This window comes from Uranotaenia lowii, chromosome 2, assembly GCF_029784155.1.
Source record: "Uranotaenia lowii strain MFRU-FL chromosome 2, ASM2978415v1, whole genome shotgun sequence".
NCBI classification, from domain to species: Eukaryota; Metazoa; Arthropoda; class Insecta; order Diptera; family Culicidae; genus Uranotaenia; species Uranotaenia lowii.
Window position 1 is genome coordinate 413,107,016 of NC_073692.1, and position 72,089 is coordinate 413,179,104.

General features: G+C 37.6%; 2 protein-coding genes and 1 long non-coding RNA gene across 3 annotated transcripts; 2 read left to right on the top strand and 1 right to left on the bottom strand.

The window, feature by feature from the left end:
• The first annotated feature begins 11,173 nt into the window (after positions 1-11,173).
• Positions 11,174-17,104, top strand: LOC129743396 (uncharacterized). Its single transcript, XM_055735392.1, has one exon. It carries the CDS (start codon positions 11,174-11,176, stop codon positions 17,102-17,104), a length of 5,931 nt encoding a protein of 1,976 aa, XP_055591367.1.
• Positions 17,105-25,374: 8,270 nt separating this feature from the next.
• LOC129750049 (uncharacterized) lies at positions 25,375-27,102 on the top strand. The gene is made up of 4 exons (XR_008738268.1): positions 25,375-25,888; positions 25,949-26,166; positions 26,227-26,365; positions 26,960-27,102. It is a non-coding gene; the product is annotated as an uncharacterized LOC129750049 (long non-coding RNA).
• Positions 27,103-62,150: 35,048 nt separating this feature from the next.
• On the bottom strand, positions 62,151-63,602 carry LOC129747301 (ornithine decarboxylase-like). Its single transcript, XM_055741445.1, has 2 exons — positions 62,303-63,602; positions 62,151-62,242 (listed from the first exon to the last, which is right to left on the bottom strand). The coding sequence occupies exons 1-2, from the start codon at positions 63,523-63,525 to the stop codon at positions 62,167-62,169; spliced, it is 1,299 nt and encodes a 432-aa protein (XP_055597420.1). The 5' UTR covers positions 63,526-63,602; the 3' UTR covers positions 62,151-62,166.
• Positions 63,603-72,089: the final 8,487 nt, after the last annotated feature.

Here is a 72,089-nt window from a genome sequence, read left to right on the forward strand (position 1 = left end):
TGTCAGCTGGGCAGCGATTGCTCCTTCGTTTATAAAAATATCTCTGCAAATTAGTGGAAAGCTATTTCCAGAACCGCAAGCTACTATACATGACGAGCGAATGATTTCAGGAAATGGATGTTACAGCTGGAGTACCGCAAGGGTCGATACTGAGCCCGGTTCTGTAGAATATTACGTATGATGAGGTGCTGACCAGAGCTGCGATTGCTCCCAGACAATTAAATAAATTTGACGAAATGGACACAGCAACCTCTATCTTCTTTCAGCATGCTTGTTGATACCATATATTCAGAACGTTGGCTATGACGATTTAAAAAAAACCAAACGACCACGTTTATAAAGACACGCTGATATTTTGTTTGGTAACGAAAATGTGCTTTCACGAATATGTTGAAGCAGTAACCATCGCTTTACATTTATCGTACTCCTATGACTGGGAGTATGAATTTCAGTCAGGCCTCAATGTTATGAATGATGGTTTTAAAAATGTCAGTCGATTTCATGTGTCCTGACATTTTCCCCCATAAAGCTCATCAACAATTTGTCTTTTTCATCAATACCTCAACAACGCTTCACGGCAAGGTTTTTTTAGCATGGTGAAATCCATGAAGAATGGTTGAGAGACGAATTTCCAATCGGTCTCAGTGTTTAAACGCGTGTTAAATAATTTGAAAATAAAATCTAAATCATCGAAAAGGTTTGAAATTCAAAATTAATCAGTTAGCGGATTAAATTTGTATTTTTTTTTTCCATTTCTCCGGTTCGTTTCCAACTCGATAGATATGAGAACTTTCGCCGTTCTGTGTTTATTCAAAAACAAAATTTCATACATATATCGTTGAATCTGATGATAACAGAAATTAATGATTGCCTTGTAGTTTGTTACGTGTGGGTGTGAATAAGCAGTTAATTGTTGCTCAGTATTGGTATTTTTTTATCATTTAGTGTTCCGAGCATCGAAGGTATAAGGACTAACTTGCCCGAACGCAACAACGACCATCGATCTCTTTTCATTTTTGTCTTCACTCGCCTTCAACGGGCGAGCAAAAAAGTTGCTTCCGTCAACGATCACTTCTCAAATGAAAATAACGAAAATTGGATTTTCCTTCAGCAGTAGTCACCTTAGTAACTGTTGGTTCGAGTTTCATTCATTATTTTTTTGGGATACGACTTTTACCAAGTTGTTATTTTCAACAGAAAAAATAACCATGACATTTTCGTTTATCGAATACTCGTTGATCGTAGGGACTGTGATATTTTCATTTCAACAACTATCGTTGACCGAAAGAACACGTGGATAGGAAGTAGAGCATAGCTACTAAGATATTCTAAAATCGACTTTGAATTTTCTCCCGAATAATCGCAGCTCTGAGTGCTGACATTGAGCCTGCCAGAGGGAGTAAAGTTGGTTGGTTTCGCGGACGATTCATTTGGATGAAAATTAGTCTGAGGGTAAGTTCAGCAAAAAGGGATAGGTGCCGGGATTTTGATCCAGCCTCTGCATTTGGGATCAAGATCTCAAATCTTAGTTTTCAGGATGAATATCTTGCATCGAGATCCGAAAGAAAATTACTATTGAGGATCAAGATCAGGGTCAGTATCCGGGAAAAGGATCATAATCCGCATTTCGAATTAAGAGCACCGGATTTGAATCTGAGTTCAAAAATCAAGATCATCATCAGGATTTGAGATCATGGTTTGGGATGCTGGAAAAGAACAGAAACCGAGATCAGGTTCGAGAATCAGGATTCATATTCAAGTTATAGGATCAAGATCGGAATCATAATTTGAGATCCCGGATCAGAATGGGGATCGAAATTTGGGACCAAAATCCACAATAAGAATAATAATCAAGACCCAGAATCGAGAATTATGCTCTAGACCAGTGGTTTTCAAAGTGATCCCTACCGTTCCCTTGGGGGCGGTGAACGCAGCTTTTAAATTTGGTTGGTGTTGGAAGGGCTCAGGGAGGCGGTGGATTTATATAAAAATTTCACATTTTCTCGAATTACAAAACAACTTAGAATTTAAATAGCAACGTGTACGTCTGACTTCCATCAAGAATTCTGAAAACCAGGTTAATTAGTAAAATATCTATAAGTTAACAGAGTTATGTGATTTTGCCTCCGCAGGTCTCCACACAGACACATTTTTTTTATTGTGAGATTTCGTATACGATTTGTATATTGATCTGGTTATGTGTTCGAGGAAGAAAGACCTTAATGGGTTATATTCCTATAAAAAGAAAAAAAAATCTGGTTATGTAAGTTATTTTGAGTTATCCTCAAAAACATAAATTTTGGTCAATGCTTGAAAGTTATGATTTTTTGAACATTAATTCAATTGATAAAAAAAATGAAATTCTGCATTTTTTCATGATTAAATATAAAAAGTTATTCATTATTTACTAAAATTGTCGGAATCCATTTGTTGGAACCTATGTTAAATGTGTAGACTCTTAAATACTGCTAAACTTAAAACAGTTATCAAATTCATTCAACAATTTTCTTAAATAAAAGTTTAAACACAGACAAACAGACGGGACACTCTGTTTCCGGTTTTCGCAACCGGTTCCGGTTTTCCTCAAAGCTAGGCAATGTCGACACCAGAGTGCACTAGTGTGAATATCAACACTTTTTTCATCATAGTAGCTGTTTATTTTATACATATCCATGGAACCTATAACAAAACCAATTTTTGAGGTAAACAAAGTATGGTGTGAAATAAGATCAAATTTTTCGGTTTGAATTGCGGAAAACTCCGAAGAAAATCAATAAGACGTTAGTTACTTCCTGTGTCCGTGACCCAATCGTACGCCTAATTTTTTTCCGAACCAGTTGGTACCAGATAGTTCTACGCGGTTCTACTGCAGCAGTGTGCATCTTTGATTCCACAAGTAATCGTGTTTCATTCTGTTGCTAAATCCGGAGGAATCGTCAATAAATATACATAGAATGGATTCCGTGAATGCTTCAACCGAATATTGCAAGAGTTGGAGAAAAATCTGGATAGCTGGAAAGCTGAATAATCCAATGCAAAAATTAAAATATTGTACGTCAATGATTTTATGTTGAATAATTAAATCCAATTTTGAGCTGCTGTTACTGTTGATTTAGTTTCTATCTGTGTAAACCCAAAGTTGAACCAATGAATATGCAAGTTTTCTCGATATTTTTACATCAAACTTAAGATAAGTTCGTTCGGAAACGGTTTAGAACTCGTAAGTAATAACACGTTACATTTTCAAAAGCTAGTTAGGAACTCTCACTAATCTGATCAAAATCGGGGATTGTCCTGCCAGTCGGTTTTTTGAAATCTGCGCAGATAAAAAAATCCACTTTACTTGTAGGGAAAGGTCTGAATAGAGGATTTTTTGTTAACGATTGGCTAGCAAAGTCTGGAAACTGAAAAATCCTGAGTCAAACCAAATATAAAAGATCGAGTATAAAACGAATGTGTTACTGACTAAATAATGATTAAGAGCTTCTAGCACTCATTATGGCATGTTTTAGAGTATGAGAAGATTACATGTAAAGAAGATTCTATGTAAATGTTTATTTGTTTACAACAGGTTTGGAGATATCTGATTTCATGGGTATCTTGATGATATTGAATTTTCTTAACCGGTTGGTGGCTGTAGTTTCTCATAATAGGCAATTTCGACATCAGATGGCAATACAAGCAGCTTTGCGAAAAATTTGAAGATTTTTCTTCAGAGTGTCATGTCTGTTTGTCTGTGGTTTAAAATTTCCTTTTTCTTTTATCTTATTTCAGACTCACCATTCATTAGAATCTTTGCTAATAAAAAATTACTTTATAAAAAAAATAAAACGAAGCATTATACTTTTAATGTTATTGCATTGAATGAACAGTGATTGTTTTGCGAACAATAATGGCAAATTTAATTGGAAAAGAATTTGGTTTACCAAAATTCAAATAAGCTTTTCATTATTTCTTTTTTTTTTTCAAATTAACGAATTGGTCCTAGGAATTTTTTTTCTCAATTTTTTTTGTCGAGGATTAAAACAATTTATTTTGATGGAATTTTTAGTTTTGTTATGCTCTACAATCAATACAGTGAATCCCCGATTTTGTCACGCATCGATTATGTCTGCTCCCTATTTTGTCTACCCCCGATTATGTCACCTTTTTTGACCCGATTTTATCACTATATTTAGTTCAAGCCATGATATGCAGTAAAAGTTTTTGACGATTTTTTAGTTTACAGTTCTGTATAACGTTTTGATCTGTAGGTTGAAACATTGATGTCAAATTTGGAAGCATGAAATAAACAGGCATGATCAAGTCGTAATCGCTTTTGAGCTAATCATTCATATGATGTGCAGAGCAGTTATCAAGTAACGATATAGCTTTCGAAGGAATACACCTTTCAGCTGCAAATTTGCGTATTGCTGGTACTATTTCTGATGGAACCAACTTTGGAAAATCATTCGAGTCATCCAAACGTTTTTAGAGGCGAAATATGTCGTGTGTTTTCCTGTTACATTGCTACAAGGTATGAAAGTTTTTAATGAAGCAGTTTTTATGTTTTCTGATTTATTTCAACAGGGTTATTTAAAAAGAATGCTTTGGAAAAATTACTCGATTTTGTCACTGTCCGCAATTTGTCACCCTAAAATGCATCATGAGGGTGACAAAATCGGGGTTTCACTGTATACATTTTTCTAAAGATTTCCTTAAAATTTGCACAGGGGGGCGTTGATTTCGAAAACTTAACAAAAGGGGGCAGTAAGCGGAAAAAGTTTGGAAACCACTGCTCTAGATTATGTTCCTGAAACCTAAAATCAGAATCAAGGCGTGGGATCTGTATCGGAACTCAGTAAAATCCAGAATCAAACTCCAAGTTGGATTCATAATCAGCGTTGAAACAAGAATCGGGATCAGGGGTCTAGTAACATGCAACATGTGTGAGTATGCCACTTTTTTAATTTTTTTCATAGGTTAAGAAGAAGTCTTAGAAAAGGTCTGTGAAAGAGTTTCATCAACACTATGTTATTGCCGTTAAAATTGTTCCTCTTATTGGTCATGACTCAATTTGTGAATTATCGAATATTGAACATTTTTCGATTTTTTAAAAAAAATTCAAACATTCAATACCATGGACATGATTACTAGTTTAAGGGAATAATTTACAAGAAGTTTGGTCCTGGAGTAGTCAGATGTATTTTTAGTTTGATTAGGGTTAATGCTGGCTTATAATTTTTAGTTCATGTATTTATCTAACTCTTTCCAAGTCGTCTTTTAATTTTTTTTTATTTTGTAAAGTAATTTAACATTTATAAAAAGTTGTCCTCAGGTTTTTAGAGGCGCATCCTTCTTCTTTTTCCTTTTTCAAACCGTAATTGTACCGCCCAACAAACAACATCCAAACATGACTCATATCCCCTTAAAAAGGCCATGGCATCATCATCGGCATCACTCGAAGAAGCAAGCAAAAGGTAGCTATGAACCCTGCCGTGTGTTCCGACACTTTTTACGTCAGCTGCCGCCGCGTGCGATGCCGAACACGTTGGATGTAAATATAGTTATACAGTCAGCCAGCAGTCAATCTCCTCTCCGAAAATCCAAAGTGCGAGTGGAAAATATTATAAACCTCAAACCCAAACCCAAAGCCGTGCGATTCTATTTTTAGGGATTTTCCTCCGGCAACTTTTCGGACAAGATCATCTCTCCTCACGATGAGGGATTTTTTTTCCTTTTTTCTTTCGTCTCGGACCTCTTGATCCTCGCAACTCTACAACTAGCCAAGCTTCTTTCGATACAAACCCTCCCTAGATCTGTATTGCTGATGATGCTCGGCTTCTTTTTATGATGTACGATTAAGGTTGAGTGGGCGCGAAAAAACTCTTGAACAAAATATCACCTCGTTCTTCCCACACCCCACCCACAATTCAGATTTCACCCCCAGATTTCACACCGAATCTCCTCTTACGAAATTCCACCCACGACACGGCAGCTCGATGAGAAGGCACGGTGAATTTTGTTGTTCTTTCCGTTCTTTTTTCCTGCTGGCTACCTTTCCGAGATCGAGCACCACGTTATTAGAGAACGCCCACGCCGATTTTCCACCGACCTCTTATAGAGAAGCTAGCTAGGCACATTCACGTCTAAGTGAATGCTAACATTCCTTAGCTCAATCTCGAAAAAATTGTGGAGGAAAAATCCCACTTTGGCCGTTGATCAAGCCGTTCAAAGTTGGAAAATGTCTAGAACCGATCAAGGTTGATGTGAAAAATTTTGGAATGAGGAGGGTGAAGTACCTTTTATTAGGAACCATTCATCGACGCGTTTGATCGATCAACTAAGCACCAATTTTCACATCTTCTGGATCTCTCACCCTAAATGTCTACCGATCGAAGGTGGTTTTTCCTCACTCTTTCCACATTTCACAAGGATGGCAATGTATCATTTCGTCTAATAGAGATTAATACTTACGACGAGTGAAATTCCACGTTAAAAATGGATGATCGGAAACGTTAAAAATATATCGAAAAATTTAAACAAATCTACTTTTAAATTAGAATACAAAATTTTGTGCAATAAATTCCTAGTAATGTATTAACAGTTTCTTCACTATACTTTTTTTATGTTTGATTTATTTTTTTCTATGTTTTCTTTATTCTACTGCTAAATGAAAAAAGTAAAATCAGTTAGAAGTTTAGAAGAACTTATTCTGTAATTAAAACTTGTTTGCAATCGGAATTCTCAATCCTTAAATTCAAAATTCTGTATTCTTCTTCTAAATTCTGAGTTCGGTATTCGGAACTCGGAATTTCGAGTTCTGATTTCTTATTTCAGAATTCTGATTTTAGAATTTTGACTTCCAAATTATGATCTCTGAAAGCATGATTATGATTACGAAAACTTATTTTTGGTTTGTAAACGATTTTAGTAGGTTGTCATATCTTTGATTCCATTTTGAGTGTTTATTTTCGACTGTTGATGTTTAACTGAAAAAAAATTCAAAATTAAACCTCACCAAAATACTTGAAACAATTTTCTTTGAAACAATTTTCTCCATCTTGATTTCCTAGAATGAACCCGAAAACGTTTTTCACCCGACTCATAGCTTCGCACACTTTTTCGAAAGGAACCCTGTACGGAAAATTTCCCAATTGATAAACTACCCTCTCTCGCTAATATTCGCGATGAACTGAAGTTGAACACCGAGCAGTAGAAAATTTGGCACATTTTTTCCACCAAATTCCATCTGGGAATGTTGTACGCATGTTTTTTCTTGTTGTTCCCTTAACCTTCATTCGTTGTGAAATTCAACTTTCAAATAGATTGATGGAAACACAAGGAAATTCGAGCATCACGCTGAGTGCTCGATTTGCGACCGCATGCAATCGATTTTCTGACTGGGTATTGGAAAACCCGCGCTTTGAAGCTTCCACGCCGCAGAGCTGTCACCTAGCGGACAGTAGTCGAACATTACCTTCATCGGTACTTCAGGGCTGCCAAAAGTTTGGGTTGATCATTTTTTGAAAAGCTTTCGGTTATTTCGTTCCAGCGTCGGTAGAAAATAGGTGTTTTTCGATAATTTGATCAATTTTAGGCATTCAGTTCTTATTCTAGAGCTGAATTTCTTACACACAATTGAAATAACTTTTGATGTGATTAAATGATTGTAAAAGAAAACTGTCTTTGAAATTGCTAAATCAATTTGGCAAAGCTAAGCTTTCCTAAGAATTGACATGGCTGCAAAAAAAGGTTTTTTTGAATAAAAGCAATACCAAAAATGCACTACAAATCAGGAAATTTATTTCTAGAGCCTTTTTTATACCCATGACCATTATACAATCTCGACGAAATGATAAATTTTACTGAATTGATCAAAATCAAGTTTCAATCAATGCTTTTTCTGATAAGTCATTAATATATTATTCAAAATGACGTTACTTATTATGAACTAGAAATTTCCTTGAAAAATAAATTTTAAGCAGTCTTGTTTAAGGGGGGGGGGGGTCTAACACTTTCAAAAAATCGATTTTTTTATTTTTTTATTTTCTTATTGTAAAACATTTCAAGAATGTTATGTCGAATTTTCAAGTCAATTGAAGCAAAACTGTGGAAATTATAGGCCTTTATCTCCTCCTATCTAATACTGCAAGAAAGCAAGAGCAGAAACATCAAACGCGTTTTTCTCGAAAGCACATTTTTAAAGTCCGTGGACATCGTCATTTGAAAACTACTTATCCGATTCTTTTCAAATTTGGAACATATTTTCTACATATAAAATACCAGACCCCAACGTTTTTTCTTTTTTGTTTTTTTTACTTTGGGAAGATTTTACAGGTGAAAAATGACGGATTTTTTCGTGAAAAATCGTAGTTTTTACTTCAAACAGCCACCAAAATTTCATAAAATTTTTTTTAAGTTAAATAAAAACGTTGGGGTCCAGAAAAACATCTATTAAAAATATTTTGCTCTGATTTTTTACTTCAGATGATTCTGTGCTGAGATACAGTGTCCACCGCAACAAATGTTTTCTAAGAGGCATTCTCGAAAGTTCTCCGTCATTGGCTCATTTGTCAATATTTTTCTACGAAAAAAAATACTAAATGTTCTTTTAAGAATGCTTTGTATAATGCAAAAAAATTGAATACATTTGTTTGAACGATAGCTCTAGAAAAAAATCGAGAAAATGGTGTTTTTTTATACCCGTTAGACCCCCCCCCCCCCCCCCTTAATAATTTGACATCATCAATTCCGAGACACCAAAAAACGAATACAAATTAAAATTTCGAATAAAACTAGGATTGAAAGCTTCGAACATAAAAATAAGTGTATAGAAAAATAATACTTAAAACAAAGTGCCAGGTTGAAAAAGAAACTTATTCTGAATTCAAAAATAAATTTTAAGATCAGGTCAGAAATGAAGAATGATTAAAAATTGCTCAGCAAAATGATAATAATTGTTAATTATTAATCATCTTAATTTACATTTTTTTAAATTTTAAATTGATAGATAAATTTCGTGAAATATCTTAATTTAAATAATATTTAATCACGATTTGAACTGCGATTTTTTACTAGAAACAAATTGACGAGATTGACATCTGAATTTAAAAGAATTTATTTAAAATATATAGTTAACGATGGAATTCAATCTGATAAAAAAAAAGAAAATAATTTATTTTATTTCAAGAGTGCCAGTAATCGAAGTCTGAGATAAAATCATTTTTTTCCAATTCCAATTTTTCCAGTTCCAGCCAAAAAAGTTCTTTTTTGAAGTTTACAATAATAACTTCAAGTTCAATCCATAATTAAAAGCTAATACAGACAAATTACTGGTTGGGAAATTTGATTTCTTGAATGATCAATTAGAAACTGATAAAAGGATAAACAAGCAATTCTAAGTTTTGTTGTAAATATAGAAAGCACAACTCAAACACAAATTTAGTTGATATTGCGGATAAAAATTTAGGTATCTAGAAAGTAGATGCTTAGAATCTATTTTCGAGCTTTTAAAATAATTTGGAAATCATCATCATTTCTAAAAAAAAAAGAATCATAACTATATGAATAAGTGAAAGGTTTAGTGTTTAGAATTTATAAATTCTGAATATTTGGCAGCCATCAATTGAAAAACAAAAGTATAAACCATGTTTTTTTTTTTAATATAAACCATGTTTATAATTTAAATTTAGGTGATTTTTTAATGAAATTCTAAACAAAATATGGAGTAGCAAAAGTTGATTTTTTTTTCATTTCAATAGAAAATATTTCCAATAAAAACATCTTACCATTTTAAAAACTTATTTAAATTTAATTGAATTAATACTCGGGAAACGCGTTTTTGGTGCCTATGTTTTAATGCTTGATTTGGAAAATCTTGATTTCGGATCAATTATCAGATTTTGTTTATCACCTGTTTTACGGTGGTGTGGAGTTTATATGTTTAGCAATGAATTGAAGATATTGTCTTCTCAGAGAAACAATTATGTAAAAAAAAGTTTAATTCTACAATTTTCAAAAATTTGGAAAACATTTTCACTAGTATTCCTGACATGTAGAAATTGAGTTAAAAAAGGTTTCATTTCATTTAACAAATTTGTTGAAGCCTACATAACGGTTTCATTTTTGCTTAAGAAATATCTACAATTTCATTTGGATAGCATGTTTTTTTGAATTCGTCAAAAACTAACATACTTTACAGAATCAGAAAAGTAAACAAAATGAAACCATTCATAACTTTCATTGAAAGAAGTTAAAATTTCTTGCGGTCGTGAGGAAAATTGATTATTGATTTTTTATATTTTTGGCATTGTTTTACAGTTTTAGCAAAAAAATGTGCAGAAATTTCTTAACTGCTTTTCAACTATTTTAAAAACTTACATATTTGAATCCAGGGCAGCCAAAATTAGAATCTACACTCTTTGCATTTTGACAAGAAAAGGAAATTGTGTGACCTTATTCAATTTAGGAAACCCTTTTGAATGTAGAGATGAGTATTTAGAAGACGCCTGTCCCCTGTCACATGGCTTCCAACTTGTTGGTGTGTTAGATTGGTTTTTGAGTGTCAAGATTTGAGTTGTAATATAAAAAGTTTATTGGATTGCAAATCGAAATTAAAATTAAAATAAGTTTCGATTCGGGAAAGTCATATAGTGTGGTAAGATGAAATGTCCTAGGTGTTGGGACCCCTCGTTCGTGCTCGAATCTAGACCCCACCTAAAACAGTTTCGAACTTGGGAGCGCCCGTGACATATTTGACAGTTGTAGATTTATCTTTGTCTTCCTCGAATATTGCAAGTCACTGGTACGTTTCAAGTATAGTAATCGGAAGTTTATAAAAAATTAGTTGTTCTCGCCTCATTGAAAGTTCAGGGATTCTACGAGCCTGCTAGTTAAACTAGAATCGTAAGTAACTACTATCCTTTCAAAGATAAACGCGTTGAATTATATAATTTTGTATTATTGTAGAACAGGTAGAACCTGAACACTAGCGTGTCCGCGCACCATTCTCAAAAGAGCAATCAGAAACTAAATTGTAAGTTTTTCCCCATCAAATTAAAAATAATTAAACTAACAATAAACGAACTTTACAGTTTGAGCTGTTAACCACTACGATCCGCTTCAAAAAGCGTTTTTTATTGTTCCCATCTCGAACACTTCTCAAAAATTTACAACATAACCTCAATTTGAGATGTCGAGTTGCGGGAAGTGCGACCGTCCGGACACCAAAGACATGGTTGCGTGCGACTCCTGCCAGGCATGGTATCATTTCCAGTGCGTTGGAGTTTCCCCCGGTATTGCAAACAGGACCTTCAAGTGTGACGTTTGCACGGGAAAAAAGGTGAAAAAGACTGGCACCGTGAAAAAGGTTGGAATAACCACCAATCCTTCAAAGCCAACGAAACCTGTCGAGGCAGCAACAGAACCAACTTCTTCCGAAAGCCAAAGTGTCTCTTCCGATGCTGCCACGCAATCCGTAACCAGTGAAGCCGCTACTGTCATTTCCCGGAATCTTCCGGAACCGAGCTACGAGCAACAACTCCAAGCGATGATGGATGAAATGGAGTTGCAAGAAAAGCAGCTGAAGGAAGAAAAAATTATCCGTGAGAAACGTATGGAGATGCAACGGATACTGGAAGAAAAAAGGATTTTGCAGGATCGAGAGCTGCAGGAGAAGCAACTGGAACAAGAAAAAAAGTTGCTCGAGCGAAGGTTGCAAGATGATTTGGACTTCAGCAAACAACAACGAGCCCTGCGGGATAAATATGATCGAGCCCGGAGTGATTTGTTGCTGAAAGACCAAGAAGAGTTTGCCGCTGGTGATTGTGAAGATGATAGTGCCGGAAAAGTGCGTGGTTGGCTGCTGGATCCACTTAATCGAGATCCAACGAAAAATGTTCCCTTCGATGACCAGCTACAACAAACGCCTAAATGTAGGCCAGACTCCAAGCGTTTGTCGCATAATGTGCTCGAAAATAATCGCCTGTCGGTAGGCAATCGTTTGCCTGTCGATGAAAACAATTTTTCGTCGAAATTTTTGCCAGAAGCAAGCGATTCCGCTTCTGTTCAACAACAAGTTTATCATCAACCTACCAAAGCACAATTGTTGGCCCGCTCAGTTCTTGGACGCCCTTTACCCATCTTTAGTGGCCGAGCAGAGGAGTGGCCGCTATTCATAAGCTCGTTCACCAACTCAACAGAAGCTTGTGGGTTCAACGAGCAGGAAAATTTGGTCAGGCTGCAAGAGTGCTTAAAGGGAGCTGCCCTGGAAACCGTTCGTAGCCGGTTGATGCTGCCTTCAGGAGTGAGTAAGGTAATTGAAACTCTTCGAAAGTTTTTCGGACGTCCGGAACAGCTGATCCATAATCTCCTTGCAAAGGTCCGAAAATGTACTCCTCCTCGAGCGGATCGCCTGGAATCATTCATTCCTTTCGGGCTGGCGGTGCAAGAGCTCTGCGATCATCTCGAGGCTGCCCAGCTCCAGGATCATCTAGTGAATCCGGAATTACTCCAGGAATTGGTCGACAAATTACCAGCCGCTACCAAACGTGAATGGGTGCAGTTCAAGCGAGCAGAACAGAAGGTGACACTGAAAACGTTTGCTGAGTTTACGTCGAACATAGCCAGTGAAGCTAGTGAAGTTATTTTAGTGGTCGATCAGAAACCGTCTGATCCCAAATTCATCGATCGAGCCCGTATCAAGGAAAAGGGATTCATACATGCGCACAATGCGCACGAAACATCGAGCCTACAATCGCCGCCGGTGCCGTCGACTTGCCGCGTATGTAGGAAGGAGAACCATCGAGTCCGGAACTGCGAGGAATTCCGGAAGAAAACTTTAACCGAGCGTCTGAGATTGATGGAGCAGCTGAAGCTCTGTGACCGCTGTCTCAACGAGCATACTGGGTGGTGTCGATTTAAGATTACATGCAACATCGGCGCATGTCGTTTGCATCATCACCCACTCGTCCACCGTAGGCAAGAATTTTCGACCCCATCGCCGGTTCCAGTTTTTTCTACACCTGCTCTCCCTGCGGAGCGATTGAATGTCCATGTGGAGCGTAAGCCGTCTGTTATTTTGCGCATTATTCCCGTCACGTTGTTTAATGGTTCGCAGTCGGTGAAAACGTTGGCCTACCTGGATGAAGGTGCTTCTATGACTCTGATAGAAGAGAGTTTGGTTCGAGAGTTGAATGCGCGAGGAGTTTTTCATCCAATGACACTGCAATGGACTTCCAACATCGTACGCCAGGAAGCTTCGTCACAATGTTTATCTTTGGCGATTTCGGGTGACAGTGGAAAGCGTTTCAAGCTACGTGACGCTCACACGGTGAAGAAAATGCATCTTCCGAAGCAAGCTGTAAAGTTTTCTGAAATCTCCAATCAACATCGACACCTGCAAGGAATATCTGTACCTGATCGAGCCGCCGACGAGCCAAGAATATTGATTGGGCTGAACAACATTTTCTTATTTGCGCCCTTGGAATCACGGACCGGAGCCCCACTGGATCCTATTGCAGTTCGATCACATCTGGGATGGTCGATCTATGGACCCCTAAATCGATCGGGATCTGACATGTTCGTGGGATGTCACAATGAATACTCGAACCAAGACTTACACGACCAGATGCGAGAATATTTTTTTGCCGAGGAACCGAGCCTGCTTGTGAAGCACATTCCGGAATCCAAAGAGTTGGAACGAGCACGAGCAATTTTAGACCGAACCACTGTCTGGGTTGACGGTCGTTATGAATCAGGTTTGCTGTGGAGATCGGACGACATTCAACTCCCGGATAGCTACGCAATGGCGCGCAAAAGGTGCGATGCTTTGGAACGACGTTTGAAGAACAACCCTCAACTAGATTTGGCAGTCCGCCAAAAAATCGATTCATATTTGGTGAAACAGTATGCGCACAAGGCAACTCCGCAAGAGTTGGCCTCAGCCACACCCGGGAGAATCTGGTTCCTTCCGTTAAACGTCGTCATTCATCCGAAAAAACCGGAGAAAATCAGATTAGTTTGGGACGCCGCTGCAAAGGTCCAAGGCGTGTCCCTGAATTCGATGCTACTTCCTGGCCCCGACCTTTTGACGTCTCTTCCGGCGGTGTTACAACGATTTCGCGAGCGTACGGTGGCATTTGGAGCCGACATACGCGAAATGTACCACCAAATTCGCGTGCAAGCTGCAGATCGACATGCGCAACGGTTTCTATTTCGTTCAGATCCGATCGCCGAGCCCGAGGTCTACATAATGGACGTTTGCACCTTCGGATCTGCCTGCTCTCCAGCCGTGGCGCAGCATGTGAAACGGGTGAACGCGCACAGGTATACGCAACAATTCCCGGAAGCAGTGGATTCTATCGACCGTCGACATTACGTCGATGACTATTTGGATTGTGCTAACACAGAAGACGAGGCGATTGCAAGAGCGAAGCAGGTGCAGTACATTCATCATCAAGGTGGTTTTGAGCTGCACGGTTGGATATCGAACTCCAGTGAAGTATTACGAGCTTTGGGGGCGTTGCCCTCTGAGGAAGTTTCGCTGAGTGAGCCAAGCTCCAACGGGACAGAACGCGTTCTTGGGATTATTTGGAAGCCGCGAGAAGATACATTTACATTTTCGACTACCTTGAGAGAAAACCTGATTCCCTACTTTTACGACGGCAAGCGTCCTACAAAGCGCATCGCTCTTAGCGGGGTCATGAGTCTGTTCGACCCGCTGGGCTTCCTGTCACCCTTTACGGTGCATGGGAAACTACTTCTGCAGGAGCTGTGGCGCACCGGCTGCGATTGGGACGAGTGTATCGACGACGACAACTTTGCTAAGTGGCAAAGATTTACATCTTTGTTACCGGAAGTAGAAGCTGCCCGTATCCAGCGCTGCTATCTCCAGGGTGGCCCACCATCTTCTTACGAAACCTTGGAGCTACATACATTTGTCGATGCGTCGGAACAAGCGTTTGGCGCCGCATCATACTTTCGCATCGCAGTAGGAGAAGGCTACAAATGTTCGCTAATCATGTCCAAAACGAAAGTGTGTCCGCTGAAACAACTATCGATTCCAAGATGCGAGTTGTCTGCTGCTGTACTGGGTTCGCAGATGGCCCACAGTATTGAAGCTGAACATGATTTGAAGGTGACTAGAAGGGTGTTCTGGACAGATTCCAGGACCGTTTTATCGTGGATCCGGTCTGATCAGCGCAGGTATAAGCCATTTGTGGGGTTTCGAATCGGAACTATTCTTCAGAATACGAGAGTCGACGAGTGGCGCTGGGTTCCCACCAAATTCAACATTGCGGATATCCTGACCAAGTGGAGCAACGAATCGTTTTTAGCACCCGATAGCTCTTGGTTCCTGGGGCCGAAGTTTTTGCAACGAGACGAAAGTGAATGGCCAGAACAGCCAGTTTTAACTCCGAACACGACGCAGGAATTACGTACGTTTCTTTTGCACCATAGCTTCCCAACTGGTGAGCTACCAATCATCGATGTGAGGCGAATATCCAAGTGGACGATTTTGCTGCGAACATTATGCTGCGTATTTCGATTCTCATCCAACTGTCAACGAAAGAAACTGGGCGAGCTTATCGAAACGATCGAAACACCTGAGCACATCAAGAAGTTAGTCATCGTTGAGATCGAAAGTGTGAAGGTCCCATTGAAGCAGGAGGAGTTTGAAAAAGCCGAGAATTTGCTGTGGAAGATAGCGCAACGAGAGAATTATTCTACCGAGATTGCAACGCTGTTGAATAATCAACGTCTACCGAAGGAGCAATGGTCTAGCATCGAAAAAAGCAGTTCTTTGTACCGCCTGGCACCCTTTCTCGACGAGTATGGGGTTCTCCGAGTCGACGGCAGAACCAGTGAAGCTTCGTTCGTTCCCTACGACACACGTTTTCCAATAATACTTCCCAGAGATCATGTTATTACGAATCATCTACTGAATTACTATCATCAACGGTTTGCTCATGCTAACAAAGAAACCGTTTTCAACGAATTACGTCAACGTTTCCACGTGTCGAAGCTACGACCCAGCATCAAAGCAGTACAAAAACAGTGCCAATGGTGCAAGGTCCAAAGAACGCGTCCAGGACCTGCAAGGATGGCACCGTTGCCAATCGAACGTCTCACACCATTCATCAAACCGTTCAGTTACGTGGGCATTGACTATTTCGGCCCCATTGATGTAGCAGTTGGGAGGAGATCAGAGAAGCGCTGGATCGTCCTTTTCACGTGCCTTTCCGTTCGAGCGATCCATTTGGAAGTAGCTTATCGCCTGAACGTCGACTCCTGTATCATGGCTATTCGAAGGTTCGTATTACGCCGAGGTCCTCCAATATCGTTTTTCTCCGACAACGGCACGAACTTCCAAGCTGCTAGTAAGGAACTTCTGCAACAAATTCGCCGCATCGATCAATCCTGTGCAAATACTTTTACGAATGCTCGCACCCGCTGGAGCTTTAATCCGCCGTCCGCCCCTCACATGGGGGGAATATGGGAGCGCATGGTGCGTTCTACGAAAGCGGCCATGGCTACCCTATCTTCTGGAAACCGTATGACGGATGAAATTCTTTTGACTGTAATCGCTGAAGCTGAGGAAATCGTGAACACTCGACCTCTTGTGTACTTGCCACAGGACTCTCAAGAGGCTGAAGCGCTGACTCCGAATAGTTTTATTCGGGGATCTTCATCTGGACAACTTGATCTCCCAATGGCACCTACGGATAAGGCCGATTCGCTGCGAAGTTTGTATCATCGTTCTCAATACATCGCCGACGAATTGTGGAAAAGATGGTTGAAGGAGTATCTGCCGTCGCTCAATATTCGAACCAAATGGCTGGAAGAGAACAAACCGCTGCAGAAAGGTGATCTGGTCTTCATAACGGATGATCTACACCGGAATAACTGGGTACGAGGAGTGGTAGACGAGGTAATCCAAGGCAAGGATGGTCACGTGCGCCAGGCGCTGGTGCGCACTTCTTCTAAACTGATTCGACGACCAGTAACCAAACTCGCGGTCATAGAGGTAGGATCATCAGGTAAATCTGACCGAGAAGCTAGTTCCGGACAAGTTTTACGGGCCGGGGAAGTGTTGGGACCCCTCGTTCGTGCTCGAATCTAGACCCCACCTAAAACAGTTTCGAACTTGGGAGCGCCCGTGACATATTTGACAGTTGTAGATTTATCTTTGTCTTCCTCGAATATTGCAAGTCACTGGTACGTTTCAAGTATAGTAATCGGAAGTTTATAAAAAATTAGTTGTTCTCGCCTCATTGAAAGTTCAGGGATTCTACGAGCCTGCTAGTTAAACTAGAATCGTAAGTAACTACTATCCTTTCAAAGATAAACGCGTTGAATTATATAATTTTGTATTATTGTAGAACAGGTAGAACCTGAACACTAGCGTGTCCGCGCACCATTCTCAAAAGAGCAATCAGAAACTAAATTGTAAGTTTTTCCCCATCAAATTAAAAATAATTAAACTAACAATAAACGAACTTTACAGTTTGAGCTGTTAACCACTACGATCCGCTTCAAAAAGCGTTTTTTATTGTTCCCATCTCGAACACTAGGTCTTGAGTGATATAAGACTAAATTTTCAATAACTCCGGTAAATTAATTTTTTTTAACTGAAAATTTTACTTGTAAAAAAATCTTCATGGGGGGGGGGGGGGGTATAAACCCCATCCAATTATAAGTTTTTTTTTATTGAACCTTATAAGAAAATTGACAGCTGAGAATTTTTTTTAAATATCCGACATGTTTTCGCTGTGGGTATTTAGATCTACCTTAAAATTTAAAATTTGGATCATTTTTTACTTTTTTAAAGCACATGTATTTTTCAGATTTTCAAAATATGTATTTTTTGTGAGTAAGATGTGGGTCAGATTTTTCTATAAATAAAATAAAAACATATTTCAAAGCTACCAAACTCAGTTATTTTTCAGCACAAATAATGAAATAGCACATCAAAACGCAATGAAATTTTATCAGCTTTTTAATTAAAATATTTATAAATTTAAAAAATGCATTGCAACTTCCACCAAGAACCTTTCTTAAAAGTTTAAAAAAAAAACAAATCATAAAATTCATAAACGAATAATCTTTTCAAAATGTTCCGAATCATTTTCAAATCTTCAAATTATTTAATTTAATGATCGGTCAAGGAATATTTAGAGAAGGACTGCAACGTCACAATCAAGAGAAATTTGTTAAATTACCAGGAAACTTGACTTTTTCGATGATTATTCGAAGAATCTGCGAAAAAAAATTTCACTTTGAAGGCATATTATTCGAGGAGGATTCTTGTTCTTCAAGAGCGGTACTAAACAAGTTAAATTTTCAAGAAATTTTTGTGTAAAATAGACTAACAAAGTTCGAAAAAATAATGCATTTTTCTAACTTAAACTTCCAAAACTTTAGCATAAGTTCAAAACCTACCGTGAAAATGTTCAAGCCAGGTCAGTTTAAGCTTCTAGTTACAATAAAGTAATAAAAAAACATTTTCTTTTACAAAACCACAATCTTTTACTGGCATTTTAGTATACTCAGTTAACAATCATTTATTGATATTGATTGTTCTACATAGTCAACTGGTTGAATAAAAATCATGACAATCAGTTGAACCTCAATTACTAATAGCTAGATCATTCATTTTAAAGCTGATTTTATTTCATTTGTTCACGTTTTAGTTTCAAGATGACTCTGAATTCAGTAATTCAGCCTTCAAAAAACATCCTGGCATAATAAAATAGAGCCCTTACGACACAATTAAAATTCATTTCGAGTTCATTCGCGTTCTAAAACGGGTTTCCTTTGAAATTTCTACCATTCTCGTGTAAATTTTCGATGCAATCGTTTTTGTGACGTCACAATAAAAACCTACCTTGTTTAAATATTCCTTGCATTTCGATAAAGCTTTAATTTCTGATTGGATGGAAGAATATTAAATGAAAGTAATGAAAATTTTAGAAGGATAGATATGATTAAGAAGCATGATAGGTGTTGAAAATGAGCCAAGGGTATGTTATGAGAAAACTTCTTGCTGTACAAGACCATTTTTCCCGCACCGTATTATTTGTCTAGAACAGAGTGTCGAAACCGACCGAATATTTTTTCATTCGTTCCACACGATGAGAGCCACAAACCGAACCTCTCTTCGTGAAATTCGTATTTAAACTGACTCGTTTTTCTTTCTGTGCGGCCCGCTCCGGACAGGAAGGGACATCAGAGATCTTACCTTAATGTAATTCCGATGTTCCGGCTGGCGCTGGTCCTGAGGCTCGACGTGTTCGTTGCGGGTCGTTCTGCTTGCTGCTGGGGCGAGGGGTGAGTTGCGTGGATGGCGATAGAAGGAGATGGCGATAAGGGATGGATGTTGACATTCGAGGGGATAGCCGGTGGTGATGTGTAATTATTGTGTAATTGCTCACACTATCTTCCCATCTCGAAAGGCATGGATATTCGGCGCTCCACATCCCCCTTCCACTCTCATAAAAAACGGAAAAAAAAATCAACACCTTCAATTTTTCTTTATTTGCTGTTATATTTACTTGTTTTAAGATGAGTTGCATAATTTGTATACGTCCTACTCAAAAGTGACTCTTGGTTTGTTATCTACATATTCAGCCCGGTTTACACTAAATAATGTTCATATATGGTTAAGAAATTTCCGTTTATGCATAAACAACTATGAGCGTGTACAATGTCAATATACGAAATGTAAACAACGGAGATTGACTTCGCGATTCGTTGAAAACTAAACAAAATCCAGCAAATTATCGGAAAGTAGTGCTTGTTTGCTAAATCTGCACCTAGCACCACAAAATCTGGTTTGACGTTGACGAATTCCAGAATTGTGAGCATGCAGCAGACAAGAAGAGGAGCGCAGGAAAGTTGCTCGTGCGTCGTAAATTTCAAAACAAATTACCTTATGGTTCCGAAAAACAATCCTTTTATCAGTGATTTTCGAGGACGACGACTTCAACATCACAACCTGATAATGCTGAAAGATACAGTCAAGCGGCCTGGTATAGGAAGGTTGCGTGCGGTCGAGGATTGAAAATTTAACGGAAGTCATGAAATTGATGACCACGAAGCTGCTCCAGCTACATCCAACGAACCACCACTTCCCGAACCTTGGTATGAACCAACATAAGACTTGCACTAGAACGAACTGTGCGTATTTGTATTCGACTAACTTAGCTTGGTAGGTAACTAGGTTTACACTCCTCTCCTACCTCTCATGTTTCTATCTTTCAGCGCGGTCTTCTCCGCTGACATACTCGCTAGAACTTTATACGCATAGATCCTTTTCTGCATTACAAGCCAAACTTTGACTCTTCGCTAAGTACTTTCGTCAGTTCCAGCCGAAAGACAATAACAAACCACTGATCAATACATTGTCCGAATCAACACCCTCCAATGAGCAATAATAGGATTAACAGTCCCAATTCAGACATTGCCTTTAGTGCTGGCATTTGCACTTTCATCTTGTTATTGATGCTTATTTGCGTACATATTTTTTTGTGCTGACTAAACGAGCTGGTCTGGAATACCGTTCAGAATACTATTTGGCAATAAGTCTTAGACGAACATATGAGGTTTTTAGGTTTAATTGTATTTGAAGATTATCTCCACCAATAGGCTTTTCATCATCGAACGTGATTACTACAACACCTGCAATTGCATAATAAAACTCCTGGTATTGCTGTCAGTAATTCTTGGAAATATTCCAGCCGATTTGCTATTTGCTTACTTTCGATAACCATTCATTCTACATGCTTCTTTCCGTCTGGCTTTGTTCCCATATCAGCAGTAGTATCGAGTTTATTAGCTTGTGGTGCTCAGCAGACAGTATATTGAAGGTCACGTTATATCTCAACTTATCACTGAGTTTATTAAACAGTCCCTATGTCATTTCCGTTGTTAATTTTAATTAAAAGGTGGATTTCTTAAGCAGGAAAGTAGGAGTGAATGTTTCATCTTGTAGTATGTATCATTGAATTTTGTTAAAGAATGTTCAGAAATCTTGTAACAAATGTAGAACAGTGGTCCTCGTGTATCACTTCAGGCCTCATCCAACATTTTAACCGCAATATTCGGCGGCAATCAAAATAGCAAGAAAAAATGATTAATTCTGGGTGGTACTGGTATCCAGTATTTAATCCGGCGCAAAAAGACAATGCTTAATAGGTAAAAGCACATCAAGACTCGCAAAACATAACTTACTTAATAAAACCATGGATTTTTGAATCAAATACTAACTTCCTCAATAGTGGCTTAACACGAATTTTAGTAGGCATGTTTCAAAGGCGGAAATACAGCTTTCCTTCAAATTCATTGCAAACCAAGACATGTTTCAACAATTCTTAGACTCGGCTCTAGTTCTCTGTGGCTCTACACAGTACCAAATTTCCCATAGCAATTAATTTATTCAACGAGCGATAGGTGTTTTCTTTACATACTCTTTATTTTCAAAATCAACTCGTCTGGCGAAATCACGAAAACTGTTAGTATTAGTTCCTATGGAAAGGATCAAACAGTCGCAAACAATGTTAGTAGGTATCCATTACGTACATGCTTTGTCTTACTATCCGTAGTCATTAGATCAAGAATTATATTTCCTATCAACCGAACGAAAGGCCTACTTCTATCGGATCAGCTTTTAATAACTTCAGCAGGCTTTAACTGACGTCAGGCACTTTCAAAATATTACAATGTATAAGGTGGGGTACGCTTAATTTTTTTCCCGCAGGTATTTTTCAAACTCTCAACTTCATCAACCAGAAGCAAATCGTTTCACTGACGGAAAATCTGCGTCAGACATTTTGATATGAACATCCGACGGAATTCTATTAACTAGGCGGAAGTCCACAACTCGCCAAATGCTTCGATATCTTTCAGTTGACGGAAGTCCGCATCACGTCAGATTTCGTAAATTTCAACTAACCAGGCGGAAGTCCACATCTCGCCAAATCTCTTCAACTTAATCCAACTGACGGAAGTCCTCATCGCGTCAGATATCAAGCTTATCAACTCACTGGGCGGAAGTCCACATCTCGCCAAATCAATTCGATCTTCTTTAGCTGACGGAAGTCCACATCTCGTCAGATTTCATAATTCTCAACTAACAAGGCGGAAGTCCACATCTCGCCAGTTCGCTACAAAACCGCCCAGCTGACGGAAGTCCTCATCGCGTCAGATCTCAAGCTTATCAATTTCGGGCGGAAGTCCACATCTCGCCAAATCAATTCAAACTTCTTTAGCTGACGGAAGTTCTCATCTCGTCAGATTTCTTAATTCTAAACTAACCAGGCGGAAGTCCACATCTCGCCAGTTCGCTACAAAACCGTCCAGCTGACGGAAAACTCTCAGGACGGAAGTCCACATCTCGTCCATTCCTTGCTGACGGAAGTCCTCATCGCGTCAGATACTTTCCACCATCTCTTACATTCGCTTGGCGGAATTTTCATAACTTCAGAGTTTCAAAGATTTTTTCAATTAACCTATTTCAAATGCCAAAAATATTTTCACGCCAATCTCTCTCCAATTTGTATTTGTAAATTTGGTCTTATGGATCTGATGCATTATTTTACACAAAAATTTAATCATTTTTTGAAATAGTACAAAAGGGCAAAAATAACGAAAGCCATAATGATATTGAATGGTTGCACTGGACTATCCTTCTTTCTATCTTTGAGGAACGTATTGTACGCCTATGACGTCAGAAATTAAAAAAAAATGGCTACTGAGGAATTTAGAAAATTTTCAATTTATCGCCCTAGGTTCACTGAACTACTATGAAAATCAAATTAAATAGTATCCGGCAGGATCGCCAAATGTGCGGCCCGCTCCGGACAGGAAGGGACATCAGAGATCTTACCTTAATGTAATTCCGATGTTCCGGCTGGCGCTGGTCCTGAGGCTCGACGTGTTCGTTGCGGGTCGTTCTGCTTGCTGCTGGGGCGAGGGGTGAGTTGCGTGGATGGCGATAGAAGGAGATGGCGATAAGGGATGGATGTTGACATTCGAGGGGATAGCCGGTGGTGATGTGTAATTATTGTGTAATTGCTCACACTATCTTCCCATCTCGAAAGGCATGGATATTCGGCGCTCCACACTTTCCAACACGCGTTCATCAGATTTTCTAAACATCACCACTCTATCAGGATTTCTCTCCGTTTAAAGGCGGGTCCTGTCAATAGGAAGGTTGATCAATTTGCTTAATCATTATCAAATAGGGGTGCCTATGAATATTATTAATTTTGTGTCTGTTTTATTCCGATATTTATTCATCCTCGTCTTATTTCCTACACAGAGGTCGGCAATCTTTTGAGTCAGAAGAGCCAAAAACTTCAAATTTTTAATATTTGTAATTTTTTCTTTCACTAAAATTCACATTTGCACTGGATTTTAAGCACATTAACGCAAGATGTCCGCAATTAATTTATATTCATTAAAAGTCAATTTCATATTGAAAAACATTTCGAGGTTTCCAAAACTATAAATTTTGAACAAATCCGTTGAAAAACAAGAGTGATATATAATCCGGAGTGTCAAATTGACACTCCAGGAACTGTAACGGATTGAAATTTCAGGGACGGATGAGGGTTAACCTGTGATTATGGATGGCAAAACTCCTCAGATCAGCTTGTCCTGTGAATGAGAGTGAAATTTTTTTTGTCTGTTCGCCCCAAGCTGTGTGGAGAGAGATAAATTGCACTGCAATCAAGTGTGAAATTGTCAACACATAAGAGTGAACGAGAGCATTCACATCTGCTGATGAAGAAAATTCCCTTCTCCGGAAAAATCTATTGCGCATTGTGTTAAGGAGAAAACTGAGAGCTAACACAGTTTTTTCTTGGTACCTACGTGACGAGACAAGACGCTGCTCTCCGAACCAAAGGTGTCCTGATTTTTTAGGACTTGTCCTGATTTTCGAGGAGCCGCCCTAGTTTTTCAAAAGCTTTCGAATTGTCGTGATACTTGAAAAAAAATTAAATTATAATTGAATTTGTAGTTAAATGATGACAGCGTCAAACGAATTTATGTAATAAAACTCTCAAACCGATGGTAATTTTCGGTTCAGATGATATTTCGATATAAAGTTCAGTGTTTTTCTTTTCCTTTTTTCACAGGGATTTTAAACCAAGTAGGTTTATTCATTCCGACCGTTCAGTGTTTTTCGATAAACTGCAAGTCATCTAAGAAGTTAATCACTTCTGTTGCGGAATGACGGGGTCTACAGCACCTTTATTTCGCCTTCATTTATGCAATCTAAGAAGAGCTGCATTTTATTTCCACCAATCTGCTGATGTCTTGAAAAATCCTGTTCTTTTCTTCGCGATTATTTTTACAAAACCACCTGGCAACAGAACAGGGGGGAAGATATTGTTTTTTTTTTTAATTTTGTACGTTGTGCGGTAGAAGTCTAAATATTTTTTTTCTTCTTTTACACTGAGGTGTATGACTGAAACACTAGGGCGCTCTTGGCTAGAATTCTCTTTCTCCCACTCAGATGCGGAAGCTCTCACACTTGCCGTCCGAGTCACTTACAGCTCGTGTAAACTCGGATAACGAGTGGAGCACGATCAGCAATAGTGAATTACAATCGGAAGCCGAACTGAAAACACTGTTGATTTCACGCGGCTCTTTGTTGTTTGGGAGGAGCCTACCAACCATGGGGAAAGTTCTGTGAAAATTCGTTTTTCATTTTTAGTCAAAAGCAAATAAAAATGATAATATGATATAAAAAAAAAAAAAATTTACGTTCCATCAATTATAAATTATAAATATAATTGAATTCGTGTGAAAAAATTATTTGAAATTGAGAAACAAAATCGTGATTGAAAATTTTATTCAAAAATGGTACGTGTGATTTTTGTGAAAATGAAAAGATAGAAATTGATGATGGCAGAATAAAAGATAGTGTCTTGTAGAAAAACTTCAAAAAAAAAAAATGCAAAGTGATCGGTACTGTACCGGTCAGGAAATACTATCCACGCTCTTAGTTTTTATATGTGTCCAATTTATGTTCACTTCACACTGTATTCACATTAATTTGCTCGGAAACCCCACTATTTGTATATGTACCCTAGGATAAGCATAACTCTCTCTCAACATAAAAGCTTTCTTCGAGTGAGTATGAAACCGCTTATAGAATTAGAAAGTAAGCAACTTTTAGATTTTAGGATAGAATAGATTGTAACGTTGAATACTACACACACACAAAACTTTCAGGGCTCCACTTAGCAAAATTTCGCTGTTACTTTCCGTTAGCAAAAATATTTTTTTACTATTCAGTTAGCACTTTCCCAAATTGTCATGACTTTTGCTCAATTTGGGTAAAAAAAACCCCTTTGCTACTAAATTGAGTAATTCTATTAGCATGGACTCGAACCGCAGTCGTTTTTTCCGAGTGTCGTTCGGTCTGACCGTCTGACGCAATTTCGAGCAGAAAAAAAGTGTTATGATTTCGTGTTTACGTGAAAGTGTAAATCCCTCATTGATCAACCTGTTCCACGCAGAACCGCCAACCAACAATGTCAGCTTTGCTGATCGGTGCAACCCGGTTAATGTATTGTGTTTCTGTTTTATGTTCCCGGGGCATTCATCCCAGGCTGCTCCGAAATCCACCTACACAGGTGCGGGTACCACTGAGCATTCTTCCGGTGTGGATGACATTTGGTGATCCGGCCAAAGATAATGTTGGGATGTACGCCCGAGGAAGAGCTCATAACATCGCTGTAATGGTGCGACCAATCAACTCTTTATACAAAATAGTTAAACCGTTCCGGAATTCTCCGCTCGGAGATTTGGGGTGTTCGATTGATCCGGTAACGTTGCTGCTGCTCACGGAAGCCAAATCAATTCATAGAGAAGAATATTCTGCAGAATTCGCTCGGTAAGTGTAATTTCAACTTAACAACAATTATATTTAACTTAAAATATTTTTTCATTTCAGCTAACGGAGAAGAAAATCTTCCGATGGCACACCACAGGTGAGCGGCCTCTAAAAATTCAAAACGACAGCAAGCATACTAGGAAGTAGTATAATTCGAGAAAGACGAGCAATATTGATGAATAATTTAAGAAGACTTTACGACTCGCCAGGAGCTAGAGTGCTGCTCCTTTGGTGATGATGACGGTTGGGGCAAACCTCAACTTACAATCAAGAATGGCGTAAGTTTTTAGTTCAGTACCAACTTATTCAAATTTCTCTATAATCATTTCGTTTTTCAGAACGCCATTAGGGAACCTGTAATAAACAGCACCCAGTAAAGAGAACTGGTCTCCAAATTAAAAAAAATCTTTCGAGCAGGAGGAAGAAAGTGAAGATGAAGAATCGAATCAAGGTTCTAATACTGGACAGCGATCACAGGTAAAATAATTTCTAACATAAAAAAGAAATTAAGTTTTAATTTTCGAAACATTTTTGTGGAACTTGTTATGAAACCATTTATGTCACCATTTTTGTGGAACTCATATCAAGTAATTTGATATTCGCAAAATTGCGTTTTTCTGCTAAGGTGACATACTCTAGCAATTTTTTTTTTAACAAAACAGTGCAATTTAGATCGTGTGTAATGAACATAATTCTGGAGTTTTCACGGGAATCCTAATTTCAAAAAATAAATCTTGAACACGATTTCTTCATTTTGAAATAAAACATAAAAAAAAAACATTGTAATCCTGATCTCTAATCTCACATCTGAAACTGAAATCTTCACCTGTAATCTGATTAATGAAATTGATGTCTCAATCTAAATGAGATCTGTTTCTAGAATCTCAAAATCTGACGCAAAAACTTTATATGAAAAGTCTTAACTTAATTTTAAATCAAAAATGTGATTATAATCTGCTTTAGGTTTGAATTTTAAGCACTTTTAAGTATTGATGCAACTGATTAGAAACTACAAAAAAAAATGTATATTTTTGTAATTACACATATAAACAAAGGTTAATTTTTTTTCAGAATCATCATCGAATCCAAACATTTAAAGCGGGTCAATGAATCGCAATGAATATGCTGACCATATCTTATTTTATTATTCGGTCGGCGCCTAAAACCTGAATCTCCAATTCGGACACGATGAAGAATGGTGCGACGTAAAACAGCGAAGAATAAATTTAAAACAACATCTAAAAACAATCTTATTAATTAAAATGAATATCACAACCCAGAAGAAAAAAACAGATTTAAAATTTACGAAATTTCTAGCAATTATTGGGGGATTTTTTTGTTGCTACATTTTTAGCAAACAATGATTTTATTTTACTAAAAATTAGTAAACATTCAGTCAGGACACTTTTTGCTATTTTGCTAAAATTTTAGTTTAAAAAAATTGCTAATTTCATTGCTAACTTTTTAGCTGGTCAAATTTGAGCAAAATTTTGCTAAATTCCGGCCTCGAAAATTTTGTGTGCACGGATTTTTCACTTCGCTAATAACGTAGTAATTAGTCCAATCAAGCGACTGTTCAATAAGTGCATCCGAAATCTAGTGGTAGAGAAAGCAATTGAATTGCTAAGTGTTTGAAACACATCAACGATACACCCCCAAGTGCAAACTAAAACTTCCCCACGAGTGGGCGATCAGCTGTTGTGCCATGAATTGTGCGACTAACCTGGAATTCCTGTGTTGGTGGATGCCGTCGACTGGAGACGGAAAGAAATTCTCCGACTATGTCAAATGGCTAAGTTTCAATAAAAAAAAAAAAAGAATATAGGAACAGTGAGAGATCCTAGGGAATTGCATGATGGTAAAATTTCATTTGTTTTTGAGGCCAATAAATATTGAGAAATGTTAATGATTTTTGCCCCTATATGTATGCAGCAGCATTGTCCATCTTATGAGTATATTTGTTTTCTAAAGAAAATGTTAAAAAAAATCAATTGAATCCAAACAAAAAAAAATACTGTTATTGATGTTTTAAGCCTTCTGTGCTAACTGCCTTCAGAACAATAATTTTGAAGATGTTGAGATACGTTAAAACCATTGTGAACAAAGTTACTTCAAAACGTAAAATCTGGTTTTGTAACAAACATTTAATTATAACCACCAATGTCGTTTGATTTTACTGCTATCAATGATCATGCTTTATACTCCTTACCTCAGTAAACATTTAAAATATTTATAGTATTACATAATAGCAATCCCTTCCAAAATATTCGAAAATGAATTTAAAAAAAAGTGATCAATGTTACCCCAGTTTACGGTACCGAAAAAACGGGGTTTTAAAGAGAAAAAATTAAGTGAAGAAGATTTTAAAATAAAAAAAAAAAGAAATACTTATGGTACTTCTATTAAACAAAAAGTTCTGAAAAAAGATGATTGTCATAATAAAGCAAAATTGTTAACAAATTTGCGTTTGAGTGTTTTCAGAACATATTTATACATTCTTTAAAAATTTTTTGATCGATTATTGATATTTTCCACTTTTCTTTTTTTAAATGCTCAAATTTTTTTTACACACACATATACAAATTTTAAAGAGTAGAAAAAGATGAGATTGTAGAATATGGAAGTAATGCAAAATAAAACATCTCGAATTCATACAAGACTCGTTTTAAGTGAACCTTGATTGAAATAAGTATTTTTTGTAGAACGTGTAAATATCGTTTTGAAGGGATTAAGTATCCGCGATGCCAGGTAAATGTTTAACGTTTTGTAGTTTGGATAAATGTATGGCCGTTTTCAAAAGCTTTCTACAAGCTTCCTAACTAATTAAAACTCGTCTATGTAGGACATGGTGTCGCTAGTGTTTATTAGCAAATATTGAAGGCAAAGGACGTGAGTGTGATATCATTAAGCCAATATGTTGTAATGGGTACAGTTTTTTACGACATCGGAAAATGTTAAAATTCATATATCTTTTGCTCGTCTTTTTAAATTCTCTTCGAGAATCAAAAACTTTAGAAAACTATCTCCCAATGTGAGAAACTAAGTAATCATTAAGTTATTATCATTAAATTATAACTTTATTATATTGTAATCAAATAAAAATTTAATGAGTGTTTTGGTATACAAATGTTACATCCAATCCTGCTGTTGCATGATGCTCCATTAGATGGTTTTAATTGTGTCCTGAAACTCCCAGAAAAACTGGAATCTTTAGAAACTGGAATCAGATGCAAAGTAAATTTTTCTTTCATTTAACTTTATTTACTTAAGTTGTAGGTAGTTTTCTCTGACTTTAAATTTTCATTTTTTCTTCGCTTTTCAACTTTGTTATCTAGTTTAAATCACCGCTGAAATCAATCAACTTTAAAATTCAAACAAAAAGAGAAACAATCTATTTGAAAATGTTTATTTTTTTGTGTTTTTAAAAGTATAGTACAAACATTAGCCACGGATCCTAAAAGACTCTCCAACAGAAATTCATCGCAATGCGTAACGTAAAAAAACATCTTCTGATTGTCCTTAGATATGAAAAAAACGATTGTCATTTCATCTTGAATACAAATGTGGATTTCTACCGACAACGGATAAACCGAAAGAAGAGTCTGATAATATGTCATGCATAACGCATCTCGCTTATTAGCCCAGTCGGTCTGAAGTGGTAGCGCCCCATAGTAGGAAAAATTAAAATTTGCTCACACATGGATTGGCAGGAAAATTGCTGGGAAAGGTGGTGTAAAAGTTACTGAAAAACAAAACTAGATGTATATTGAGTAAGGTTGTGTCTTTACAATTCAGTACAATTGATTAAATATGTTAGCAAGTTTTTTGTTGTTTGAATGTTTAAGGAATTTTAGAAATTCCTTTTGCCCCACTTTCCTCAACTTTCCAAGAAAGATCCCCGTTGGAGCAACATGTGGCACTCAGGTTTTCCTCGAATTTTTTCTCTGTAGCTTTCACAATGGCACGTCTCATTTTAATTCCGTTTCATGTACCTAGCTAGTTGATGAAAAAAAAATCTGGACCAAGACCGAGGGCGACTGAAACATGTATGAATTGCAATTGCCGCTAGTCTACCGAGTAGCGTAAACCAAAACAACAAACGTGAACAGTTAGAACCGGACCAATGCTGGAGCATTTTCCTTCCTTGCAGCAATTCGCCCCCTGGACATGCACTGATTACACAAACAATTACCCACAGGGCGCACCATCCAAATACATTTGCAGCAACATTAATTTTAACGAGAATTTCAATTATAATATCTGCCTGCTTTCCGCACGCCCTCACACATTTTGTTTGACTAAGCTCAATTCAAAATATGGCTTCGTTTTGCGTGGGCCTTTGTTTTTTACTTTTACTGTTCCAGTTTCTTTCACAATTTCAACAGTGAGACTTCCACGAATAATGTTGCTTTACTCTGTGCCTCTTATTTCAATGAATATTTTGCCAATCACAGGACTAGACCCGGACCTGTGCCTGGGGTGGTTCGTAATTAATGAAGCGGCACAATCAATCTGCCAGTGTGGTGGGCTTCCATCAATAAGCTGACCGACTAACCGATCAATCGCAAAAGTGTGTGGCTTGATACTTGGTGAATTACCGTTAATAATGAGCCTGTCAAACGGTTAATATAATTGAATTTCTGTTTCATACCACCATCATTCGGGAGGGGGGACTGGAAATGGTTTTTTGTTTCGCTAACAACGCCTGGGGACCATTTTTTTTCTGATGGGCACAACCACAATATGATTCGAATTCATGTGTATTGGTATGTGTTTTAACCTATGATTAACTGGTGGGTAATTGGTAGGTATTTTTTTAAATTATTTTAATCGAATCAATCAGTTCTATTCAGTGGCAATTGGCAATATGTTCAAGCAATGTTGCTGTCCCCAATAGAATCTTCTGACTCTGAGTTTGTGGATTTTTCTAACTCGGATTCCTCCGTTTTCTAGGAGAATACGTTTACCTAAATATAGTAGAAAATTTGTTTTTCCGATCATGATCATTCAAAATTTAACAGGCTTTGACATTCAATTTTTTTTATTATAGAATTTTCACAGCCTGTGCACAGGCTTCTAACCGCATAAGATCATCTAAGAAGAAATACAAAAAAAAACATATAATCCTAAATGAGCTATTTTTGAACGATGGCATTTTGGTGACCCGATTGATTGAGATTCGAACAGAAAGATACGTAAAGCTTTAGAAATCGTTGGAAAATTATCATAACATATTTAAGAATCTCGCCTCATTTGTCCGAGCAATGCATCCTTCAAAGCCGATGACAGCGCCACACGTCATCATCAGTATGCAACCTTCAAGCTTCAAAACAACACAACCAGAGGACCATGGTAACCCGCTCTACTTCAAAATCACCCCGATTGGTAGGATCGCCCGAAGAGATCATGTATGGTGGTCTCTGATTGGCAAAAAGTAGACGAGGGTTGGATGGATAGAGGAGGGGATGAAACGCAGCCGAAATTTTGACAGTTGACTCTTGTAAATATAATCCATTGAAACGAAAAAAAATCTTCCGGCTGAGTTCCGGCCAGTTTAGCTAAGTTGGAAGAGGTTGAATCGATAGACGACTTTGCCAGCTTGGTCAGTAGCGGTGAGTGATATAAATTATCCATTACTAAGAGCAAGTTCACTGGTGTTGAGAAAAAGGGGTAGAAATTTTATTACTTTTGGCACATTTTGAAAATTTTGTCATGCAAAAACATTTTCAAGATCTGTGGCCTTCAAGTTTTTTAACAACACGTGTTGTAGTTTCGCATGCTGTGATGCAAAAATAGCAATATTTCTATCACATACGGCTGAAATAATAGAAACAGTGATGTAAAAAAATACAACGCCCAAAGATCTCGAAAACATTTTTGCATGGTAAAATTTTCAAAACGTCAAAAATTCGTCCACTTTTTCCCAACACCAGTGAACTTGCTCTAATAACCAATTTATGCTTATTCAACACTATTTTCTTCCAGGCTGTTTGGTAACCGGAAGCAGCAGAAAGATATCGAAACGGATCGAAATATGACGAGGCATGGCATTTCACCGTCCGAGAAGCGGCTGATCTTCCTGCAGGAACATCCGATCTTCATCGAGATTAAACAGCTGCTTCAGGAGGACCCCCGTCTGTTGCCATCGCTGCTCCAGAAGATCCAATCGAGCAATCCGGATCTGATGCGTATCATTTCGACGAATCAGATGGAGTTTTTGGCTCTTTTGAACGAGGGAACCGATGTACTGCAGGTGGCGGAGGCAGCCGTGGCAGTGGCGTAGCGCATGATGAAGCCTCGACTGCCGCTTCGATGATGAACATCCTGAGTTCGACATCGATGCCATCGATCGACTGAAGAGGCAAGATACATCAGGTTTAGAATTTTGTTTTTTTGGTCCACCCTTAAAAGACCCTTTCAATCATCACGGTTAATCACGTCAATTTTGAAACATTCGAAAAGGGCAGAGTGTATAGTAATGTCACGCAAAAAATAGAGATTCGAATAAAATCCATTCATTCAAAACTCAATTCATTTTTATTTCCGGAAGTCCAATTTAAACTAACTAAAATAAACTTTAACCCGATATGGTTTTAAATCTTTTATCTTTGGTCTACGATCAGCTTGTATAAAGACATACAAAAACTTTTTTTTTCAAATTTATGTTTTTTTTATCTCAAACGCCTGGTATCCCTGGACCCCCTTTTTTATAAACACTTCAGCCAGCTGTCAAAGCTTTTTTCAATTTGGCTGAATGTGTGATATGGAATTTGAGATCACCATACTGGTTTCATCATGGATATAACCTAGTAAATAAACTTCGCGTACTTAGTTTTCCCAAAAAATTATCTCTAGACTCTCATTTGAAAGGGCCAAACTCTTCAAAAAAAAAAATTTATAAATATTTTTAGCACGAAAATTACAATTCCCACACTGAAAATAATGTTCACTTAAAAGGTAAGTGACATCTGGAGTGAAGTTTGGCCATATGTAAATTCATGTGAGTTTTAAGTGACCGTGAAGTGAAAATCATTTTCAGATCGATGAAGTGAATTTCAAGTGAGTGACAAAGTGAATTTCGATTCTTTGCTCAGGTCGTTAATATCTTTCAGTTATATTGCTTTTTAAGTGAAATTTTGGAAAAAAGGGTGATACGGTCAAGATTTGGTCAAGGGAAAACGCGTGTAAATTGGGAAATCGTTTATTTAAAAAATCAAATTAAATTTATTTTTCAAGTTTAATTAGTATAAAATTCAGGAAAAAATATTCAGATAGGCTTCCGCTTTTCCAAATCCGAATTGCCGGGCCTTACGATTAACCCCTGCCATCAGATTTTGTACAGCCACCTTGTCCACCTTCTTCGCCGCAGAAAGCCAGTTTGTCTTGAACTGCTGCTCGTCCTTAGCAGTTTTCTTTTGGTCTTCTTTAGGTTCCGCTTGACAATAGCCCAGTATTTCTCAATTGGGCGGAGCTCTGACGTGTTGGGAGGGTTCTTGTCCTTGGGAACCACCTGCACGTTGTTGGCGGCATACCACTCCATGGCCTTTTTACCGTAATGGTAAGATGCCAAATCCGGCCAAAACAGTACGGAACAACCGTGTTTCTTCAGGAAAGGCAGCAGACGTTTATTCAAACACTCTTTCACGTAAATTTCTTGGTTGTCAGTCCCGGAAGCTATGGAAATGCTGCTTTTCAAGCCACAGATGCAGATGGTTTGCCAAACCAGATATTTCTTAGCGAACTTTGACAGTTTCAAGTGCTTGAAAATATCTGCTACCTTTCGCCTTCTTTTTGCCGTATAAAACCCCTGTCCCGAAAGCTGCTTGTAGTCGGCTTTGACGTAGGTTTCGTCGTCCATTACCGCGCAGTCAAACTTCGTCAGCATCGTCGTGTACAGCGCCTCCGGGATCGCGCTTTGGCCGTCGTATTTTGTTTGTCATCGCGATTTGGAGTCACTACCTTCTTGTAAGTCGATAGTCCGGCTCGTTTTTTGGCTCGATGCACGGTTGTAGACGATACACCCAGCTTATTTGCGGCAACCGGAGAGAGAGGTTAGGGTTTCGCTTGAAACTACCGGCAACTTTCTTTGTCGTCTCAGCGGCTTCCGGTTTTCGATTTCCCCCGATCCAGACTTCCTGGCTGTCGACAAACGTTCCCCAAACACTCTAATTACATTTGTAACGATTGATTTGGCAACTTTTAGCGATTTTGCCAGCTTTGCGTGTGAGTAGCTCGGATTTTCGCGATGCACTACACCCATAGAAGAGGTTGCAAAAATCCAAAGCCTATTTAGCATATCTCTGTGCCGATAATGCGCTGAAATGTGCACTATGCCGCAGACGGTATGTTTGAAAAACTGGCATAAGGCATAAGGACTCGGCTCCCAACCAAAATGATGCATTACCACTACATTCAAGCGAAACAAGAAAAAGATTTTATGGGATTTCCTTCCTGTTGGATTATTCATCCCAGAAACAAGAAAATAAAACTTAAAACCACAGCCCGTAGGGAGAATCGAACTCAAATCACCAACTATATCACATTGCCAGTCCGACACTTATACCAATGTACTATTTGAGCTTCATGCAGGACGAGGGATATTTGTCATATGATTTCTGCCACCGATCAATCACAAAAAAGAACGCTCAACGGTGGCTTCCCGGCGTTTGGCCTCCTTTCAAGGCATTCCTTTGTCTTGCGATGGAAACGGGAAAGGGAACGGGAGTGAAGGAACGAGAAACCCATTGAATGAGAACTGTGCTTTGCTTACTGCCTGCTATTACATACACACTACACACGCTACATATACACAACTGCCAAAGCCGGGCAGCGTGGTTGTTTGCCGGCGGATTGAATTGAAGGAATATTTTTGTTGTTGTTTTTGCTACACACGCACAGTGCTCGGTTCGCTGGCTGCCTGGTGTTGGCCGGTATTTATTTCTATCCTTCTTCGTCTTGTGATGCGATAGGGAGGGACGTGAATTCGTTTTTATTTTGTTTCTTTCAGACATACGAAATTCGGTTAACTTGGGAGGTTAATGCCGGTGGGAGCAAATCGAATCAGCACCGGTCGCGTTATCTTCTTGTACCAATGATGCCTTGTACCAATGATGTCGCCATTGGCACAGAGGCTGAATTGTGGGTGTAGCAAAATTTTGATACGCTGCTCTTTTTCCTTGGACGGCATTTTGACAACTGAAGAGTGAATTCCAAAATCAAAATAGGAGCAACATTCTACACACACACACCTTCAAAATGAGGGGTGTTCACGTTTTTTAAATGCAAAATTGAAAGAAATACGTCAAGTTGATATTGACCAAATTTTGACCGTATCACCCTTTATAAAACTAGATGCAGTTAGAATGCCATAATAAACCATAGTAAAACTTTCTAATACTAGTTGGCGTGACACAGATACACGACAGATTGTTTTACAGATGTAAAACTCCAGACTAATTGTTAAATCAGTAATCAAAAAGAAAGTAAACATATTTACCTCGGATCTAGAAACAGTGTAAACACAGTTTCGTTATCGAATTGAAAGAAATTGATTCGATTTATTATCAATTACATCAAACTGCACCTCATAGCATAATCATGACTGCCATATTTTATACACACCAAATTCAATCAACAGCACCATCAGGTTGCATAAACGCTATCGCTTTGAATCAGGAAAGCCAATTGCGAAACATCTGATCCCCCTTAGATGCTTTTCCTTGCCGGCGACTTCGATTTATGTACGAGCCTAGTTAAATTATTCCACATCAATACGTCAGCCCACCCATCCGACAAAGCAGGAGGAAGAAAGCTTTATCTTTGCTACGAGCAACAGCAGCAGTTAGAAGTCGATTAATGATTACCTCCTTCCTCCTGATATCGAGGAAACATATAATACATGTGGAGAAGAAATTCTCACGTCTTTCCATTCATTTGTTCGAACATTGTACATGTGTGGAAAGCTGAACAACGATCCCTCCCGTGGGGGAGGTTATCCCTTTTACCACATCACAGGATTTATCAGAAGAGTTAGCAAATTTAGTATTTTTGGTTGAAAATTAAATAAACTATCTTTACAGAGTTATTTTTTTTTTATTGTTTCAAAATTTATTTAAAAAAAAACTTTTTTCCTTATAACTTGCAATTGACTTTCCATTCATAAAGCGACAATGTCTCCTGCTCCATTGAAGAGTTCCGATTCGAACAGGTTCCCACCCCCATATACCAAAGTTCGTTAACGGTTCAACGAGACTAAATGGAATGTAGGAAGTTACGGATGCGGTTTCCACCACCAGAGCGGCCACGGCAACAACTTCTCCCCGATCGCCATTCAAGGATTTTATCCCCAGCATAACCCCCCTCAACCAGTTTATTAAAGATTCGTTCCGCACACACATTTATATGCTGTGATTAATGATTTTCTACCTCATCGAGAGATGTAGTAGACAATTCGATTGAGTATTCCGTGGAAGGGTAAAAGTGGGAGGTTTTGGGGTCTTCATTCTGCTTGTGGCGACGGTTTTCCCGTACTTTATCGTGCTACCCCGTTCTCTATGTGTGTTATTGGTTATTCTGCTTGTGCAGAAAATTCATTTAGAGATTTGTCGATCGAAGCTCTGTGTACGTATCTACTTGGAAAACTAAAACTTATTGCGGTTGGAGGTTGGGGGAAAATGGGGCGAAAACTCGGTGTGGGTAATCAACTATCTCATTAGCGATTCGGTCGATTTGTCAAGTCAGTTCAAGGCATTATTTTGGATACATTTGTTGGAAGAACTAACTAGTGTGCGTTAAGAGGGTATTAACCATTTGGGATTTGTCCTCAAGTTCTTAGTTTTCTAAGTACCGTAAAGTGGGGGAACTTTGATCAACATGAAATTTTTGCAGATAATCATGATTAACTAAGCTTGAATTTAAAATGTCTGAAATCTGTTTTCTACGTTTGAAAGCTTATAAATTGAGTTACAAATAGGCCAAATTTGGTTTGTAGATGGAGATTTTTTTTTTATTACGTGAAATGTAGTTTTAAGTTTCAAAACATCTGTTTTTTCGGAAACTCACATACAAACATCTCTCCTGATAAAATTATAGCATTTAGAAGCAAATGGGCTGTTTTATATGAAAGTTTAACTTTTATTCCTTTGTATAGATATATTTTTAGAGATATTTTTATGGTTATTTTATTACAATTAGGCCGGAACGAATTTCACATCCTTCTTTTGTCCTTTAGAGATGGATCATCGTGAGGTAGGGGGGGGGGGGAGTTTAAGTGTTTGAGGGAGGTGGGTTGTACGAATTTAAAAATAATGTGAAAAATGTTTAATTGCACGAAAGCTTGTATGCAACGAAATTGCATACTATATCATTGCACAAAACCTATAAATCATGTAATTTTTTAACGACAAATTCAATAAAATCAAGAAATAAAAGGTGAAATAACTCCCATCTTTCAATGTTTGTTTCTTGGTCTTGTAATCTATCGTATATATGAATATTTGTTTCGGAATTTACTTAAAATACTTCAGACTATGTTTTTCCCCCTTCTGGTTTTTTGGAAATTTCGAAGGGAGGGGTGATAAAAGAAGAAATTTATATTTCATCCAGTTTTAATGGATATTTAAAAAAACGGACATTTCCTATGAGAAATTCAACATGAAAATCAAAATAAAACCTTATCAGTCCTTATCAAGTTTTAAGATTTTCAATTTAGAACTTTTCAAAAGAAACAACTTTACTTTTCAAGTGATCATACGTCAATCTCACTAGAAAAATTTGAAAAATGGGTTGGAAAGTCTGGGTTCTGGTCTAGGCTAAGGGACAATCCATGCGAGAATCCGGTTTACTGCTGGCCTATAGGCTTCGACTTCCTGCTGGCGCTTAACCACACTCGCTGTCTTGATACGCGTGGTCTTTCACTGTTAGTTGGATCGCGACTGACTTTGTTGGAACGAGAGCGCTTGTATGACTGAGACGAATATAGTTCGTTTACTGTTCGTCTAGGGGTGTTCAGTAGACTGCCCCAAATGACCCGATTTTTGAAAAAGTTATACGCTGCAGGCTAAAATTTGATCCTGGGCCTAGTACAAGATCTCATGCCAAATTTGGGCCAGATCGGACCACGGGAAGGGGTCGCTCAACGAGCCTGAAGTTTGTATGGGATTATGAGACATTTTGTTCGAGAGGAACATGAAAAACCAGTTTTTCGTCAATAACTTCTGTCTCCTTCGACCGATTTCTATCAAAAACTGGTTTTTTTGAAGCCTAAACTATGACAAATATTTCATCAGAAGGTTGCATTTCAATTAAAGTTAGGATAAAAAAGTTATTAAGCTTCAAAAATTGGCTAACTTTTTTAAGGGTGACATTCATCACTGTTTTAATGAGGCGGCTAAATGTCCGACCAGAACACTCAATGTGAAATACATGCCGTTTCGTCAAATAATGACCGATTTTAACCATTGTTGTTGCGCTATATTGCAATTTTTAATGTTTTTCTAATATTTGAGTTTGGATGATATTCACTTGATAGTTCGGAAAAAAGTAAGGGTGGAAAAATGCTTGACAATTAAAAAAAATTGCAAAACCACAGGGGCTTAGGAACATGACTGGAATTTCCACAAAACTGTGATGAGAAAATATCTTAAAATGATGAATATGGGCCTAAGTAAACCTGGAAAATCAATATTGAGCCTAAATTTGGTTTTAACTACAAGATAGTGCTGCCATCTACGACTTGAAACTTGAAAAAGTGTGGTTTACTGAACAAAATCAAAGTTTTTGATTTACAACCTATTTTTTCTGATTCAAAATTAATCCCGAATGTTTGTTTCATCATTTCACGTCATTTTAACGAAGAAAGTAAGTAGTTTGGTAAAGAATTACAGCTCAAATATCAAATTCCTTAACACTAGAGGAGCATTCCTTAAAACCCCCTTTTAAAACCCTTGAAAACCTTTGGAATTCTAGAAAACTCCTTAAAATACAGTTATCTATTCAAATAATTCGTAGTAGTATTATTGTTCACTTTTACACAGTAAATTTTTGAAAATAATCTTGTTTTTGTTGAAAAACTCAAGTGGTGCTATTCTTATTTCGCACCCCCTTTTCACATTTTTGGTCCTCAATGTCAATTGCTACGTCCAAAAAAAGGAAACTTATGCTTGATTTATCCGTTAAGCAATTCAGAACAAACTGTGGAAGAAAATTTTCGTAATTTTCAATCATTCATATTTTAACAAGCAAAACACGTAGTGGTGCTATTCTTATTTCGCTCACTGTAGGAATTTTGCCAAAACTAGAATGAAGTAAATTTATCTAAAGATCACAATTAAATTGAAGTTTATTGGCTAAAATTTTGAAAAGAATCAGCTTACTTGATATTTTTTAACAGCGTTTTTTCTGTGATGCAATTGAGTATCGGGCACCCTTTATAACGAAAAAATTACACTTCTTTAGAAAATTTGAAAAAAAAATATCGTCAAATTTATTAACCGACCTATGTTCTTAATGTAGTGTTTTTCTTTTTGATTTTTGTTGAGAGGTTCCTGAACTTTGCCCAAATTTGCTCATTATTGCCCGGATTTCGAATTGAAAACTTGAAATCCAACGCCTGGATATTGTTAGGTTTTTAGATAAAATAGCCCAGATTTGCATGGCCCGGAAACGTGCTGCAAAGTTCTGATAATGTTTTATTACTCAAGGAAAATAATATTCAATGGTATGACTGTAAAAGTTTTGACATATCCAAAACAACTAAACAGATAACAATGAAATATTAAGTCTCGAGAAAAATATGGCTCAAGATCCAAAATGGAATATGACTAAGACTTGCGAAGAAGTTTTTTGAATTTCATTTCTGATTTTGATGTCAAGTTCACAATGTAAAAAATTGCATAATCATTTGATTTGAAGTTGCTGTGAGTGAAAATTCGATAAATATATTTAATATTCTAACTTTTTGTTCAGTGCTTTAGAGAAATATCTTGATAAATATGATCATAGCCATAGAAATCAAAGATTACCTAATGCATCTGATGGAAATGCATAATAGATAACGAATATGGAAATTTCATCAAAAAAATTTAGAAAATATACATTGGCAACATAAAAAGTTGCGAAATTTCATACCATGAGAAGTGTTGTTTGGAAACACTGCATATAGTGATGTAAAATGTTTGCAAATTTGGTATACGATGAAGAACACTTCTAAAAAGATTTATGCAAAAAAAGACAATTGATTGAAACTGCTTGAATGACGACATATTCAACGAAACATTCTTCGGGCACTTATTTTGGGTTCAAAAGAAAAAGGACATATCAGTATTCAAGATCTTTAGTAAATTAAGAGAATAATGTAAACGACAAAAAAAATTTTTTAAGTTTATCCCGCTTTCAACTTTGGGTGAAAATCAATCCTCTTCGATCATTTTTGCCCCTGGAGGTAGGCACTAAACATTTCTTTATAAATAAAAAAAGATGAAACCTGACCTTAGTGGGTAAAATTGTGAATTTGTGAAGCGAAAAACAACGCACTGATTCACGTTCAAGATGATGTGGTTGAGGTCGAGGAAGAATGACCTTAACGGGTTAAACTCCTATCAAAAAGAAAAAAAAAGTGGTTGAGGTCCTCTTAACATAATATGACAGAAATATCACGAAAATAGTCCCAAAAGTGTCTCGATTCACCCTGTTTTCCGATAGCAATCCAGTTTCATAAACATAGGCAATTCTTAAGCCTCTTTCTACATCTACAGGGTGTTCAATAAATTCGAATACATTGTTTAACCAAATGGTGTGGTAAAGCCGTAGCATATAGGGGAGAATGAGGATACTTGATCCCTGGGGATACTTGATTCCTTAGCTATATCTCGAAACTGAAATGTCTTACAAAGATCAAATGTTCTAGAAAAATGTGCCAAAATGAGTAAAATAACAATGCTTGCAGTTTAAAAAATTTTAACAAAATAATTATTTGAGTAATTGAACTTTGTTTGAAAAATTTCACCAAATGTAACTGGAAGATCTTTTTTCATCACTTTAAAATGTTCCTTACATGGGAAAATTATGAAAAAAAATATTTGTTCCTATGTATAAATCGTTCGAGCGTAAAATAAACTTTATAATGCCATATTTTCAAATCAATGGAAAACTCTCAACTTTTTTCAGAAAAAGTTTTCTAAAATGTTGATTATGGGTACAAATGATCCCCTAGAGTTGGGTACAATTGATCCCCCTTCCAAACGGCATATTCCTCTTCTGAATTGATCGTTATGATTGCTGATTACGAAATTACTAATATTTATCCAAAAACTAGTATTTATTTAAAAATTGTCTGAAGATCAGAGCAACAATAATTAATTTTCTCTTAATTATAAAAAATAGCGCCTGTAAGTATGCAATATTATTAGCGTTGAGACAAAGTTATAGAATTTTCTTCTTATGTCTGCTATACATTGTGAAATGAGAACAAACATGACCAAAATAGTCAATTAACATTCTATCTTGGGGTTTTGTTTGATTTTTATACAAGGATTACGGCTTCCTGAATAAAAGATCAAGTCTCCTTCAATAGGGGATCAAGTCTCCCCTAACTTCAGAAAAATCGCAATTTTTTTACTCCCACGAAAATGCTTCTAGTTTATCAACGGGTTCAAGTATCGTTCTAATTTTTTGAGCATAGAAACTTGAAGTTACAAGCTGTAAGAAAATGTCAAAGACGGCGAGTTCCTAATTTTTTCCTAAAAGATATGGTGAAAATAAGAAAAGGGGATCAAGTATCCCCACTCTCCCCTACATATAACTTTTTTCAGAGTAATTTTGATTATCAGACAAACTATTCCCGGTATCGAAGAATTAAATTTCATTAAGTGTTCGTTTTTTATCAGACTTTTCCTACCACAAGTACTGGTGCAGGCAAAAAAATCCACTTGACCAAAATAAATAGTTTACAGGTCACCTAATCTGCCTCCTTTGGTTAAATTCTAATGATCATTGATGATGTCGAAAATAAACTAGTACATAATTCCTAAACTCATCTCATCTAAAATCTATGTTTTCGTATTATGTGTGAAATGTTGAAAAGGTAGCTACGTGCTAGCTGATTCTCATCGAACCGCTTATCAACGTGATGGAGCATAAAATAATTGCACTTCATAAATAGATGAAAACCATTAAATATGTGCTTGGGTAACTTTGTATGAAGTTTACATTGGTCATTAATGGATTTTTTGGCTAATTTTGCATGTAGAGTTTGTTTGTATAGATCATTTTACACAGAATGATACAGGTTTTTGGAAATATTGGCTCGAAATGAAAATTGCCTTGCCCTTCAAATATAGCTCTCTTGGATTGGTTAGTTATATCATACATGTTGTCGAGAATAAACAATACAGTAAACCTATATTGACTCTCTATAAAAATCGTCAGCTTTCTTATGGGGAACGAAATTTCTGCAATAGAGGAGCGTGCCATGTACGGTAGGCTTGAGAAACCGCTGAAGCTCATATAATTGGTTAAAGTTAAAAAAAAATCCTAAACAAAAGGTGTGATTGACCATTATTGAATAACCTTTCGATTTGAGTAAAAAAAATCTGTCCAGTTGATTTTGAATTATCGTTATTTCAATTTATATTCGAACTTATTAAACACCCTGTACGAGCAAATTACTTTTGCGTAGTTCAAAGACTCAACAAAGTTTGCCGGGTCGGCTAGTCAAGTATTTAAAACGGCCATCACAAGAGTCTTTCCTTCTTACCTAATTTAGTAAAGACTTAATCTCAAATGGATTTTACAAATATGATTCTAATTTTTTGTTAAGAGTGGTTAGTGAAAATGATTTAACCAAGACAAAGCGATGATCTTTATCAATCTTTATAAGTTTTTTTTTCAGTAAGATTGTCATTTCCGTTGAGTTGAACTTCAGTTGGTTATATTCTAATGATTTCCTGAAAAGGTCCATGTGCTTCTTATGCTAGGTCAAAAAATATGTTAGAGACCAGCATGCTGGCGTTAGTTTAAACAGAATTTATTTCACGACTCAAAGTGAGCTACTGCCTGTTTGTCATTCAGTCAAAAACGCACAGGATTCCATGTAAGCACTTCAGTAAATTAACTGCACTTCAAATGTTCATTATAGGACGGCACAATGGCTACGGATAAGAAGGACTCGTTCGTATTTTCAACATAAGCAAGAAGCGAAACCACAGCAAGGTCTGAACCCTCTCGTTAACCTGGAATCGGAATTTATGCAGGTTTTTCAAGCAAACCATATAGGCAGGAAGTTGGTTTTTGAGATTGCTCTCTTTTGGACCGGACTTGGGTCATCCTGTACGGATTTGGGAAAGAAAAAAAGGAAGAGATACAACCATTTATGATTACACAGTAGGTTAGAGACTGTCCTTGCATGTGCGGAACTCCTCGAATCCTAATGGCGTAGTTGTTGGTGATGACGATGACAGTGATAATGATGCACACTTACTTGAAGCGCAGCAACGTAATCTAAAAGTCTTGTTAGTGGTTTTGAATTTTTCAAAAGCTTTTAGATATAGCTCTCTGCCAAGTGGATGGAATTGAGATGAACTAGTTAGGAATCAGTCTCTGGAGCCACTTTTTCGAGGACTTTTTCAATTAACATCAGTAAACGTAAAAAAAGAAACAAAAAATCTTTTTTACATTTTTTCTACAAATTTTTCTAGGAAGACATTCTACTTAAAATTCAAAATGAAACAAGCTCTTTATGTCACTTGGCAGTAATATCATGCTTTAATACCATTAAAACGGGAATGTCAAGCTAAAGTCCGTTAGTCAGTTCATCTAATCTTCTCTTAGTCTTAAACTACGAGACGTTCCAAATTGGAAAAAAAAAATTATAAACACTCTCTAGAACCACTTTTTTCGAATTTTTTGTAAAATTATTTATATTAGTAGTTTTTTCTTAAAAAAAAAACAACCCAACTTTCATCCAATAAAACTTTCACTGTCATCTCTGCCGCTGCAAAACAGTAGTAGGTACGCACAGAGGTGCAAATGAACGTTCAGCGCAAACGTCGTCGAGAAAAAGTCGCAAGCTGATTATTTCTTGAAAAGGTTAAGATCAGCTACGACGCCTAACTTGTGGTTGGAAAAAATGAACGCATCGCAACGACGCTGTGGCACGATTGGTTCAAATGACTGCATCTCTTAAGTTCATTCCGATGCTTTGCGAACAGTTCGCCTACTGATTTTAAGGCGACGTCAACCGAAGGATCCGTTCGTTTGAATTCATCGGGGATAAGTTCAAACAACCTTATCGAGATAGGGTCGTTTGAACGTTCAATTGAATGTTCACTTTTGAACGTTCAATTGAATGTTCGTCTGATGCGTTCGGCAGCCTAAGGCAAGACGCCGAGCCGTGTTTGGATGGGATGGATTATTGATATGGTGCATTGCTTGCGTGTGATGTTCGGTCGTCGCTCGACGATAGAGGGTGTCGGGTGTCTTGTAGCGCGCGGACGACTTGGTAAAGAGAATGAGGCGCAGCTACAGTTTCATTTAACGGTGCAATTTTACTGAATAAAATGCAAACCGCCCAACTACGGTTGGGCTTGTAAGGCTTGTAAGAGATTTTTTATTCTTTTTCATTCCATGTTAGGTTCAGAACTGAAGCAAACCGTCAAGACCCGCGAAATTTAATTCAAATTTTCAGATATCAGATTCAGATTTCAGATTTTAGATTTAGATTCCAGATTCAGATTTCAGATTCAGATTTCAGATTCAGATTTCAGATTTCAGATTCAGATTTCAGATTCAGATTTCAGATTCAGATTTCAGATTCAGATTTTAGATTCAGATTTCAGATTCAGATTTCAGATTTTAGATTTAGATTCCAGATTCAGATTTCAGATTCAGATTTCAGATTCAGATTTCAGATTCAGATTTCAGATTCAGATTTCAGATTCAGATTTCAGATTCAGATTTCAGATTCAGATTTCAGATTCAGATTTCAGATTCAGATTTCAGATTCAGATTTCAGATTCAGATTTCAGATTCAGATTTCAGATTCAGATTTCAGATTCAGATTTCAGATTCAGATTTTAGATTCAGATTTCAGATTCAGATTTCAGATTTTAGATTTAGATTCCAGATTCAGATTTCAGATTCAGATTTCAGATTCAGATTTCAGATTCAGATTTCAGATTCAGATTTCAGATTCAGATTTCAGATTCAGATTTCAGATTCAGATTTCAGATTCAGATTTCAGATTCAGATTTCAGATTCAGATTTCAGATTCAGATTTCAGATTCAGATTTCAGATTCAGATTTCAGATTCAGATTTCAGATTCAGATTTCAGATTCAGATTTCAGATTCAGATTTCAGATTCAGATTTCAGATTCAGATTTCAGATTCAGATTTCAGATTCAGATTTCAGATTCAGATTTCAGATTCAGATTTCAGATTCAAATTTCAGATTCAGATTTCAGATTCAGATTTCAGATTCAGATTTCAGATTCAGATTTCAGATTCAGATTTCAGATTCAGATTTCAGATTCAGATTTCAGATTGGAAATGGACTTCCGCTCATTATGAGTTGATGTTTTACATATATGAGTTTATGTTTAACATATATGAGTTAATGAGTTGATGATTAAATATATTGAGTCCCAAATTCATGGCGTACACCATTTGATTAAGACCCGAAATCAGAAATTTGGAATTCATTTATTGGGGTTAGAATAGAAAAAATGAAAAATTTGGTAATATTTTGTTCACCAGAACTATCACTAAATGTAATGAAATGATTAACTGTTGGTGGTAGATTTTCTAACATGATTTACTTTTCAAATGCCCATTAATTTCCATATTTTTTTCATCCCGATGGAATGAACACTTTAAATGGAAATGACGTTAGGGTTGGTGGCAAAGGGGTATAACTTATACCGTATAAGTAAATTACTTGGTAGCAAATGGGTCTGCACTTATACCCCTTTGGCTCCAAACAAAAAGTAATTTTCAGTAAGCAGGATTTTTTCAACAATATCAAAACATGAGAAAATAGCGAAATAAAATTGTGATTAAAACAGCATATGATGTTTGACAGTCGAAGATTTGTTCTAGATGGTTAACTCAATTTTTTCCATTTTGCACTTATACCCCTTTTGGCTCCAAGGGCCTCAAATATGAATCTAAAATCTTAACCCAAAATCTTAACCTTAATCCTAAAACTGAATGCTTAATATGAAACCTGAATCTGATATCTGAATCAGGATCTGAAATCTGAAATCTGAATCAAAATATGAATCTGAAATCTGAATCTGAAATCTGAATCTGAAATCTGAATCTGAAATCTGAATCTGAAATCTGAATCTGAAATCTGAATCTGAAATCTGAATCTGAAATCTGAATCTGAAATCTGAATCTGAAATCTGAATCTGAAATCTGAATCTGAAATCTGAATCTGAAATCTGAATCTGAATCTGAAATCTGAATCTGAAATCTGAATCTGAAATCTGAATCTGAAATCTGAATCTGAAATCTGAATCTGAAATCTGAATCTGAAATCTGAATCTGAAATCTGAATCTGAAATCTGAATCTGAAATCTGAATCTGAAATCTGAATCTGAAATCTGAATCTGAAATCTGAATCTGAAATCTGAATCTGAAATCTGAATCTGAAATCTGAATCTGAAATCTGAATCTGAATCTGAAATCTGAATCTGAAATCTGAATCTGAAATCTGACTCTGAAATCTGAATCTGAAATCTGAATCTGAAATCTGAATCTGAAATCTGAATCTGAAATCTGAATCTGAAATCTGAATCTGAAATCTGAATCTGGAATCTAAATCTAAAATCTGAAATCTGAATCTGAAATCTGAATCTAAAATCTGAATCTGAAATCTGAATCTGAAATCTGAATCTGAAATCTGAATCTGAAATCTGAATCTGAAATCTGAATCTGAAATCTGAATCTGAAATCTGAATCTGAAATCTGAATCTGAAATCTGAATCTGAAATCTGAATCTGGAATCTAAATCTAAAATCTGAAATCTGAATCTGAAATCTGAATCTAAAATCTGAATCTGAAATCTGAATCTGAAATCTGAATCTGAAATCTGAATCTGAAATCTGAATCTGGAATCTAAATCTAAAATCTGAAATCTGAATCTGATATCTGAAAATTTGAATTAAATTTCGCGGGTCTTGACGGTTTGCTTCAGTTCTGAACCTAACATGGAATGAAAAAGAATAAAAAATCTCTTACAAGCCTTACAAGCCCAACCGTAGTTGGGCGGTTTGCATTTTATTCAGTAAAATTGCACCGTTAAATGAAACTGTAGCTGCGCCTCATTCTCTTTACCAAGTCGTCCGCGCGCTACAAGACACCCGACACCCTCTATCGTCGAGCGACGACCGAACATCACACGCAAGCAATGCACCATATCAATAATCCATCCCATCCAAACACGGCTCGGCGTCTTGCCTTAGGCTGCCGAACGCATCAGACGAACATTCAATTGAACGTTCAAAAGTGAACATTCAATTGAACGTTCAAACGACCCTATCTCGATAAGGTTGTTTGAACTTATCCCCGATGAATTCAAACGAACGGATCCTTCGGTTGACGTCGCCTTAAAATCAGTAGGCGAACTGTTCGCAAAGCATCGGAATGAACTTAAGAGATGCAGTCATTTGAACCAATCGTGCCACAGCGTCGTTGCGATGCGTTCATTTGCAATCAAAAGTCGGCGTGCTATGTTCGCAAGCCGACGCTTCCGAAGATAAAGTTAGTTTGATCTGGTCGGGAAAAAGTCGAACGCTGCATGCAAAATGATGCGATGCTTTGCACCTCTGGGTACGCAATCAACGCATTCTTACAAAAGTTTGCGCTCTTGGGTCTCGGATTTTGCTAATTAAATCCCGAGAAAAATCGTTTTCCAGCTGTCGTTTATCATTCCTTTGTGACTCCACTTTCGCTCGAGAGTTTTAGTTTTTGCTGCAGCTTTCCGCATTTTCTTCATTCTACCGAAATAGACGATAGGAAAGTTCGAAAAAAAAATTTCTAGAACACTTACCAGAAGAAATACGGTAGGTGAGCCAAAGGGGGGGATATAGATCTGATACAAAAAATAAATGCCCTACAGTCAGTCGTTTTCCCCACAGCGGACGGAAAACGATACATAGAGAGATTAATTACAACTTTATCAGCTGCTCAAATTGAATAATGCAAGACAGCGCGAGAAAGGAAAACGGAGAAGGAAATTAAAAACTTTTCCGCTCGCTCTTTCTTGGACTTTTTTTTGTTGCCCTCTGCCATTGCCCTTAATTTAGCTCTATTGTTTGGAGTGTACTTTTCCCCTTTCATCGTTGGCCCCCAGGAGGGGTGTAAAATCTTACAATTTTATCGCTTTCTTCTAGTTTTTTTGGCTCGACACTTCTTATCATTTGCCGACAAAGAATAGGTTGTTAATTTAGATGATCTGTAGCACTCTTAGCGCCCAGACAATTTAAGTGCAATTTATGATGGAAGCGAATCAACTCATCTTAGATTTTGTCAAACATGTCATGATTTAAGAATGTTCAGAAAAAATTGTTTAAGTTTTGGAGCCAAAGCACTTTTCATTCAGCTTTACGTATCAGCAAACATTAGATGATTTCCCAACGGGTTCTAAATTTTGTCCATCCATCCTGTTTGCCTGTTGCTTATTATGGAAAATGACCCCCCACAGTGATGATGCATTCGGAAAAGCCAACAGATTGGAGCCTCAATCGCCAACCATCATGACATCGTCATGTTTTAGCCAACCCTCTCGTATACTAGTTCTTCCATTAATAACTCACCTGTCTGACTTTTGGGAGCTCGACATTTCAGCTCCAGATTAAAAAGGAGCATGGCGAGGATGATGACGATGACGGTGATGATGGCGCCGTTTTTTTTTTTCAAAAGATCTCTCAACCTTAACCATCCTCAAACAACGGAACGGAACGAAAAGGCGTCTGGATGATGGAAAACCTGGCCTGGCCTGGCTGCCAAGAGGATGACACTTGTTTACCGGAAGAGTGAAATTTGCATCGGAACAGAGCGTTTGGGATTTTAGCGAAGCCAGTTTCCTCCAAACATCGGAACCCGGAAGGGTACAAGTGCCCATTGTCGGTTCAGATTCACCTTAAACAGAATTCTAGATCCTGTTGGTTGTGAATTCCCCTGCTCCAACAAGTGGATAACTTACTCTGTCTAGCTAGAGACTACATCAACCAACCACTATTCGAAAGCAGCGACAAAGCATTAATCAAAAAGCTGTCCGGAGCATAGATTTAGTTTGAGAACTCGAGCGGGAGCAAAGTTTTTAGATGCGCAATCCTTTTGCTGCTATCATAATTGGAAACGGTGTGAATCGGTCGGCTCAAGTTTTCTTCCGGTGGGAGGAAATATCATGAACAAACTACGCTGATAGAAACGTAGAATGGTAGAAAATAGTCTTGTTTGATGACGCGTATTTTTTATAATTTTAAATCAAATAATCCTCCGCTTAGTTTCGATTTTACCTATTTTGTAGTCTTTTTCGAAGCCGTCTTCTTTAACGGCTTAGCTAGCTTTGGTTCGATCTTTTTCGGTTTCGGAGTCTTTGGCTTTTTCGCCGCCGCCGACTTCGATGGCTTGACAGGCTTTTGTTTGGCGGAAGCAGCTGATGGAGCAGACTTCTTAGCTTTCACCAGTTGCTTGGATTCTTTTTTCTTCTTTTCGGCGGTTTTCTTCGCCGAGGAAGGTTTTTATTTTTTCTTGGAATGCAGTTTCTGTTTTAACTATAATTTGAATTTACGAGAAAAATTGAAACAGTGGCTCCAGAGACTGATTCTTGATTTTTTCGATTCAATTTCATAAATTTTAGAGGATTTCTCAAAACTATTACGTTGCGGTGCATCAAGAGAGTGTGAAGTTGACCTTCAACAACACAATTCCGACTTTGAGGAGTTGCACATGGAAAGACACTCTCAAACCAATTGTGTAATTCATGGAAATGCCTTCTCACAAGTATTTCTGCCCCCTTTCATGGATATTTGAAGTGCGTCGAATTTTACTACTGTACTTACATGACATCAGTTGCATTTTTACTGACAACAATCCACACATATAAAACCCATTATCGCTGCTCATTTGCAGAAAAATTAAAATTTATTCGGAACATAGAAAATCCTTAATATGTATATTTGCAACAGACTGTTTCGATAATTATAAATACCCTATAAAAAAAACGTCATTTCGAAAATCGTGTAGTATTCATCCAAATTTTTTGATGCATACTGTTGTTTGCATCTAAATGAAGTAAATGTTGTAATTTTTTGTCGTTTTACGCTAAGAAATCTGAAAATGTGTGGCCTTACTCCCGAGCAAAGAAAACGGATTATGCACAAATAGGGCTCTGTGAATGGTCTTTCATTCAGAAAAATAGCTAAGGAAGAAGTTAAAATTTTCAGAGCAGTTCAAACCGCGTTAAGAAAGTATGGAGAACAGTGTACTTTCGCAGATTCTCCGAGAAGTGGTAAAAAACATATTCCTCCTGACCCTACAATGGACAAGAAAATCATGGATTACTTCAAACGGCATCCTTCAGCATCAGTACGGGATGTTAAAAAATAGATACCTCATCGACTAACGTTATGCGTGCCAAAGAGAGAACTGGACTCAAGACCCATCAAAGCAGAAGCAGCCATAAAAGAAGTACCAAACAGGATGAATCTGTGTTACTGAGGCATCAAACTCCTACGAAAACAAATGCTAAATCAATTATAAATTAGTATAAAAACACAAATTTGCAGTTTGTTTGTGAATGAAATGTTTTTTAAAATCATTGTTTATTTTTTTGTAGAGAAATGAATCCAACTGTGTTAGATGAAATTTCAGGGATTAGATAAGAGAAAATCGATGTTGAAAAACATGCAACGTGCAAATCTGAAACAACATGCCTCGGAAAAAGACTGTAAACCTGCTATAGGAGGCTCAAAACAAATTTCACTCAATGTCCAAAAAAGCTGAAGTTAGCACGTTGCACAAAAGGAATATTTTTTAAATTTTTTAGGATCATGACCACAATAAAAATCAAAAAATGTCGTGTATAAACCGCACTTTTCAATCAATGAACCGTCAAAATTGTTTAAGTCACACCAAAAAAATTTTGAAAAGAGGATTGAAAAGCTGACGTCAGATTTTCTTACACTTAAAGGGTGATACGGTCAAAATTTGGTTAATATCAACTTGACGGATTTCTTTCAATTTTGCATTTAAAAAACCTGAACAGCCCTCATTTTGTAGGTGTGTGTGTGTGTAGAATGTTGCTCCTATTTTGAATTTCTAATACACTCTTCAGTTGTCAAAATGCCGTCCAAGGAAGAAGAGCAGCGTATCATAATCCGAGCTACTCACAGGCAAAGCTGGCAAAATCGCTAAAAGTTGCCAAATCAACCGTTACAAATGTAATTAAAGTGTTTGGGGAACGTTTTTCAACAGCCAGGAAATCTGGATCGGGAGGAAAATCGAAAACCGGAAGCCGCTGAGACGACAAAGAGAATTGCCGGTAGTTTCAAGCGAAACCCTAACCTCTCTCTCCGAGATGCCGCGAATAAGCTGGGTGTATCGTCTACAACCGTGCATCGAGCCAAAAAACGAGCCGTACTATCGACTTACAAGAAGGTAGTGACTCCAAATCGCGATGATAAACAAAATACGACGGCCAAAGCGCGGCCCCAAAGGCTGCGCACGACGATGCTGACGAAGTTTGACTGCGTGGTAATGGACGACGAAACCTTCGTCAAAGCTGACTACAAGCAGCTTCCGGGACAGGAGTTTTATACAGCAAAAGGAAGGGGAAAGGTAGCAGATATTTTCAAGCACATGAAACTGTTAAAGTTCGCGGAGAAATATCTGGTTTGGCTAGCTATCTGTTCCTGTGGCTTGAAAAGCAGCATTTTCATAGCTTCCGGGACTGTCAACCAAGAAATTTACTTGAAAGAGTGTTTGAATAAACGTCTGCTGCCTTTCCTGAAGATACACGGTTGTTCCGTACTGTTTTGGCCGGATATGGCAACTTGCCATTACGGTAAAAAGCCCATGGAGTGGTACGCCGCCAACAACGTGCAGGTGGTTCCCAAAGACAAGAACCCTCCCAACACGCTAGAGCTCCGCCCAATTGAGAAATACTGGGCTATTGTCAAGCGGAACCTGAAGAAGACCAAAAAACTGCTAAGGACGAGCAGCAGTTCAAGGCAAACTGGCTTTCTGCGGCGAAGAAGGTGGACAAGGTGGCTGTACAAAATCTGATGGCAGGGGTTAAGCGTAAGGCCCGGCAATTCGGGTTTGGAAAAGCGGAAGCCTAACTGAATATTTTTCCTGAATTTTATACTAATTAAACTTGAAAAAGAAATTTTATTTGATTTTTTAAATATACGATTTCACCGATTTACACGCTTTTTCCCTTGACCTTTGAGGACCTTGGAGGACCTTTTCAGGGTATTCTGGATTCATCAATTCCCCTCTGCGTGATGTCGACGGCTGAAGTGATTTGTTCACCACTTCGAAGTCAATCTCTTAGAAGAATGCTCGGGTACTTGATTCCCTCGATAGTGTGCTGCCTATTCGGAACAGGTGACTTGATTCGCTGTGTGGTGGCGATCTTCAAAGGGATGTTCCTTTTCTCAGCTGGGGCTTCCAGATTCCGGTCAGGGGTTAGCTGTTCTGCCTGTCTTACTGCTCGACTATTTCAAACCCGTGTGGGGTGGCTGTTCTCAACTCTCGAGTTTGCTCGATTGGAGATTTCCGAATTCCTGTAAATCGATGTGTGAGGGAATTCCAAGAGCCTTTTGCCCTGCGCAAGAGCTAGAAAATCTGGTCGATCTTAGGCAATCCCTACAGTCTTGTCACTCGTGATCCAGTCCATCAGTGGCACTGTAGATGGCTGGACTCGGTTGACGGACAATTCTAATCCCTACGGTCTTGGTTTCACCAAAGCTTTCTAGCACACACATTTAGCGACACATAAAGTCAGGCTGAACAATTTGATCTTTTCGTTTTTGAGCGAACCTGGTTGTGACAGATTTGCTGTCAGTTTTAGATCTCAAGTGTGTGAGTGCTTCGTCGCGGTATAGTAGTTATTTGATTTTATGCTGTACAGGAGTGTGTCTTTTAACCGAATATGTTGCTAATAAATATTCTGCATGCAGAAAAAATCCAAAATATGAGCGCTAATAATCATAGCAGCTTTGCCTACTAGCGACACGTCTCATACGTCGCGACGTTGAAAATAATAACGACGCAGCGCGAGTTTCCTAGGAGACTTGAAGCATGCGATTGATCGCCTAAGGAAAATGTACAGTAAATAACATAAACAATGTTCGAGTACTACATCAAAATCGCCTACTGGACTGAAAAAAGAAAAACAAACCTGTTAATGACAGGAATTTCGCTAGTAAAAAAGCGTCGCTAGTCCTACTGTCGCTATTCGGTTTGGTGCTATACACATAATACTTAATCAGAGGTGATGTAATACCCTTCCAGAGAAAAAGCGAAGCAAGCCTTGATGGAGTGCGGTCGTGTTTTTTTTCGCTCGTGTCAATTTTCTTTGCGCGTTTAAGGAAAATTTATCCGAAATTTTTTTTTTAAATGATAAGTCTTTTATGTATATCATTCGTTTAGAAATTGAGTGCGTTATAAATTTGAAAGTGGAGTAATTCTTATCGTAGTGGTTTGTGAAGTTGTTGGACGTGGCCGAATCAAAGAGGCTTGTACTACGCTTTCCGGACCGGTCCAGGACGATCTCTCAGAGGAAACCCAGAAACTCTTTACTGATTCGGAGTAGTAGGATAAGTACTTGTTTTTATTTGGTGATTGTATTTATTCAAAAGAAGTTCGATTCTGCAAATTTGAAATATTTCATCAGAGATGGTTTAATTCTTTAAAAACTTACGCACAAGTTTGATTTCTAACAGCATATATTCAGGAGCTTTCACTAAAAGCGCTTGTTAGGTATGATAAAATTAAAACTTGAAAAGCTAATAATTTTACAGATTTTGTAGGGCGCAAAGTTTCGAGTTTTTTTCTTCAAAGATTTTAAATGTATTGTAGGAAATAAAGGATGATGATATATCGCCAGTGAGTAAAATACGTAAGAACACTACATGTACCACTTGAAAATATGTTGTGTGTTAAAATATGATTTTTTTATAATAATAACGAATTTTAAATTGCGCTAATAGTAACTGCTATCGTTTGTTAGTTTTAGAAAATGGAATATTCTTGTGATATGAAGCTAACATTAATAGGCAAGGAAATAAAAAATAAACTTAAATTTATAACATACCTATTTACCTCAACTTTCAGGTTAAAAGACTTTTTAAAGTGTCGAATAAGATGAGTAACTTTTCAATAACAAGTATTGTTACTGATTTTTTAAAATAAACTTTTATCCGCTATATAAGATTGAATATCTCACTCTCTTCAGGGTTTACACTGAACAACCAACTTTTTTGGTTGATTTGTTTTCTTCGTGCAATCGCGTAATCAAACTGAGGCAAAGAGTAGAATTGCACTGATGAGTTTCCAAAAACGATTTAGTCGAGTTATCACAACCTACATAACAAATTAAAAATTAAAGAAACATAAAGGTGAACCTCCTCATCCATTAACGAAACTTTATTAATTACAATATATTCTTATAAATATTCTTCGAAGTTTGATAGAAGGATCTTAAGGATCGTTTTTGAAAACACATAAGTGTATAAGGAACAAGACTAAAAAAAACAAGTTAATTGAAAGAAAATTCAAACATATTTTTTACTTTACTTTTAAACTTTTTATCACTGCCTCAAAGATAGAAATAGGAGTTTCCTCAAGAAAAATCTAGGAGCATAGGAGGTGTAGGAAAACTCGATCGCACCATTCACCAAAATGGATCCTGATCTATAACCTTTCCCCTACTAACAAAACCCTTTCCTTGGATATTTAAATATAGATTCGCAGACGTATAGACGGTTTCTATGGTTGGTGATATTGACTTACCTTTTTTTCTGAGTTTTTCTTAGTCTGAGTTAGTCTTTGGAATATTTAGGGGCAAAAGGTTGTTGATTGATCCTAGAAAGTATCCTACTAACAATCCTTCCTTCATTTCTCATTGACTACTTGGACGTGGCCGGCGCCGTTATTGTTCATTTTCAAAGGGAGAGCATATATTTTGTGCATTGTGAATGAAATGCTAAACCCAAGCACCGTTCTTTTGGCCCTTGCACAAAACTGATGGCCTCGATCAATCACGGAGTAGCAACCATTGGCGAGGTAGAACTTGTGCTGCTTAGCCACGCCAGCGATCAAGGAATTTGAAGTGCGTAAGTTGAACAAAGTCTAATATAATGTGTTATCTGAAGTTTCATTTGAATGATCATATCTGAGCACTTCAAGTTCAATGATTTCAGGTGGATATGAGTAGTCAACTAAGCTAAGCTAAGCTAAGTAATGTAATACCCTTCCAGTGGGGAGATAACATGAAGAAGGAAGATTTTTTCACAATTTTTTACATAACTCGAAAACTATTTAACCAAATGGAACCGAATTTGGCATGGGTGAGTATCTGAATACGAGATACACTTCTATGAATGTTCGAAACCCTCCTTTTTTTACATTGGGAAAATAGAAAAAGAGAAATGGAGTTTCAAGGATTATTCAAACGAATGAAATCAAATTTGGCATGGGAAAGTACGAAATATGTGTTTATAATTTTCATAAACATTTCCGCCTTGCACAGAGGAAAGGGGCTTGAACTTATCAACTTATCAGCCAAAGGAACCAAATTTGATATTATTTAGAAGTTTTATGAGTACGAAAAAAGGGTATGATTAATTATTAGAAACGCCTACCTCCTTCAAGTAGTAGGGAGGGGAAGAGGAAAGGAAGGGGGCTCCCATACAAGTTTTTTGGCATAAATTGACAACAAAAGGAACCATCTTTTATAATAGATGTTGTTTGTGTACGATTAATTTGAAACCATGCCTTATTCAGTACAGAGTCGGAAAAGCCCAAAATATATTATTTTGATTAACTCGGAAAGTTATCAAACCAGTGGCGCCAAATGAAATATATGACGAAATTTTGATACCATTTTATGGTAGTTTGAGAGCTCTCTTTATTTTGGAAGATGGAAAGAGTGGATAATCCATATCATTTAAACATACATTTTGGCATAATACAAAAACACAAGATCGTCATCGGAGATTTTAACGCTCAGGTCGGCCAGGAGGAGGAATTTAAACCGACAATTGGAAGGTTCAGTGCGCACCAGCTGACCAACGAAAACGGCCTCAGACTGATAGATTTCGCCGCCTCCAAACGAATGGCCATACGTAGTATCTTTTTCCAGCACAGCCTTCCACACAAGTACACCTGGAGATCACCGTACCAAACGCAATCACAGATCGACCACGTTTTGATTGACAGCCGGAACTTCTCGGACATCATCGACGTCAGATCCTGTCGAGGCGCCAACATCGAGTCAGACCACTATCTGGTGATGGTGAAGATGCGCCCAAAACTCTCCGTAGTGAACAACACGCGAAACCGGCGCCCGCCTCGGTTACATATCGCGCGACTGAAGCAACCTGAGGTCGCGGTAGACTACGCGCAATCGGTCGAAGCAGCGCTGCCGGCAGAGGGCGAGCATGATGAAGCCCCTCTCGAGGACTGTTGGGATACCATCAAGACAACCGTCAACAGTGCTGCGGAGAACGTCATCGGTTATGTGGAGCGAACTTGACGAAACGACTGGTTCGATGAGGAGTGTAGGAGGGTGATGGACGAAGAGAATGCCGCGCGGGCGGCAGTAGTGCAAAGAGGCACCCGTCGAAATGTGGAAAATCAACGACAGCGGAAGAGGCAGCGAGTCCGAATTTTCCAGGAGAAAAAGCGCCGCCTGGAGGAAGAGGAGCTCGAGGAGCTGGAGCAGCTGCATCGTTCCCAAGAAACACGAAACTTCTATTAGAAACTCAACGCATCCCGCAAAGGCTTCGTGCCGCAAGCCGAAATGTGCCAGGATAAGGACGGAGGCATCCTGACGGACAATCGTGAGGTGATCAAAAGGTGGAAGCAGCACTTCGATGAACACCTGAACGGCGCACATGCAAGAGATCAAGACGGTGGGGGAAGGTACATCGCCGGCGTAGCCAACGACGAAGACGAGCCACTCCCAACGATGAGTGAAGTTAAGGAAGCCATTCGCCAGCTGAATAGAAACAAGTCGGCTGGGAAGGATGGCATCGCAGCTGAACTCATCAAAATGGGCCCGGACAGGTTGGCCGATTGCCTACACCGGTTGATAATCCGGATCTGGGACATAGTTCAGGTACCGGAGGAGTGGAAGAAGGGGGTAATATGCCCCATCTACAAGAAGGGCGACAAATTGGACTGTGAGAACTACCGAGCGATCACTGTCCTCAATGCCACCTACAAAGTGTTGTCCCGAATCCTACTCCGCCGCCTAACGCCACAAGCAAACAGATTCGTGGGAAGTCATCAGGCCGGCTTCATGGAGGGACGGTCTACGACGGACCAGATATTCACATTACGGCAAATCCTCAAAAAATGCCGTGAACACCAAGTCCCTACGCACCATCTATTCATCGACTTCAAAGCCGCATACGACACGATCGACCGTAACGAGCTATGGAAAATCATGGACGAGAACGGCTTTTCCGGGAAGCTGATCAGACTGATCAAGGCGACGATGGATGGAACGCAGTGCTGTGTGCGGATTTCGGGTGAATTGTCGAGTTCATTCGAATCGCGCAGGGGGCTTCGACAAGGTGATGGTCTATCCTGCATGATGTTCAACGTGGCGCTAGAAGGTGTTATTCGACGAGCGGTGGGCGAAATGCGGGGCACGATTTTCAACAGATCCAGTCAACTTATCTGCCTTGCCGATGACATCGATATAGTCGGCAGGTCATCGAATCCGGTAGGAACAAGACGAGCGGGGGCGCAACGAACGAGGTGGTTATACCAAGTGGAGCGTGATCTGGCGAACGTGGGGTGCCCGAGGAACTGGAGAACGGTTGCCATGGACCGAGTGAATTTTAGGAATTATGTTCGTCAAGTTATGTCGTGAGACGGAATACTATGTAAATAAATAAATAACAAAAACACATTGTACTTATAAAAATAAAATTTCAGATCTTGGAAAACATGTTTAAAAATCAAGTTTTACTGAATAAGATAAGCAAATCTTTGTAATGCAATTTGGAACTTCAGCTTCAGTTCTGATTCTAAAATATTGAAATAGATTTAAAAAAAGGTCTACCAAAGTATTCAAAATTTTAATATTTTTTACAAGTTTCTTTTGGTGTAGCAAAGCACTCCGGGTCAGCTAGTATAGATATTAAATCATTGAAAAAAAAAGATCTATGAACATATAAAATAACCAGCTGTGGTCTAAAAAACAAAAGCACTTATATTATTTCTATATGGGCTCTCCATCTATCTGAATTCATATCAATCAAAAGATTTTCAATACGACTTCAACCAAATGAGTTATCTTTGATGTAAAACACTCATGTTTTAAGGACTTTTGGACTTCAAGGTCGTTTTCTGAAGACCACGAAAATCAAATTTCTTAAAAACATCTAAGCATGATAGCAGACATTTTAAAAATTGGTTAAATGGTACAGTTTATTAAAATCGGTTCAGTAGTATTGATTTTAGAACCCAAAAACAATAATCTACACCCAAAATTCAGCCTCTATGCCAATGGCGTGTAGTCAATTACATAGCATCATTGGTACAAGAAGATAACGTGACCGGTGCTGATTCGATTTGCTCCCACTGGCATTAATCTCCCAAGTTAACCGAATTGCGTATGTCTGAAGGAACTAAATAAAAACGTTTGCACGTCCCTCCCTATCGCATCACAAGACGAAGAAGGATGGAAATAAATACCGGCCAACACCAGGCAGCCAGCAAACCGAGCACTGTGCGTGTAAATGTAGCAAAAGCAACAACAAAAACATTCCTTCAATTCACCGGCAAACAATCACCGGCCAAGCTGCCCGGCTTTAGCAGCTGTGTATATGTAGCGTGTGTATGTAATAGCAGGCAGTAAGCAAACACAGTTCTCATTCAATGGGTTTCCCGTTTCCTTCACTCCCGTTCCCTTTCCATCAAAAGTCAAAGGAATGCATTGAAAGGAGGCCAAACGCCGGGAAGCCGCCGTTGTGCGTTTTTTTGTGATTGATCGGTGACAGAAACCCTATGACAAATATCCCTCGTCCTGCATGAAGCTCAAATAGTACACTGGTTAAGATGTCAGACTGGTAAGACGATTTGAATGGTGATTTGAGTTCGAATCTCCCCACGGCGCTGTGGTTATTATTTTTTATTTTCTTGTTTCTGGGATGGATTATCCAATAGGAACGAAATCCCATAAAATGTTTTTCTTGTTTCGCTTGAATGTAGTGGTCATGCATAATTTTGGTTGGAAGCCGAGTCCTTATGCCAGTTACGGTTTTTCAAACATACCGTCTTCGCAGTCTTCGGCACAGTGCACATTTCAGAGCATTATCGGCACAGAGATTTGCTAAAAAGGCATTGGATTTCTGTTACCTCTTCTATGGGTGTATATGACCCTATTCAGCTAATTGTCCTTTTTTTGCTGGGTGACTCTGGTAACCCTATTTGAAAAAAATAAGGGTTGTAGAGCTCCTCATTTTAAGAAAAGTCAGAAAATTTCATGCCAAGAAAAAGCCGATATTTTTGGCGCGCATCATTGCCATGTTGTTACTGGGCCTTTTTTCTCTACAGTGCGGCCCATGATGATTTGTTTATTCCAGAACACGATTCAAGCCACTTCGTTTTCTTTAGAGAGTGTAGAAAACAAGTTCAGGATTCGAAACCAATCATTTGAACTTTGAAAATCATTTATCAAATAATAATTTAACACATCATCAAGCTGAAAATCATGTGACATGCGTTTACTACTCACGATAGTCAACAGAATAAGAAAAAAAAATAATCTAGGACCTATTATCCAATACTGTATTACTTATCATTTTGAGTTGATTATAAAAAAAAATACTCGTTTATGTCATGAAAAGTTTTATGCAGATAAGAAATATTCTTCAAAAAACCAATTTCAACCTCAATTTTATTTTGTGTTTCTGGTTCCTCTAAATATTAAATTCCACATTCAAAAGGGTTTTGTAAATAACACGAGGTCACCAAATTCATATTTATCCAGGGTGCAAAGAATTAAAAATCTAACTTTGATTAATTTTGATGTCCTGAATACAAATATGAAATAAGTTTTTTTTCCTATAAGCTTTTGATTTATAAATAACTTTTGAAAAAAAGGTTGAAAATCATCAAAGAACACACTTTTTTAAACTGCGAAGCATAACAACAAATATTTTTGACTTCTGCGAAAAAAAACTATCCGGTCCAGCCTGGTTGCTCAGATTTCATTCGAAAAAAACCCTGAATTTTTTCACCTTATACGAAAAATCGACCATAAAAAACTAATTGTGTTATATATTTTAATACTGTATGCGTCCAAAACGAAATTTTCTTAGTAAGTCTTTAAAAGGTTTTTTGGAAACCTCAAATTCGATTCAAAATCTGCTAATAAATGTAGATGGAACAAGTTTTTTTTCTAGGCAAAATTTTTTCATTTGTTTGGATGCGTGTCGCTATTGAGCCTACCCCAATTCTCAAGAAACTCCCGGGTTTTGATCAAATTTTCCCGGATATTGCCCGAATTTTGATTGATAATTTCGAAATCAAATGCCAGGAATTTGCCAGGTTTTAAAATAATATAGCCCGGATATGTGCTGAAAAAATTCTACCGAATTAAATTTAACGAATCTTCAAAGAAGTTCAATTTAAGTTCAATTTTTGGATTCTAATATTTGTTCGAAAACACTCACTGAAGAAGATAGTAAGTTGCTATCGAAATTCCGTATCTAAGTTTTACTCATACCGTGATTGGATTAAAGGGAATATTTCAATTAGTTTGATTTAGAATTTCGGATATTCTTAAAGCCAAAGCCATGAATGTTTTTGAAATTTTCTTAAGTGATGTCGAAGAAAACTTTTAATAATTTTTTTCAATTTCAAAAAAAATGTAAAATTCAACTTTTCTAAATCATTATATTCTGAAACAAGAACATCAAGGAAAAATATAATTGATTGATTGAATGGAGGGTAATGAACTAATTCAGAATCAGATTGTGTATTTCATTTGGGTTAATAAGTTGCATATGTCTAGGAATAAAAACCCTTTTGGATTGACCTTTAGAAGAAAAAAAACCTTTTTTCGATAGAAAAGATGAAATATAAACCCCGTCTAAAAGCGGGCTTGGAAAAGAACGACAACAAATCGAAAAATATACATAATATTTAACGTCCTGAAAGTTTTAATATTTCGTAAATTGTGGAATAATGTAAAAATTAGTCTATTTTAATATGTTTAAAAATTAAAGCAAATTGGTTGAAGTGTGATAAACAACAACCGAAAAAGTACTGAATGTCAAGTTTCTTGCCCCTGTAGTTATGCAACGCTTGCAAAAATTGTCCAAAATTTTTCTTCATCTATAAAGTTTTTTATAGAACAAAAGTTGTTTGTAGTCAAAAAACAAAGCTTTTGTGATCTTTTCAGCGTTAAAAAAAGATTTAGAGTCTTAATATTTTATCATTTTAAACAATATTTTAAATAATCAAATGTGTTTCTTTCAAATTGTTTTTATCTGTGTTCTACCGTTTTACCTGAACTTAAGTTGTCCTTCTTACCCAATTTAAAAAAAACTTATGACTGGAGATCCTCGATCGAAACCCACTGGTTTTCACCCAGTTACCTAGGACATTCTACGGAAAACTTCTGCGAACGAATTTTCATCACCAGATAAGCGCAAAATAATCTTATTCGCGCTAATAATTTAATTTTTATAAAAATGTCCGTCTCACCTAACTTTCCCCTAAATGTTCTAGACGAACTGAAAAATATAAAACCAGTTCTGTTTTCGTCAGCTATTATGTCCAAATGACTTCGATAGATCTGTTTTATCATTCAATTTATGACGGTCGCCATAGAAGAAAAAAAGTAACTTTTTTGAATATATAAGCATTCTGTGAAAATCCGAAAATCCACGAACACGAAAATTTCCTGAGTCACATGATGAAAAATCATCTCCATTAGACACTGACACACAATAATTAATCATCCATTAATTAGCAGAAGATTTAAAAAGTAAATGATTCACGAACAAGTTATTTTGTTTGCCATTTATTGAAACAGTTTTTGCAACAGAGCAAGAGATTTCGATTCCGATTTAAGCGCGTCCAAATCGGCCAACGTTTTCCTGGAAAAAGATTATAGCTTTAATTTTTAAGTTTCACTGGAGATGAAAAAAACTATTTACCATGTATCCTTCCGAACGAAAACTCTTATACTGGGCAGCGGAAACCCGTTGAAACTGGTAGACAGAGTGCTTCCGTAGGCCCCGATATTCTCGAAAAGGACAAAATCCCCGATGAAATGCTCCGGAAAGTCAACATTTTCACAGATGATATCCGTCGAATCGCAGGTGGGACCCCAAATGGTAGTTTTGAGAATTCGTTGAGTTGATTTAACCTCGACCAGAGCCGGAACCACACGATCCACGTCCTGCAAGGCTCTAAGGCTGATCCAATCGAAGAGGCTTCCAAAAACTCCGTCATTGAGGTAGTACATAACGTGGGAGATTTGCGAGCGATCGGTGGGATCTCTGATGAGCTTTTTTCCATGGATTGTAGTCAGTGCATAAACTGCTGATCCCACGTAGTAACGTCCGGGTTCCGCAATGATATGAACTCCGAGTTCTTCCGGAAAATATTCGTTCAGCGCTCGATTGATCGCGGTAGCAAAGCCATCGATAGGCTTTTGCTTGTCTCCCGGAAATCCACCTCCGATATCCAGGAAGGAAAAATCGTAGCCCACACCCTTGGCAAACTCAAACAGGGATCGAGCAATTCCAATCGCCTTGTAGAAGCATTCAGCATCCAAAGCTCCACAACCCACGTGAAAACTGATTCCGATTACATTTAGGTCCATTTCCTTGGCTTTCTGGATCAACTCAAGTCCATCACCGAAAGGGTCACAGCCAAATTTTTTCCCCAAACAAATCAAAACATTTTCCGAATCGTGGCGGATTCTCAGCACCAGTTTGGCTTCCGGATAGTATTTCTTCACCTTTTCCAGCTCTTCCTCATTGTCGAAAGTCATTTTCTGGACTCCATTTTCCCGGGCGTAGATCAAAGATTCCCTCGATTTGATCGGATGAGCGAAAATAATCCGATCCGGTTCAACTCCTAGCTTAAGGATTTGCTCCAGTTCGGCCTTCGAGGCACAATCGAATCCAGTCCCAAGGGTTGCCAACGTCTTCAAAATGGCTTCATCATCGTTGCACTTGACCGCATAAAACGGACTCACGCGTGGCATCCGACTCAACCAATTCAAATGCTTGCGCACCAAATCATCCAAATCCAGAAGGTGAAACGGATTCTCGCTCCCTTCCGATGACATAATATCCCGAATCACATCCTCCAACTGAACGTCGTTGTCCAGAACGTGGAAAGCCCTCAAATTCTGTCCCGCGGCCGACATTTCCGTTGCACTTGTCTCGATTAAACGTGCGCCAAACGACTGACCGATTCGATCAACTCCTGGTGGCTTTTGAATGGAGCCGCTCTCTGAATTTATAGTTCATTCTAACCTAATCGTTCTGGATTACATTTTTTTCCTCTATTCCTGACTGCCTCCAATGAATAAATGGACCGACAACAGCTACTACCAATTATCCCTTGCACAACATACTTGAACTTCTAATTATCTTATCTGAGTTTGATTTATTTTTTTCTTGTTTCGAATGTTTACAAATCTCTTCGACAAGACTCTCTCATGTCCTCTTTTTAAGTACCGCTGCTTTACTCGACTACCAGGAGCACTTAACAATGCATCGCTTAACAATTCGTGAATGGTTTTGTTTACTTGCTCTTTAATACGTTTAGAGGCCAACAAATGATACAAGTACCATTCCAATTTCAAATTAATAGTTTTCGAAACGCGTTGATATTGTATAAAAAAAACAGGAATTTACTTTGTTGATCGATAGGAAAACTTTGTCGCTCCTAGGTACTTTTCCAGTGATGAGCGACTCAATCAACTGAACCCTTCCGAAAACATTCCCGATAAGTGGCTACCGTGTAAGGCATAAAAAATCCGAACGATCATTAAGAAAGATGACGTCATAAGCCGATCGCCACAACTTTTTTTTTTTATCAGTGATAATACTATAGCCTTGGCACTAACCAGGTTTGAAAGATGGAAAATAACCAAAGATGACAGATAGAAATCAAATTAGTGAACGATGCGGGTGCTCGAGTTAATTGACCTGCTTGTTACCGATTTGCGCAAACCGGCTTCTATCGTCGAAGCTAGGGAGGCGCGTATGAGTATCAATACAAGATAGAGATGATTGGTTGTTTAATCTTGACAACAATGTTTAAATATATGCACAAAATGATTAAATATTATTAGGTGCAAATGTTATCAATCTGAGCAGGTTGTACCATTTTTTTAGATAAAAGTACCTACTGTGAAACCTGTCCACTAATTAGGCAAAAACAGCGTATAACGTCTCGATTTTCTTCTGAAGTCGAAGCGGAAAAAAACCGACAAAGCTTTGAAAATCAAACAGCCACTGATTTTAATCAGAACTGAATCCCAATTCTTGCTACAAGAAAGTGATAATTTTATCTCGCGAGTTAACTATAGGCCAGGCCGTTAACTTCCGAGATCGTCGCAAATTCGAAATACTTATTGCGCGGCGCGTATTTCTGAGCAGATAATATGGGTGAAAATATTTGAAGACAGCAGAAAAACTTCCTTACAAGATTATTCAATTCGCAGCTAACTTGAACGAACGTCTTTCAACCTCAAGTACCAGATCGTTAAGAGACTTTTTTTTTCTGCGTTTTAGTCCCAAGAAAACTCCATTTCCCAACTTCCCAAAGGAAACTCTCCATTGCACAGTGGTGCAGAACATCAATCTAGCTACGAAATTAATAGCGCCCAGGGATAAAGAGATAGACACTTGATGTCTTCAGCAACATTGTTCAATTTTACATGGAGCATATTCTAGTATCAAAATTTTTGCCAAGGGGTCCACCGATAGCAAGATAAAAATGCTAACTTTTTTTGTTTTTCAAATTAGGGCTTTGATGTCCGACAAAGTTGTTTATCTGATCAAAATACGTAAGTTTGTTGAATACGTCAAAGTCCTATCACGTCACCCTCAGGAGTTACAGTCAAAGTAAAAAAAAATCTCATGTAAAAACAGTTTTTTGAACCTGAAACGTTGTAAATAGAATGGATAAAAAGGTTCGCTGTCTTTGAAACAAAGTTGTAACAAGACAATTGTGTCATACATTATGATGGGTTTAAAAGTTGTTGAAGCTCTATAGAAAGCATTTAGTGTATTTTATTGGCAATTTTGGAAGGCTCCTCCATCGAAAAGTGCACATTTTCGCAACAACCCCTTTTTGTGATTATTTTTGATGATAAGCGGAACCATTTCCGTTTTAAATTAGCTGGGAAATCGGTGGAACTAGTAGAGATTTGACTGAATGAAAATACACTTTTTATATAAAAAATTCCTATTTACTTATAGAAAGTACGTTGAAAACATTTAATTTATTAATAAAGTGTTGCAGTTTTCTTTTATATATTTTGTTTCATTAAAAGACATTTAAATTCGATTTTTCAAATCATGGAACTTGGACAACAATAAACAAAGGACTTTGTTGATGATAGTTTCAGGGGGGTAGGCTAATATGATGATAGTTTAGCTCACTATTTTAATTCATTTTTGAAAAGCGCTAAATTGAAAATATACATCTGTTCAATGATAACAATAACTCCAAAATAATAAAAAAATTACATGTTTGAAAATTTTCTGCGATTCGAATGACGTGACTCACGAAATTTCACATTTTCGTCTCGACTCCAGAAAATGATTCAGGAAAGAAATTTGAGTATCGATGAGCTTTGAAGACAATTTGTGCAGCCGAAGGTGACGGTTTAATTATGGTCATGCAAAATGCTTACATTCTTGAATCAACCATATGTTTTCAGATAGTTTTTAAAACGCTTATAAAGCTTTTATTAAACAAATTAAATTAGTGGTTTTGAAAGAGTTATGAATGCTTTGTTTAATAAAACACCAACTTAGGAGTTTGCTCCAAGCTTCCTTTTGCATGTTTTATAATAGCACTCAGTGCCTGATTATTAATCCGCTATAAAGTTCTCGACCAAGATGTTAAAACAGGACACGCTCAGATAAGATAGCACATATTTGAATTGCAATTCCCATTTTACACATTTTCGATAAATTTTGTGTATTGGTTTTGAGTTAAAATAAAAAAACATCTTAGAAAACTTAAAAATACCGAAAGTGGAATGAATACTCTACAATACGAGTGTTGAGTGAAAGGGCCCAAATAGTAGGAAAAAAAATTGTTGCTTGACGTCATCATTAATTCAAGATGGCGGCTTCCGCTTTCATTTTCAAAGCTGTAAATAACTGAAAATATCATGACATCTTATCGCCTTATCAATATGGTTATTAGTGAAAGTAATAAACGAGTAATAGTCGAATTTCATTGTCCGTCGCTATATTAAATTCCAAGATGGCGGCTACCACTCAACTTGAAAATATTGTAAATGACATAAAACCCTCATGAGTAATAGTTATGTTGGTTCAGACCTTTTCGGATGGGTAAAGATAAACACCTTTGCTTGTTGACGACTTAAAGTAGAAGAGAAGTTTTATTTGGTTTCAGCATCAAATTACAATGTTTCCCGTGAATTTGAACAATATAGAAACACATGAAAGGAATGGTAACATTATAGCAGTGCTCAGATGGACACTATACTTTTAGGCGTTTTTCATTCTAGCCAGGGTGACCAATATCTTCGAGATTGAACAAGTTAAAAGAGAACACTCGCTAGAAACCAAATTTTGTTGTCTGACGTCGGGGTTACTGATAATCGCTTCGTTTGCTTCAAAATTTCCAATCGTTACCTACTCAACCACAGTAACGACGCTGTTAAGCATTGGCTCGTGAACGAATCAAAACATACAACATAAGAAAGCCGTCTTAGTGAACCATGTACTATGAATTTTCGTTCTGTTTGTGTTGCCTAATGTTCCTTATTGATTTTCTCCTTCCGATTTTTAGTCATTGTTTACTCGTTTGCGAGTTAATTCGACGCGAGTTGATGACGATGCTGTTGATTCATCAGTTTGTGTTTGGACTTCAAGCCGAGTAGTCGACTTTTCATTCTGTGACGTTGTCGTGAGCCGCGTGTAGCCTAGCTACTGTAAAAAATTGCTATTGTTCTCAACAATAGCATACCCAATCTGAGGAATGGCAGCTAAAATGGAGGAAGCGAGAACCAACACGCTTCGAATTTTTTTCGGACCCGGAAAATCTGAGCCGTCAGATCACGCCATATTTCAGTTCCTGCGTAAGAAGATGAATCTGGTTTCCGGGGATCTTCTAGCAATGTACAAGGAACCTAAAGAGCATTGTGTATATGTGAAGTTCCAATCCGAAACTCTGCTCAAGGACACGCTACATCGTTTGCCTTCATCGATGGAATTTTGTTATGATGAAAATAACTCGACAAATGTTACATTTTCTGTTGCGTCAACCATTTTCAAGTACGTTCGAGTGTTTAATCTTCCTCCGGAAATAGAAGATAGGGAGTTATCTGAAGTATTTTCGAAATTTGGCACCATACAACGTATGGTACGCGAAAAATATGCATCGGATACTGGATTTCCAATTTGGACATCTGTCAGAGGTATCCACATGGATATAAAAAAATAAGTTCCTTCGACGATACATGTACGCAACTTCCAAGCACGCGTTTATTACGATGGCCTATTGAATAAATGCTTCGTTTGTGGTAGTTCCGAGCACATGAAGGCTATCTGCCCTAAACGAGTGACAGCGAATTATCGATTAAATATTTACAGTGCGGTATAGCGACATTGTTGCTGGACCTAGTCGTGTGGCAGTTGCTGATGGTCAAAAAGATAGCATTGCTATGCCTAAGACTTTGTTCGAAATTGATGTAGGAGATCGGAAAGCTACGGAGAAAAATTCTGAAATTGTCGACGATTCGAAGCAGATAGAAAAAGAGGATGGGAACCGGGTTGGAGGAAAGGAGAATGCTCCAGAGAATCAGTACGAAGTTTTGGAAACGCCTGAAGAAACCGAAGGGTTCGATGGCGATGTGATGGCCGAGGAAGAGCAAGCTAACACGAAAACAATTTCGGAGCGGACAAAACGTGGTCGGATTGAAATAAAAGCTGATGGTAGAACTGAGTCCGAAACTTCTACAGAGTCGGAATCGGGAGCGGTGAAGATTGTACCTTCGGCTAGCATTTCGCTAGCTCAAAGTATGCTTACACGCGGTAGAGCAAAATCTAAGCAGCAAAGAAAACCAGCGATGGAAATGAAATGAATATGATGCGATAAAGGTTTTATCCTGAACTGTACACTTCGCGATCTGTACAAGTAGCGAACAAACTTGGTTCCTCTCAATCCATAACAAAATGTTGGTACGGTTGTCACTCGGAGATAACGAATACATGGTTAGACAACATATAGCTCTGATGAGTGAGTAACCTTCTTTGCTCGATGTGTACTCAAATCGCAAGCTGAAATGCTGCACGGAGAATGAGTGTCGATAACATTTTTGACTTGTGACAGTCGAAGATTCTGTTGGTCCTCTGACTGTCGGAATGACATTTTTGAATTTTTGATTCCGTGACTGTCATGGAAAAATTTAAAAAATGTCATGATGCGACACATGAATCGAAAGCTCTTGATCTGTACATGATGGGAATTTATGGGAAAAGTGGTTCGGAGCCATCTGGTCATGGCCACGGCCAATCTGGCCAGTTCCGGAACCCGAAAAATCAAAATGATCAGATTTTAACTTGCGACACATCAATTGAAAGCTTTTGCCCTGCAAATGATGGGAATTGATAGAAAAAGTGGTTCGGTGCCATCTGGTCCTGGCCAATGCCAATCTGGCCAGTTCCGGAATCCGAAAAATCAAAATGATCAGATTTTAACTTGCGACACATGAATAGAAAGCTCTTGATCTGTACATGATGGGAATTGATAGGAAAAGTGGTTCGAGGCCATCTGGTCCTGGCCACGGCCAATCTGGCCGGTTCCGGAATCCGTGGCCAGGACCAGATGGCTCCAAACAACTTTTCTTATCAATTCCCATCATTTGCAGGGCAAAAGCTTTCAATTGAAGTGTCGCAAGTTAAAATCTGATCGTTTTGATTTTTCAGATTCCGGAACCGGCCAGATTGGCCGTGGCCAGGACCAGATGGCTCCGAACTACTTTTCCCATAAATTCCCATCATGTACAGGGCAAGAGCTTTCTATTGATGTGTCGAAAGTTAAAATCTGATCATTTTGACAGTCGTTTTCGTACTGATGAATGTCGCTCTAGGCATCCCTGCTTATAAGTAAGAAAATCATGATCTTTGACGAAATGATTATGATAGGATCGCTTCTGTTCGTCAGATGTACATTTTCCGATAAACTCTTTATACCCAGTTGTGCACTTTGAGATCCACATCTTGTGGTCAGCGCACACTACAAGAGAAATATGGTAAGAAGGAGAGCGTAAAGTCTGAACCAACACGGATAGTCTTTAGATGGTGCTCTTTTGAGATACTCGTAACTCGTTTCTCACAGAGGTCTGTTTGCAATTTTGAGAGGAGTATGTGAGTGTCGTCGACAGGCAACGATGTCAATGCATCGTAGACGAGGTTTGTATGTATTCAATTATCGCTAGAAGCGATTTTTTTCCATCGCTGAAGAAAACATTGATAGGTTGTTTCATTTGACTCATTAGTTTTGAGTTTAATTGAGATGATTGAATTTGAAAATTTGTTTATGGTGAAGTTACCGTCAACTGGGGCAACATGCAACAATTTTCAACTTCAATGGCTTCTAAAATCTTAATGCTTACAGATAATCATACCTCTTGTACATCAAAAGTTTTAAGGTAGATGAGTCACCAAACTGACGTAGTCAGAAAAATTATTGGTTTCACCAGTTATTTTTAAATAAACAAAAACATGCGATTTTCACCCTACTAAGAAAAAGGGTTAGTTGCAACAAACTCTGCAATTTATGAAAAATCAAATGAAAACGATTAAAAATCCATAATTTTTGATACATTTGTGATGTCATAACGCATAAAGCACCAATTGCAGTAAATTTTGGTTTTGTTCGAATTAAATTTTTATTTTTTTCTGACAAAAATGTTTTTAAGAAAAAAGTGTTAATCGCTCTCTCAGAGCGTTGCAAATTGAGTATATTATAATTTTTCTCTCTTAATGCTGTTCCGACAATCGAATCGATGTACTCGAAACCGATCAACCCAATAATACAGGGTGGTTCATACGAATTGTAGATACTCCTAATTTATTACATATTCTATTCGCATTGATTCCAGAGTTAAAGTAATATATACGTATATATTACATATAAATATATAAAACCAATATTCTCTACAATAAAGTGGACCACAAATCATAACATACATTTATTTAAAAGAATTGAGTGATTGTTCGAAAAATATTTCCACATGATCAATGTTGGTATAGGATGAGGCAACCAGTATAAAGTTTGTAGGTGATATTATCAAGTCAATCCGTCATACTGGGTAAAGTTTTTTACGGCATCGAAAAACGTTAAAAATTGTACATTCATTGTTCGATTTTTCAAATTTTATATGAAAATCAAAAACTTAAAAAAAACTATCTTAGGATTCAAGAAACTATGTCATCATCATTTTGTAATCATTAAAAGATATCTTTATCTCATTACATTAAATTAAAAATTGAATCTGTGTGGTGTTATATAAATGTTGCATTCAACCCCGCTGTTACATGATGCCCCGTTTGACGGTACTTAAAATTCCATCGGAGAAAAACACAACTGTAGATTTAATTTAATTTAGATTATAGTCAAAATAAAATAAAATAAAATAAACTGAGAAAAAAAATGCTTTATTAGAGTTTTGGTCATGTTATATTATGAAAATTAATGCTTAAGTCCTAAAGAAATTTTGCTGACCATAATAAAGCTAAAATTGTTACTTGGGACGTCACTCGAGTCGCAGAATAAGCCCCAATGCCCTATCCAACGCAAGAAATATATTCGCGAGAAAAGTCTACCGTATGATTCTAAACATTTTTTTTTCTTTAAGTTTTGTGTGAAAAAAAACGTTTCATCATTCAAGTTTTTGTGTCAATTTATCCAAAAAAAAAACATCGAATACCATAATTTCTGGAATAAATGTTAGGATTTCCTTCGAAACTCAACGCACACCAAAAGTTGAAAAGGTTTAACGATTTTCAGGGGTATTCAAAATTCGTATTAAATCTATAATTGGAATATAATATTTTACTTCAATAAAATCTAATAATAAATGCTTTCGGCAGCAATTCAAACAAAAATCCCGAATATTGTTTTGGAAAATAATCAGATCTCCACGCATCAACCATAAAAACATGTTCAATCAGGCGCGAATCAGTCAAAGCAAGTGCTGAGCCGTCCCAAACATCCCAAATTTAAGCTTATTTTAAGTCATGTAAACTCAATATAAACATTTTGTCAAAAACATACAAAGAATGTTTTGCTCACGATCTCTTGAATGACTTCAAAAGAATTCTAAAATGTCATAAGATGGCTAAGATATGGCCGATTGAAATTTTCGTGATTTCAAGGGGGCGATCCCAAACTTTTGGCCGGCAGTGTATGTGGAGCAGCAGTTTCCGTTCGTGATGTGTACAGATCCCTGCAACGATACAAGATTTGTCTGAGTATCGTGTGACCAACATCTTTTAATTAAGTATTGGTGAATGTCATTTTTAAGCTTTTTTTCCCTCAGATTTAAGCTTTATGTGCCTTGAGAGCATAGGAGATGAAAGCTCAAATCTGAAGAAAAAAACTTAAATCTGAATAAAAAAGCCTTAATCTGAGAGATGTGCTCCACACAGATTGTATATCGTTGTCGCGATCTTGTAGGAACACGCCCGCCTAGCGAACTGGCTGCCAAGGCGT

Coding starts and splice junctions, on each gene's coding strand:
- LOC129747301 (XM_055741445.1), bottom strand. CDS start 63,525: ATGTCGGCCGCGGGACAGAATTTGAGGGCTTTCCACGTTCTGGACAAC. Junction 62,243..62,302: donor TTCGTTCGGAAGGATACATG/GTAAATAGTTTT, acceptor ATCTTTTTCCAG/GAAAACGTTGGCCGATTTGG.
- LOC129743396 (XM_055735392.1), top strand. CDS start 11,174: ATGTCGAGTTGCGGGAAGTGCGACCGTCCGGACACCAAAGACATGGTT.